General features: G+C 38.3%; 3 protein-coding genes across 3 annotated transcripts; 1 reads left to right on the forward strand and 2 right to left on the reverse strand.

Annotated features, from left to right (window-relative positions):
• Window positions 1-24,620: 24,620 nt before the first annotated feature.
• LOC109243643 lies at window positions 24,621-25,650 on the reverse strand. The gene is made up of 3 exons (XM_019410603.1): window positions 25,511-25,650; window positions 25,328-25,427; window positions 24,621-25,249 (listed from the first exon to the last, which is right to left on the reverse strand). The coding sequence occupies exons 1-3, from the start codon at window positions 25,639-25,641 to the stop codon at window positions 24,992-24,994; spliced, it is 489 nt and encodes a 162-aa protein (XP_019266148.1). The 5' UTR covers window positions 25,642-25,650; the 3' UTR covers window positions 24,621-24,991.
• A 616-nt stretch (window positions 25,651-26,266) lies between these two features.
• Window positions 26,267-28,657, reverse strand: LOC109243644. The gene is made up of 2 exons (XM_019410605.1): window positions 28,523-28,657; window positions 26,267-28,129 (listed from the first exon to the last, which is right to left on the reverse strand). The coding sequence occupies exon 2, from the start codon at window positions 28,083-28,085 to the stop codon at window positions 26,760-26,762; it is 1,326 nt and encodes a 441-aa protein (XP_019266150.1). The 5' UTR covers window positions 28,086-28,129; window positions 28,523-28,657; the 3' UTR covers window positions 26,267-26,759.
• An 8,928-nt stretch (window positions 28,658-37,585) lies between these two features.
• LOC109243645 (peptide methionine sulfoxide reductase-like) lies at window positions 37,586-39,011 on the forward strand. Its single transcript, XM_019410606.1, has 4 exons — window positions 37,586-37,857; window positions 37,965-38,194; window positions 38,275-38,555; window positions 38,768-39,011. The coding sequence occupies exons 1-4, from the start codon at window positions 37,746-37,748 to the stop codon at window positions 38,907-38,909; spliced, it is 765 nt and encodes a 254-aa protein (XP_019266151.1). The 5' UTR covers window positions 37,586-37,745; the 3' UTR covers window positions 38,910-39,011.
• Window positions 39,012-58,870: the final 19,859 nt, after the last annotated feature.

Here is a 58,870-nt window from a genome sequence, read left to right on the forward strand (position 1 = left end):
CTCATTAATTCCTAAAATTGATTAAAGTCCTATTTAAAAGTAAACTCATGATAAATTACAACCTAATTAACAAATAAAAATGCAAAAATGGACTATTTTTGTTATTTTCTTTATTTTGTAATATAAAAATGCATACTATCAAGTATAATGCACACAAAATGCAAACAAGACACACAATCATGCAATTTAATTCCTAAAAATTCAAATAATAAAGAAAAATTCTAATTCTAAAGAATTTTGTAGGAGTAATTTAAGCGTGGTAAAAATCACGTGCTCACACTAAAAATGAACTCAGTTGAGATCTCTTCCATTCAAGTGAAGTCGATATCGAATTTATAATGGTATCATTTTCAAGAAAAGATTGATTTTACTTATTTACATAGTGTAATTTTTTACGAAGTGAATTCATACAAACTTGACAATATTAGGTCGTCCACCCAATTTTTAGCATATAATTGTATTTACGAAGCTAGAATAGTAAAATTATACTACGTATCCACTTTAAGGGTTGCTGTTTAAAATATAACTAGTGTTTGCAAAGTAATTGAAAAATAATTACTGTTTAAAAATGCAGCAAATAGTTGAAAAAAGAGTCACATGAACTTCAATAAATTTACCTAGAGTTTAAACTGTTTGCAAGTGAAACTCTAGGACAATGTCTTAGAGTTCGAAACTTATACAAGTTGAACTACTGCAAGTGAAACTCTAGGACAATGTTACGGGGTTTGAAATTTATACAACTGAAATTTTAGGATAATGAACTGGAGTTCGAAAATACTTCGAGGAAATTTTCCTGAACTTTAATACTAGCATGCCTGTATCAAAAGCTATTGAGACGATGCTTTCTGACACCAAATTCGCCAATTATTTGCGTACGAGGTTGTGCACAGAAGAAGAAGAATAAGTGGCCGGTGTATGGACTTTTTAAAGTTGTGGCTATTTTTAAATTACTCTGCAAATACTGATTAATTTCAAAAGCAGCCTTAGACGTGTATAACTGTGAAAATAATCCTAGAATACTGGTGATACACGTCTTTGAGTATGAATTGCTAAAGTTCATAAATGAAGGATCCTATGGAAGATATCATAATAGAGATTAATGAAGGCTCCGATCTTCATATTTTAATTCATGGTGAGGGTAACAATTGTAGCTTCACTTCACATGGTCTATGTTTTGCGGACACATGATGATGCAAAGTGTTGCCATCATATGTGATATTGAACCGTGAAATGCTAAATGATGCAAGGTGTTGCATGCAGCCATGGCTACTATCCCTGTTGCAGTGTCAATTGAGCCTGAGCTTCAATTCGTGCAGCATTTCAATCAAGAAGTATTGATAGTTTGTTTCTGATAGTGAAAAAATTCAATAGTTCTTCCAAAATAAAGTCCAAGATCAGTTGGTTCAAACGAGAAGTTGCTATGTGGAAGATTACTTATGGTGACGACAAGTTTGTTTGAATGATGCTCCTTAACGCTTGCTTCAGTGAAAGTCAAACTAATGTTGATCTTTTTTAGCGGTAAGTGTTGCTCCCAAATGCACACGTAAATATATGTGGTCGTACAAGTAATAAAATAATAAGTCGAGTATCAAATTCACAGAGACTTGTGTAACTACTCACTAGTTTCACCAAGATCATTATTCGGTCAGTATTTCAGAGTTCAAAAGTGTGATTATACTAAGCACTAATTCCAACAAGTAACTAAATTATCAAGCAGCAAAATAATTTTTGTGTATTCGACAAATATTCCAGGGTTGTGATCGATTCACCAATCCTATTGTACGCTAATTAACTCTCCCTTTCATATCATTCACTCATAGTTGCTAATTAATCGAACAATTGCTCTCGTAGTATTCTCCCGAATTCCTACTCGTCTATTCAAAATAGATTTAACCCCTATATTCCTATGGAATCATTCTATTAAGAACACATTAAGATCATGATATTAATTAAGCATGGTGACTAGGTATATTCCTATCCTAACCACAAATCCGCCCCCACAGAGTTAATATCATGTTCTCTTCAATCCTTCTCTAATCTAAATATAGCTTTCCCAAGCATAGCATAGATAGTAAATAGAACCTAACTGTTGACCACACAATTAAGCAATTAATCACAGAATTGAAGAAACAATCATATATTGGTGAATTGTAATCAAGGTTAAGTCAACTTTAAACAACAATATTTATGGCTAAATCACAACTCCAGAACTATGGGTTTAGCCACTAATGATAATGTCAAAACAAATTACAAGTGTTGAATAATTGAAAATACTAAGAAAAGATGAAGAAAACTAAGATATCCTTGCTCCTAGATGTTCCTCGTATGTATTTTTCCTTCAAAGTGGCGTCTCCCCTCTCAAAATAGGTTTAGACTTGTTTTTATACGCGGTGGGGGGGGGGGGGGGGGTTCTTTGGCCGAAATAACCTTGTCCCGAGCGAACTAGGAGAGATTTCCCGTCACCACCGCCCAGGGTAGCGTAGTGCGCTAGCCCTGGCGCTGGGATTTTTTAGGTTCTAGAAACTGGGCCATGTGTAGTGCCCCACGCTACCGATGGCACTACATTGTTCTAATTTTTGTTTTGTTCCATTTTTGTTTCAACTCGTGCATTTTCGTCTCACATTACCTCCGGATGACTCCTACACATTAAAATACCACGAATTAACACAATTTATAACATTATACATCCGAAAACCCATGAAACATGAGTAAATTTGCGAGGCAATATGCATATAATTATATATACTTTAAGTTAAATATCAATACCCCAAACTTAAACTCTTGTTACCCCTCGAGCAATGGAACTTTAACTACACCCAACAATATACATGTCAACAAGGGGGAGCAATTCAAATTTTTTTTTTCAACACACATTCTACCAATGACTATGATCAATTCCGGCAATCAAGCATGAACATACAACTTTCACATTCTTCCCATTTCAAACATGCCCAAGTATAACCATTTCAATTCAGTCAATTCAAATAACCTATCCGTAACCACCCTACCTCAAGAGACGAATCGTTACCACTAAGCACTCTCAACTCGCGCATTTACGCAATAAGAGAAGTTTACAACATTACCAATCCTTCATGAGATCATGTGACCTCACCAACAAACAAAACAGTGAATATAGAATAGTCAACACATTCAAGTATGCCTTTGAACATAATTTAAGGACATCACACAATTTGAACAAAAAAATGCTCACTCTCACAAAGAATTCATGTGCATCCCCTGGTCGTACCATAAGCTACATCTCTTCTAATATAAGCTAGACAAATTTAGGATCAATTAGGACTTTAAGGTTGTAATGTAGGCTAAGGGACGAGTATGATACACTTAGAAATAGTGACTAACCCTCCTAAGCACTTTAACACACTACACTCACAAATCGAGCATATATTCTTCTCAACCAATTCACTCGTCACAAATCATATACAAAATAGCCTCTCTTTTTTTTTCTTTCAATTAAGCCCTTCTATATTCCCATTAGCACGAATTAGTAAGATTAGGAGGTGTGTGTTTTTCTATATTATTTGAACTATCATTTTTCTTCTTCTTGCAATTTTTTTCTTCTTTTTTCTTTTTTTTTCTACACACCCTCCATACATTAAGGTTCATCGGCTAGTGAAATTTTTCTTACAACTTTAGTGCACCTTAAGGGCCCTTCCATGGTTTCACTCGAAAGCTACTCCCCAATCTCTCACCTTACTTTTTTTAGCGACTAAGTGCCTTAGGAGGTAAAGGTTCAACAATCTCAAATTAAGAACAAAATAGGGGTACAACTTGTAATGTGGGTGCCAAAGAAAAGGTCTGTAGGCTCAAAGGGTCTAGCAACAAATTTTTTTATTTTTAAGTGACAAACACATCTATGATCAAGAAAGAAAGGCCTATGTCATCTCCTAGACTAGCACAACTTAATGATTTTTCTTTGATTAATACACGGGGCAAGTTCTAGACTACACATGATAGCATAGAAGATCACAAATCCCTCACACACACACATTGCACATGCCTTAATCAATATAGTTATTTTCAACTCCCATGTCAAGCAAGCACATATATTTGAGAAATTTTAATCAATATTGCACTATGTGGCATACAAGTCAAACAACTAAAAAAAGGTGTTACAGAGTAGGCTATTTATTTTACTCAAGCATCCCAATTCAAATCAAATGTACGGGAAGATAGAGCGCATGCCAAAGCCTAACGCGCCAGCACCAAACACGTCAATAGGTACCTCATAGGAACTCAGCTTCTTCCTATCCTACTCCTAAAAAAAAGTATTCGGTTCGAACTACACCCTTAGAAAAGAACCGCTGCCCAAAGAAAAATCAAGGGATACTGCCTAACTATCCTAAAAAAAACTAATAAAATCTTTTTGGTGTTTTTAATCAGACTTTCATCCCTCAAGAAAAGTATCCAAGAGATCCATCGTCGGAAAAAGTCCAAGATTTTTCTTATTTTTTTCTCTATTTTTGTTTTTTTTTTGAAAACCTAGACTATGTCTACTACGAATTCTAAAAGAAAAACTAATAATAGTTTTATACAATTACATTTCAGAAAGTAGTTTTCTCACCCCCACACTTATATTATACATAGTCCTCGATGCATGATCATAGAGAAAAATATGAAACAAGGGTGAGAAATACTCCCTGAGACCCTCTCAGGCCTAGCTAGCACATGATCCTCAATATTAAGGGTCGGGACGACCCCCCACTTAATCTCAAACATGCTCCTCAACTTCAAATTCAGGTACTCAGACTTCCCCTACTCTGCAAAACAAAAACAACACAAAACTTGACACTACATAAAATAAATTAGAAAAATAAAATATAGGCTGGGTTGCCTCCCAACAAGCGCCTTATTTATAGCCGTGGCACGACTCTGCTACTCTGCTCAGGCTAGGTACTTTCTCTTCTTCTTTCTCCCATGAAGTCTAGCCTTTTTGCATGCTCTCGGAAGGTCTCTTCTCCTTTAACTTAGTTGTCCCATCTGGATCACTATAATTCACATAAGGATTCTGCTCTATCCCCTTCAATTCTACCAAAGTAATTATGCACAAGTCCTCAAAATGCTTAGGGAGCTTAAGTGCCTTGTACATATTAAAAGTGATTTTCTCATCATCAACTCTCATCTTCAACTTCCCTTCCCTCATATCAATAATCGCTCCACGAGTAGCTAAGAATGGTTGCTCCAAAATAATGGGCACTTCCTCATCTGCCTCGTAATCAAGAACAATAAAATCAATAGGAAAAATGAACTTTCCCACTCAACCACTAACACATCCTCAATAATTCCTTTTGGCATCACTAGTGACCTATCTGCCGACTGTAAAGTGATTGTAGTAAGTCTAAGCACCCTCAATCTGAGTTTCTTGAACAAAGATGATGGCATCAAATTTATACTAGCCCCTAAATCATACAGGGCTCCACCAACTTCTTGTTTTCCAAGAGACAGAGGAATTGTGAAACTCCCAGGATCCTTCAACTTAGGAGGAAGTTTACTCTGAACTCTAGCACTGCACTCTTCAGTAAGTGCAACTATTTCAAACTCTGTATATCTTTGCTTGTTTGCCACAATATCTTTGAGAACCTTGCATACTTCGGTACTTCTTGTGAAATTTCCACCAAAGGTAAATTCATACGCACTTGGTTCAAAATATCTAAGAATTTCTTGTACTTAGAATCATCTTTTTGCTTCTGCACTCTATGTGGAAATGGAGGTGGTGGCATTGTCACAATTACTGGCTCTGATCCTTCGCTCTTTTTCTCATTCTCCTAAACTGGCTTGGGAACTAATTCTCCTTCAGGACTAGCCATATACTTTTTTTTCTTTGAAACTTCTTCTAGTACTCTTCCATTTATGAAGGTAACCACATCGACTTGAGCTCTAGGATTAGGCTCAATATCACTAGGAAGAGCCCCAGCTGGCCAATTATTTTAAGCACTGGCAAGTTGCCCCATTTGTCGCTCCAAATTACGAATAACTGCTGAGTGGGCTGCTGCGTGGGCTTGCTGGTCAGCCATCAATTTCTTTTGCATCTCCTCAATGTGACTCATTGTGTTCGTGGGTTGTTCAGCCTGTGGTGGTCTATATTGCTGTAGAGGAGCTTGCGGCCTGTACTGATTCTGAGCACCTTGATTTCCACCCCAAGAAAAGTTTGGGTGGTTCCTCCAGTTAGGATTGTAAGTGTTCCCATACTTATTTGCTTGGCCTCGATTTGCATTACCCACAAGATATACAGACTCTAGGTTTACTGGGCATAGATTGCTTATGTGACCTTTTATAACATACTTCACAAAATATTTGAACATGTTGCAATGGCTGAGCTTGTTGCTTGTTAATAACCAATGTCATCTTATTGACTTGGTTAGCCAATGTGGCAACCTGCACTGATAATGTAGAGACACCATCTAACTCGAGAACCCCTGCAAATTTTTGCACTGTGTGTCTGCCCATATCTCATTGCCAATCACGATTGCTTTTGGAGAATTTATTCAATAATGGATATATCTCATCGAAACTTTTCTCCAACACTTGACCTCCCACTGCAGCGTCCACCACAATCTTTGTATCTGGATGTAGCCCTTCTATGAAAGTGTGAGTTAACACTTGATTTGTCTGATTGTGATGAGGACAGTTCTGAGCAACCTCTTGACCTTTCTTAAGATGAATATAAAGACTCCCCCGATTTCTGTTTGAAGGCGACTATCTCAATTCTGATCATTGGAATTTTTCCTGAAGGAAAGAACCTTGCCAAAAAATTTCTCGCCAGATCATTCTATAATGTAATAGAATTAGCTGGTACCGCCTTCAACCACCGCTTTGCTTCGCCCAATAGAGAGAACGGGAATTGTGTGAGCCCACATAGTCTGGAGTGACTCTGTTAGTGATATAAGTATCACTAATCTCCAAGAAGTTAAGAATGTGATGTTGTGGATCCTTGTGTGGAAGACCCATAAACTGCCCATTCGCATGTAGTAGCTGGATCATGCTCTATTTCAGCTCAAAGTGCCCAGTGATTCTGAACGTCACAATGCTGGAAGTAACGTTAGCAATGCTGGGCATCGCCACCTCCCGAACAACCATGTGTTGATCCTCTGCCAGGTCCAAAGGAAATTGAACAAGTGTCTGAAGATTATCTGTGTCCCTTGCTTCCCTCAACCTCCTGTGAAATGTTCTCTCAGGTTCGGGGTCAAAGCCTTGAAGTCTATCCTGGCTTCTGACCCTTCGCTTTTAATCAAAGTTACTGAGAGTATAGAAACCAATAAGGAATGTTGGACTTGACGAAATAAACAACTAAAGTAAAAACTAGAAAGTAGTCAATATTCAAGTCCCCGGCAACGACACCAAAAATTTGTTTCTCCCAAACGCACACGCAAGTAGACGTGGTCGTACAAGTAATAAAATGATAAGTCGAGTATCGAACCCACAGAGACTTGTGTAACTACCCACTAGTTTAACCAAGATTATTATTCAGCCAAGTGTTTCGGAGTTTAAAAGTCTGATTATGCTAAGCACTAATTCTAACAAGTAACTAATATATCAAGCAACAAAATTGTTTTTGTATATTCTAAATATTCCAGGGTTATGATAGATTCACCTATCCTATTGTGCTCTAATTAACTCTCCCTTTCATACAATTCACTCATGGTTGCTAATTAGACGAACATTTGCTCTCGTAGTATTCTCTCGAATTCCTACTCGCCTATTCAAAATATATTAATGCCTATATTCCTATGGAATCGATCTATTAAGAATGTATTAAGATTATGATATCTAATTAAGTACGGTGAGTAGGTATATTCTTATCCTAACCACAAATCCGCCCCTCTCAGAGTTAAGATCATGCTATCTTTAATTCTTCTCTAATCTAAACGTAGCGTTGCCAAGCATAGCATATATAGTAAGTAGAACCTAACTGTTGGCCAGAAAATATATATTGGTGAATGTAATCAAGCTTAAGCCAATTTTAAACAATAATATTCATGGCTAAATCACAACCCCATAACTATGGGTTTTAGCCACTCATGATAATATCAAAACAAATACACAAGTGTTGAATAATTGAAAATACTAAGAAAAGATGAAGAAAACTGAGATATCTTCGCTCCCGGATGTTCCTCGTGTGTATTTTCCCTTCAAAGTGGCATCTTCCCTCTCAGAATAGGTGTAGACTTGATTGTATACGGGGGGGTATTGGAAAGAAATAACCATGTCCCGGGCGAACTAGAAGAGATTTTCCGTCACCAGCGCCCAGGGTAGCGTGGGGAGCTAGCCCTGGCGTTGGGATTTTTGAGGTTCTGGAAACTGGGCCACAGGTAGCACCACGCTACCTGTGGCGCTACACTGTCCCAATTTTTCGTTTTGTTCTATTTTTGCTTCAAGTCGTACACTCTCGTCATACATTACCTCTGGATGAGTCCTACACATCAAAATACCACGAATTAGTACAATTTATAACAGTACACAACCCAAAATTCACAAAACATGAGTAAAATGCGAGGCGATATGCATATAATTTTACATACTTTAAGCTAAATATCAGTAAGTCTCAGTTTTGGGGAACGTGCAGAAACACCAAAGTCAAACGTTTAATAAGCAGTAGGTTAAATGTGATTTTATTTAATCTATTCATATATTTTGAATTTGGGAACTTTTTTATTTAAAAAGTTCAAGAAAATGAGTATGAGAAAACTAGCGTTGAAGATGCAAAATATGCAACTCGGAATTAAATGGTTTTTCGTAAACAGGCTTTTAAATAACAAATTAAAGGCTGTGTATTCTTATAAGATACTCTAATAGTTGGGATTCTGTTACCATCACCAAAGGTGAAGCAGTGGCACGTTGACAAAGTCACAAAAAGGCACAAAGACATTGTTTTCCCAAAAAGTATCGTGTCTCTTCTTGCCTTTCCTCAACCTGCCTCTGCTGACCCTTGTTCCTTATTTTCTTTACTTTATCCAATAGCTGATGTCATATTTCATTCACCTATCCGATTTCTTTGGCAATCATGCCTTACTCATCAAGTATAGTAGCTTTATATTTCATAGGAAAAAGAATTACATTTTGAAGCAGAAAACAATCTAGCCTGCTGCAATCACCCTTCCAAATTTCAAATGACCGTCGTTCAAATTCAAGCTAAGTAAATCAAATCAAGTTTTAAGTTGCTAGTTATGTATGAGAAACGAGAGAGTTAATTATTTATTTAATCAAGTTTTAAGCGTAACGATCCGGCCGGTCGTTTTGGGAGTTATAGCTCCGATTCCCTATTTACTGCGTCCCCCGTATTTATTTCTGCAATTGTGACTTGCCAGGAGGTTTCGTTTTGGTTTTTGGAGTGTTTTGGGACACATAGTCCCTAAACGGAGGCTTAAGTCTTAGGATTTGGATCGCAGTCGGAATTGTGTGAAGACGACTCCGGAGTGGAGATCCATCGATTCCGTTAGCTTCGTTGGGTGATTTTGAGCTTAGGGGCGTGTCCAGATTGTGTTTTAGAGCTCTATAGCTGATTTAGGCTTTAAATGGCGAAAGTTGAATTTTTGGAGATTTGGACCGGTAGTGGAATTTTTGATATCGGGGTCGGAATCCGATTCCGGAAGTTGGAGTAGGTCCGTAATATTGAGTATGATTTGTGTCCAAAATTTGAGGTCAATCGGACATAGTTTGATAGGTTTCGGCATCGGTTGTAGAAATTTGAAAGTTTCAAGTTCTTTAAGTTTGTATTGGAGGATGATTCGTGTTTTAGCGTTGTTTAGTGTGATTTGAGAGCTCGACTAAGTTCGTATGGTATTTTAGGACTTGTTGGTATGTTTGGTTGAGGTCCCGAGGGCCTCGGGTGAATTCCAGATGGTTAACGGATCAAGTTGAGTTTTGGGAGAAATGGATGAAGTGTGTTGCATATGGTGTAATCGCACCTGCGCAAGATTGACCACAGGTGCGAGCTCGCAGAAACGGGAGGGCGATCGCAGATGCGAGGATGATGAGGTTGGCCAGTGGTCGCACGGGGCGACATGTAAGCCGCAGAAGTGGAGCCGCATCTGCGGAAGTGCGATCGCAGAAGCGGAATAAGTGAGGAAGCTGAGGTGGCCAAGGTTCCGCAGAAGCGGATGATTGAGCGCAGAAGCGCGTCCGCAGATGCGGATTGTTGTGCGCAGGTGCAGTGCCTGGGAGTTTAAGTGAACTCCGCATGTGCGGAGTCTTCGCCGCAAAAACGGCACCGTAGAAGCGGAATTTGGACCGTAGGTGCGGTTTGACTGGGCAGAAAAGGGCTAAGAGCGAGCGTTTGATTTCATTCTCCAATTTTTGACCTAGAGAGCTCGGATTGAGGTGGAATTTCGAGGGAATTTCAAAGCAATCTTGTGGGTAACAATTCTTAAATCCTTTATAGTTATATCCCGCCAATCCATGGTTAATTTCATCATTTAATTAGGGATTTGAGTTGGAAATTTGGGGGAAAATGGTAGAAACTTCATAGACTAAAATTTTTAGTTTTGGAAGGCGATTTGAGGTCGGATTCGAGTAATTCTTGTATGGTTAGACTTGTGAGTAAATGACTGTTCATATTTTGTAACTTTTACCCGATTCCGAGATGTGGGCCCGGGGAGACTTTTTAGGGCGATTTTCGAATTTCTTGTTTTAGCCTTGATTTCATTAGCTAGATTAGTTCTTGTAGTTATATTTGTGATATGTAATTGATTTTGGCTAGATTTGGGCCACTCTGAGTCGGATATTCGTGGAAAGAGCATTGTTACGGATTGATTTGAGCTTGATTCGAGGTAACTGTCTTGCCTAACCTTGTGTGGGGGAACTTCCCTTAGGATTTGGTACTGTTTTCGATATGTGAGCGCCGTGTAAGTGAAATGACGAGTACGTACACGGGCTATTTGTTGTAAAACTCCGTTTTCATTAAGTAATAACCCGTTTTACTTTAATTGAGCTACAGTAGCATATGCAATTATTCTGTTTAGTTTAGAACAACATGTCTACATATCTTAATTGCTTATCTGAACTCTGTACAGCATGCTTAGTGAACTCACTGCTTTTTCCTTGACTTGTACTTAGTCTAAATTGTAGGATTTCGTGTTGTAACTGTTATTTCTATTGTTTGAGTTGTGTATTTACTTTTGGGACTACGGAATGGTATTCCGGGAGATTCCCCTGCATATTTACTTTGGGACTATGGAACGGTATTCCCGGAGATCCCCTTGTACATTTACGTTTGGGACTACGAGACGGTATCTCGGGAGATCCTCTGTTGTTATCTTTATGTACTGTACCGTTATCTTTCTGTCTTTCTTTTTGGTTAAAATTCAGTCTTTATTTTATTGCGATATTTTGTTCCGCCTTATTACTTATATATATATACCAGTAGTGCCCTGACCTGGCCTCGTCACTACTCGACCGAGGTTAGGCTTGGCACTTACTGGGTACTGTTGTGGTGTAGTCATACCCTTTCCTGCACATGTTTTTGTGTGCAGATTCAGGTACTACTTATCACTCGCATTATCAGTGAGTCGAGACAGCTTTGGAGACTTCAAGGTATATCTGCCGCGTCCGCAGACCTCGGAGTCCCTTTATACTCTTCCCCATGTCAAACACTTCCTGTATCCCCTTTTTGTTAGACTCTGGAGTATAGAGATGCTATTTTCATTCTGTAGTTTGTCACTCATGGTGTTCCGGGTCTTGGGATAGTTGTGTACATTTAGAGAGTGATTATTGTATATGCCGAGCGGCACCATAATCGATTATTTAAATAATTATCTGTTACTGTTATTTGTTAACTTTTAAGTTTTCCATTTCATTTCCGCAAATGTTAGGCTTACCTAGTCGTAGAGACTAGGTGCTGTCACGACGTTACACGGAGGGAAAATTGGGTCGTAACATTAAGTTGCTAATTATTACTAATCACAAAAGCTAGACCTGAGTTATTTCATCATAAAAGGACGCAGGAGCGGAGCTATATGGTTTGACACCCCTAGTCTGAAGGGTTCAATTGAATCCTCTTCGTCAAAAGGTTACTATATAGTTGCCTCAAAGTTCCTCGTAAAGGGTCCATAAGCATGGAGCTAGTTTCGTTATATCAGAAGCTAAAAGTATACGTAGCTGTTATCGCCTTAAAGTTCCTCATTTAACTACTTAAAATCAATGCCCGATAATTATGCCGTGGCCAAAGAGAGAATTAAGTGATTCTAGATATTGAAAGCTCCGATAGATAGATCTACATCATCCCTCTCCATATGCTTGCTGTCTCACGCTTGAAAGACATCCAGAAACCAAAGTGGCATTAACATGTGAGATGATCTGATATTACTGATATTTTTCGTACTAATGGTATAATGAACAGAAAGTAAATTGTCTGTTAAGTGGGAACATTACCCCATCCATGTCGGCTTTTGTCGAGTGAATGGGGCAAAGGAATGAATTTGTGTTAGCTAGCGTTTGGCCATAGATCCCAAATTTATTTTGAAAAATCTGATTTGGGTGAAGTTTGGTTTGAAGATGAAAATGTGTTTGGACATACGATTTCAAAACATATTTTTCAACTTTATTTTGGAAAAACATGTATATAATTCCCAAGTTTTGGAAATTTGGCCCAAATTCAGCTTATTAGCTGAATTTGAGATTTCAAATATGTGATTTGAGTTTTGGCCAAAATGTGGGTCAAATTTATGGCCAAACATGGAATTTGAAAATAAATTTCAAATTAAATTTGGAAAAATGTATGGCCAAACAGGGGCTTATACTGAAAGTGCAATGAACTTGTACTCGGTAAAAATTAAATCTATGCTATCAAATTTATTTTTTCAGGCTACTAATTACACTCCATTTATTTGAGCGCAATTACATATAGTTATATTTGTTAATTTGAGTGACTTTCTTGGTTCTTTACCTTACTCTTTAAATGTAATCGAAATAAACAATACTACAAATACAACAATTCTTACGTGGAAAATTATCCGACTCAAAGGTGCAGAAACAATACTACCACGTAAGATTTTAACTTCAACTTCACTAAAACAAATGTGTCAAATGTATCGATTACAAGACCTGTCAATCAATACCCATCAGTACTCCTACTTCACCTATTTGACTTACAAGCTACTCTAACTTGCAAACTCAAACAATTACTTCAACTCACTGATTATGTATGACACTTTGATCATCAAAACCCCAATACTCAATAAATTCCTCCTTTTTGATGATGACAAACTTTGTGCGCATAAACCATGTAATCATCTCATCACAATAGCAGTAGCACACAAACACACTTTCAGAGCAAGTACATCAGGTATACAACAAGTACATCAAACACCCCCCACTCTATCTTCCCCCTTTTGACAATATCGAAAAAAAATAAAAAGATATTAGATAGTTCAAGCACAATTAATGCAAGATTCATGGCCATCGAGGCTACAACACAAGATCAAGAAATATCAAGACAAGAAAACTATGAGGATGATAAAACTATGTGAGAAGCATAAAAATATCATAATAGAGTTCATTAAATAGTGCCAAATTAAGTCCAGAGCGTTGAACAAAAATATTAGAACAAAATAAACTGAAACATCCTGCAACCTACTGAGAACTAGAATAACAAGAAAACAAATTGCACCACTGGGTTAATAAAACAATTGGAGACAAGGGGCAAATGACCAAGATCAGGGGTGAGAAGAGGAGGGAGTCAAGGCTTGTATAAGGGTGACAATCTGTTGGGTATGAGCCTCTCCGTCTTTCCTGAGCTCCTCCCTAAGTTGTCTGGTTTCTTTTTTCAGCTCATCATTGTCTTCTCTAAGCTTAGCATTCTCCTCAAGAGCCAGCTCCAACTTCTTACAGAGCTTAGTTGGCCTGCTACTACCAGGTAAGATAGCAGAACCTGTTGGCCCTCTAGCCTTGATCTCCTCATAGCCACACTGCTTGAGTGTAACCGCATCCATAACATCATTTTGATTCCCGAACTTCAGCTCATGCAACGCAATGTTGAGCTTTTCAAGCAACTTAGTTAGCATGAAGCCATAAGGCATAACATGCATATGCTCGGAGGTGGCATGCAGATCTGAAAACAAATTCTTCTTCAAATATTGTTTTACCAAATTGTTCTTCCAATTTTTCAAAAACTCAATACAGATTTTTGCTACTGGTACAAGAATTCACAAGAAAAACACAATGGACGCATGCAGTCTGGAATAAAAAATGAAGCCGTACTCGCCATTAAAATGGAACCCAAATAAATCCACACCAAAGAAATGCTTATTTTTGGTATGATGTTATTTTCTAAAAAATTAATATATACAATTCATATATAATTATCATACATTTATAACAAAATTTGAAAATAATTTTCATACAATTATGAAATAAATGTGATATAATTATGAACTTCTTTCTTTTCAAGTTTCAACATGAAATTTCACCTAAAACCAGCAGCAAACTACATAAAAGTCCGCACAAAACCACCAATAACCAAAACTTTTATTTTCAGATTGAAAATCGAGAGGAAGAACACAGCATATACAAAAAACATAGAAACTAATAAAATTCTGATACAATTTTGATAAAAATATTGTATTAAACTTGTATTAATATTCTATCAGGTATTGTTTCATGTATCGATGCATCAGATACAACTATAATACAATTCTGATATAGTCCTCAAAGAATTTTGATACAATTGTAAAATTTCCTAAAATTGTATAATCCTAATACAATTCTTCTTCTTCTTCTTCTTCTTCTTCTTCTTCTTCTTCTTCTTCTTCTTGTCAAATCCTAGGAAAGGAATGTTCAGTAGCACCCCAAGCTCTTCAACATCAAACTCCATATCAAATTCTCCTACAGAACTCTTGACCACGTTGCCATCAAATTAGAAGTTTGCATAAAAGTCAACTACAACATCCACACACACAGGAGGAAATGGCTTAACAAACATATGTCTCCATCCCTGCAGATCAAAATTCTCAACCAACTAGGCCATAACCTTCTCATCTATATTTGCAACTATCTTCTCATTCAATACTTTTCTATTCTTCAATTCAATCAGCCTGTCAATCACATCAGGTATAGCCCTCTTCTTCTTTCCTTTGCTGGCCTTCTTAAAGGTGGAAGTTGACTTGGTGAGTTTCACAACAGTCCTTCTTACTACTGGTTTCTTGGCATGCAGAGAAGGATCAGACTCATCCTCTTCATCCAGCTCAACTACAGGCTCAACAACAAGAGTTTGCTTTCTTGTTTTCTTGGCATCTCTGGATTCCTTGATCATTTGTTCATCAACATCCTATCTTTTGCTCCTAGTGAGAGGAGTCCTAGCAGGAGGAGCCACTTCTTTCATTGCTGGGAGAACTGGTTTTATAGATCTCACAGAGGCCTTTTTGCTCCCTTTCCTACCTTAGACAAGGGCAAATCATCCTCATCACTGCTGACCTCCTCATATCCAACAAAATGAGTTAACTAAGGCTTAGGTTCTTCATTCCTTATCTCTCCACGAACTTCTTCTAAATGGGCCATGACTATGTTCCCAATAGCCATAGAGCCTCCAAATTCCCCGTAGTATTTTCTTCCTCATTCTCAGGTTCAGTCCCCTCACTTTCACTTTATTTTTCATCTTCATCACCCTCACTCTCAAGTCTCCCTCACCCTCAATTTTTTTTCTTCTTCACTAGAGTCTCCCACTTGTTCACCTAATTTTTCATCTCCTTCACTCTCTTTTTCCTCACCTGATTCCCCGTCATTCTCATTCTCTTCTCATCAGTATAATGAGCCATTTCCTTAACCTGACGCTCCTTATTACCGGCTACTTCTCCCCCCCCCCCTCTTTATCAACTTCTTCATCTCTCTCATCCTTAGTCCAGTTGTAAGAAATACCATCAGAAGCCTCTTTATTTACTGGTTCTTTCTCACTTTCCCCCTCAACCACATGTATATTAGTCATGGTGTCCATAATTTTCTCCTGAGTTACAACTTCAGTTTCTACAACAGTATTCTTTACATGTGGTTTGTCACTCATGGGTGCAACAATTTCCAAAGGGACAACCTCAATAGCAGAAACTAGAACATCAAGCTTTTATGGAAGTGATTTTACATGATCAGCCGTGACAACTATAGAATCCTCCTTAGCCACAACTTCTTTGACTATTATTTCCCCCTTAGCATCAGCACGAATTACCACCTTGTCACTCTTAACTAATTTTCTTAAAGTGGCCTTGATCTTAGTAGGTTTGGAGGTAATTTTGGAAACAGATACAAGTGCATGGGAAGTTGATTTTGGAGATGAAGGTCTAGTGGAGGTGAAAATTGTAGGTGCAACAGTAGCATGAGATAATGGTGTAGGTACAATAAAGGGTATGGGTGGAGATGCAAAAGGTGCGGGTGCAGGTTCAATGGTTGATTTTTCACTTTTCTTAGGCTTGGGCTTCATGATTTTCGATTTTGCTTCAGTCTTAGATGAAGATTTTGCCTTAGAGGGAGTTTGGCTTGACTTAGTCATGGTGATGAGAGAACGAGGGGATTTTCTTTGGTTCTTGCTTAGGGTTTGAGAGAAACGCTGAGGTCTGCGAGATGTATCACAAGAGGGCTTTTAAAGAGGGTAGTCCTGATTTTACTAGAAGAAAGAGGGTAACTGAATTTGAGTTCTAACGGGACTCTAATAATGGTTACTTTTGACTACTAGACTTTTAAAAGTAAATAGACATTGATTCCCCCTTGATCCTTGATGTTGATAGCAAATAGGAGTGATGCTAATAGGATTAGAGTGTCTGAGTATAAGTCCCAATGATTTAACAGAAATGGCACATACATGTGTCATAGAACCAACTCCTTAGCAACTCCTTCGTCATTTCTGTAGTAAAGCTTTGACACAATAGGTTAGTATCTTAAGGCATAGTTATCGGCTAGACTTTTCTAGGCGAGTGTGTGTGCTTAATACAAGCACGATAGTGGATCAAGCATATTATACTCGACCGTCTACACCTAATTATTATTTTTTCTAGCCAATTATTGGGGTTCAACCTAGTTGGAAGTATTGATTAATCCCAGCTCCAGTATATTTCTTTCAAAGTGGTCCCCACTCTATGCCTTAGTGAAAATATCAGCAATTTGATCTTCAGTTTTACAGAAATTGATTGAGATATTTCCTTTTTTAATATTGTCTCTGAGAAAGTGATATCTGATATCAATATGTTTGGTTCTCTTATATTTACAAGGATTTTTAGCAATATTTATGGCATTGGTACTATCACAGAAAATAGGACACAATCAACAAAAATACCATAGTCCCTTAGCTGTTGTCTTATCCATATCAATTGAGCAGAACAAGATGCTGCTACCACATGTAGATAAAGCTACTGAGTTTTGCTTCTTTGTTCCCCAAGACACCAGGCAAGAACCAAGAAAGTGTGTTGTTCCTGAAGTGCTTTTCCTGTCAACATGGAACTCTGCATAGTCTACATCAGCATAACCAACTAGATCAAAGTTGTATCCTCTAGGATACCATAGACATAGATCAGGAGTCCTGCTTGTTAGGATTTGCCTGAAATCTTGCACACAGTCCCACACTGATTATAATATCTGGCCTGCTTGTTGTGAGATACAACAGTGATCCAATCATTCCTCTATACAACTTTTGTTCCATACTTTTCCCTTCTTCATCAAGATCCACCTTGGTTGCAGTGTCAATGAAAGTATGAATTGACTTAGAAGAGTCCATGTTGAATTTTTTCAATAGTTCTTTGATTTTTTTTTTGTTGATGGATCATGGTTCTAGTAGGTTTTTGCTTTATTTGCAGCCGTAAAAAGAAGTTCAATACACTCATCATATGCTCATTTCAAACTCATTCTCCATCATTTCAGCAAATTCCTTGCACATTGCTTCATTAGTAGCCCCAAAGATAATATCACCCACATATACTTGCATAATGAGAAGATTTCTTCCTTCGTTCCTCAGAAACAGTATGTTGTCCACCTTTCCTCTTACAAAGTTTATCGGCTAAGAGGAATTTTGAGAGCCTCTCATACCAAGCTCTTGGAGCCTGTTTCAATCCATACGGTGACTTGTCTAGCTTAAACACATAGTCAAGGAACTCTTCACTTTCAAAGACAGGATGTAGTTTAACAAACACTTCCTCCTTTAGGTAACTTTTCAAGAATGCACTCTTCAAACCTATCTGATACAATGTGAACTCCATGTGCGCAGCAAAAGCAATTAGAACTCTTATAGCTTCCATTTTGGTTACAGGAGTAAATATCTCATCATAGTCAATGCTTTCTTCTTGATTGTACTTCTGAACCACCAGTCTGGCCTTGTTCCTTGTGATATTTTCTTGCTCATCCAGGTTGTTTCTGAACACCTATTTGGTACCTATGATAGTTCTATTCTTAGGTCTTTGCACCAGGTGTCATACCTTGCTTTTCTCAAACTAGTTTAGCTCCTCTTGCATGGCTATAATCCAATATGGACCATTTAGGGATTCCTTTATGTTTTTAGGCTCAACCTATGAGATGAATGATGTAAGTGCACCTAGGTTTCTCAAAGATGACCTGGCTTGCACTTCAGCATTAGGATCAGAGATGATGTTCTCAAAGGGGTGTGAGCTTTGATGTTTCCATGGTCTAACTTGCATACCCAGAGATGGTTCAACTAGGGAGTGACCTAAAGAACCAGTGTCAGCAGTTACAGCTTCATATATCTGGCTAGAAATCAGTGTAGTTCTCTCTTCTTGTTGTTATTCCTAATCACTTTCAACTTCCTTAGAATCCCCCGATCCACCTTCAGATTGTTGTTCAGGTTCTTTAGAAGTTCCGTCATCAATAAGACCTATGTTATAGTCTTTATCCTGCAAACCTTTCTCAGCCATGTGGTGAGTAGCCTAAGAAAACTCCCCCATCACTTCTGTCATCAAACTTACCTAGAGCTTTTTTGCCATTGTTGTGCACAAAATATTTGCATCCAAAAGCTCTTAGGTGAGTGATGTTGCGCTTTCTTCCTCGAAGTAACTCATAGGGAGTCTTCTCAAGAATGGGCCTGACCATGCATATGTTTAGCAAGTAACATGCAGTATTGACTACCTCAGCCCAAAATCTCTTAGTCCACTGGCAATTAGCATGGTCCTGCCCATGTCTTCTATAGATCTATTCTTCTTTCCACAACACCATATTGTTGAGGAGTTTTGGGTGCAGAGAAGTCATGATCAATGCCATGAGTGCTGCAGAACTCAAGGAATTTAGAGTTTTCAAAGTCAGTCCTATGGTCTGTTCTTATACTAGAAACAACACAACCTAGTTTCTGTTGAATTATTCTGACAAACACATAGAAAAAATCAAAAGTTTTATACTTAGATCCCAGAAATAAGGTCCATGTGTACCTAGAGAAGTCATCAACAATGACAAATACATACTTCTAGCCTCCCCTGCTCTTCACTCTCATTGGTCCACATAGTTCCATGTGAAGGAGTTCTAGGGGTTTAGAAGTACTATCAACCTTTTTAGATTTAAAATATGACTTTACATGTTTCTCTCTGACACAAGCATCACACACTTTGTTTGATGTGAACTCAATTTTTGGTAATCCAAGGGCTAGGTCCTTTGCTGCGAACTTGCTGAGTTGAGATAGACTGGCATGTCTCAGTCTTTTATGCTATTGGATCATCTTCCACTATACTTAAACATGTATTCTCACTCTAAGAAGAGACATAATAGATATATTGTAGACATTGTTAAGTCTATTACCTTCCAAAATAATTTCATCAATATGTAGCTTAGTGATAGTGCAGATTTTGAAATTAAACTTTGCCTCATTGCCTTTATCACATATTTGAGAAATGTTATGTTTAAGACACACTACATAGTACACAAATCATCTATAGCATGATAGAGTGATTTATCAGCCTTACCAATACTTGTTATTTATCCCTTTTTGCCCATTTTCAAATGACACACTCCCTCCTTGGAAGGTTGTTAGTGAGAGAAAGTTTTGCTTTTCACTAGTCATATGTCTTGACCATCCACTGTCTAGATACCAGTCTTGATCGTTTTCTCTCACTTTAGCCTGCACCATAAATCACAAGTTAGTCTTGAGAACCTGGACAAGCTTGGGTCCCTTTTTATTTGAAAATGGATGAATCAAATCTCTTCTTGTCCGGAAGGGAAGAGTATTGATATTTCTTTTCTTATTAACCTTAATCCACTTTGTTTGGACAAAGGACTTGACTGCGGGTTCTTCTTCCTTCTTCACATTCTTAAAAAGACCAAATGTATTCTTAAATTGAGCATGAACTAAAGCAGAGAAATTATCTCTTAAGTGTCCTGCCTTCCCACAGTGAGTGCACTGTGTTATCAGAAATTCCTACATACTTTGGATCAAACCTAAGTATAGGTTTTCTATAGCCAATTCCTGATGATTTAGTGCTGTAATTTTCATTTAGCGAATTTAGTGCATCTGAGGATCTATGCCACTTGCTTGGCCTAGATAGTTCATACATTGCCTTTTTCATGATTTTCTTGCAATACTTTATTCCTACAGTCAGCATTACAAAGACTATCTTTAAGCTCTTCTAATTCCTTTTCAAACTTCTTGTAGATCACTCATTATTTCCTTACCATGTGCATCAAGTAACTGCTCATTTTTAGAAGCGAGCTCAAGAACCTAGTTCTTAAGATCTATGACATGTCCTTTAAGATTAGCTTTGTCAGATTCAACTTTTTTGAGGTCAAGTTTAACACATAAAAGATTGCTTATTAACTGATCATTTCCAGCACTTAACCTATCTATCTCACTCATTATGGTCACTAATACGGCCATTAGCTATTTTTTTTTACATAGCATGGATATTTTATTTGAAGTTAGAAATACTTACCTAGTTTGTTTCATCTTCAACCTCTGAGTCGCTCATGGCCAACATCCCTATCACTTCTTCTTCTATTTGGCTTTCTTCAATTTGCATTAAAGCAACTTCAATGTTTTCATATTCAAAATCAGCCTCCAATGTCATCCATATATCATAAGCAGAGATGCAAGAGGACACCTTGTAGAGAACACTCTTTGGTAAACTTCTGTAGTGCAGCTCATCTGCCTTAGCATTTTTCTGGATCACTGGATGATCTTTAGCATCATAATACTCCTCTCTCTTATTACATTTGTTTAATTCACTATCCACTTTGGTGGGGATAATTGGTCCATGATTGAAAATAATCCATAAGTCAAAGTCAGTGGCCCGGGGTACGTTTCCGTACACATCTTCCATTCATCATAGTGGTGTCCATCAAATAAAGGAGGTCTTCTAATATGCATTCCTAGCTGTACCGCGGAATCAGTCTCCATTGCCTGTGTGTATCTATCACAGCATAAAGACTTATAGCCTCTTCCTCTTTCTCTTCCTCTTTATCACTTCCACTGTCCTCATATGCTGCTAGAAAAGCTTGTTTCATGGCTTCAGTGAATCCTTTGCCACTACAAGAAAATGGCAAAATTGTGACGGACGGTTCTGTCACAATTCCGTCACAAATTTGTGTTAGTGACGGAATTGTAACAAAAACAGGGACGTCCCAGAACCTTTGGTCGTAAATTTTTTTTGACGGATCAAATTTCGGTCACAAAATTTTTGTGACAGATTTTTATGACAAAAATCGTCCGTCGCAATATAGAGGCCTGCATGTAGCTTGATTCCGTCACAAAATAGAGACGGATTTGTGACAGATATATCCGTGACAATTATTGTGACAGAATAGTTTTCGAGACAAATTTATTTATATATTCACAGCAATTATGACAGAATATTTTGTCACAAATAAATTGTGACAAAATTTTCTGTCACAAATTGACACATTTGGTAGTTATATTAGTGACAGATTTGGGATACATAATATTTGTGACACATAAGTTTCCATCACTATTTAAGAATTTGGTGAATGTTTTTGACCATGTAGATCTGTCACAAATTTAATTTTGGACTTTCAGCTTTAACAAATAATTAATAATACTTATGCAAAAATTAGCTAAAAGCATAAAGACAACTAACAACAACCAACCATAACAAACATAATATGAAATATATAATAAAACATACGAAGTTAAAACATGCCAAAATATAAGTTCTACTAGCAAAAGTCTAAACATATTAAAAATTACAAAGCATCCAACAATCAAAAGCCTGCCAACGTTAAAATAGCACTTAGAGAGTATCCAAGTAGCTAAAGTCTAACAATGTTAAATACTTAAGCATTTGGTTAGTCCCTGTTAAAGGGAGTAGGAACACTAGATGGGTGAGATGATAATGCCATCTCGCTCATCCTGCGCATCCATCGCTCCTCCGTAGACCGAAATCGATCATCATTCTGTTGATTCAAACGCGAGACCTCTTGGTCTACGCGATCATCATCCTGCCAGCTTTCCCATATATGCTCTTTAATAAAAGTAGGTCTGGTTGTAAGTCTCCGCCACTTGTGCAGCTTTTTAGTGTATAAGGTAGATGCCACTTTTTTCCAAGTATGTTTGATTATGGCATCCTCAGCAGAACTCCAGTGATATAATTTCTAACAAAAGATATTTGATCAGTGACATAAATACATATATATACTAAATAATAATTATAATTTTTTTTTTGTAGAAAGCGATATTTACCATAAATTCATGCCAATAGAAGTCGGGTTAATTTCACTTATGGTCATCCAACTTATCATTTATTTCACAAAAATAACTTAACTATTTTTCATCACTTAAAAGTCACTCAACTTTACCTTTGTAACTTAAAAGTCATTTTAGTTCAAAACCTATAAAATATCCTATAAAAATATGACATGGAATTAAATTTAATTAAAAAAATCTAATTATATTGCCAAATAAGCTTAGATGGACCGCACCCAATTTAGACCCATTTCATCCACAATTCGATTTGACCCATAACCCAATGGGTTTTAATATTTTGACATTAGAAGGAAAAGAAGAGAACAATTATTTTGTGCTAAAAATATCTTACTTTATTTGTTACGTAATAACCTTAATATCACCACCTATAATTTCATTAAAAATATGAACAGAACTAGCACAGAACCAGTTTTTGCATCCTTCATAGCATTTTATAATTTTCCATGAAGTTAAAATACTACCAATCAATCTCTAATAACAATTAAATGTATCACTAACAGACAAGAACAACAAGCTAATAAGAACCTATTTTTACAAACTATTATTCCATTAAAGTCAATATATTGCTTATTAAGCAATATTAACAGATAAAAATACTGCTCAGTAAGAAACACCCACAAAAAAATTGCATAGTAGAAATTGACACACCGCAATCGTAGACAACCTATAGCGATAATTTGGACAAAAGAAAGAGACAATGTATTGTGTCATTGACCGTAAATGTACAACCAAAACCTAAAGATAAATTCAAAAGACCTAATTTTTCTTAAATTTATTAGACTTCTTTGTCTACAGATTAACCACAAAATCAAAGTGCTAGTCCAGTTAATTGTTCAAATGTTAATAATCCATTTTGGTTATAGGTCAAATCGTGCTGAGGAAGAAATAGGTCTAACTTAGATATGGTCTATTTAAGCTTATGTAGCATTATTGTTAGATTTTTTAATTAAATGTAATGCCATGTCATATTTTTTATTGGATATTTTGTAGGTTTTAAATCAGAATGATTTTAAAGTTACAAAAATAAAGTTGAGTGACTTTTAAGTGATAAAAATAGTTAAGTGACTTTTGAGAAATAACTGATAAGTTAGATGACTACCAGTGAAATTAACCCATAGAAGTCACGAGTGGATTGGCAGACAACCTTCCATGTGTAACCAGTAGCATCTTGCCGCTCCATAAAGGTATCAGTGATGGTCTTCGAGATAGAATGACCATTAGGAACGAACCTGAACAAAATTAAAAATAAATAACTAATACATTTCACGATATTTATATTTTTAAAAGATAAAACATATATACAAAAATACTATTTCTTACTTTTCTCCCACAGCTGAGATGGCCGACCGACTAGATGGACATGAGCCGGTAGTAGATCCAACAGTGATATCTGGAGTTCCAGGAGTACTAGGAGTACCAGGAACTGATGATGGTGAGTCACTCATATTCTTAAAAGTTTATTAATTAGCAACGGATTACAGCTTTGAATACATACAAAATATCTCATGAAATAACTCTTAACATAATAAATCTTAATAACTGAAGTAACAATGTTCCTTATAAGATAAAGTATTAGCTTTTACATTATATCAGTTCATTTTGTGTATACAAAAGATATAATGTACAGCTTATAACTGAAGCAACAAAGTTCCTTATAAGATTAAGTACTAGCTTTCAGTTACAACAATTCATTTTGTGGACACAAAAGATAAGATGTACAACAAAAATTACAAAATATACGGACATAACCAAATTGAATAAAACAGTACTTTCCTCCTTACTGGTTCTAAGAGATAATTCAAATTAGATCCATTCAAAAACATAAACTTTTACCACTTCAAGTAACATTTAGTTTATTCACTTTCTTCATCATCCCCCTCCTCCTCCTCCTCCTCCTCCTCCTCCTCGTCCTCGTCCTCGTCCTCGTCCTCGTCCTCGTCCTCCCCCTCCTCCCTCCTCCCCCCCCCCCTCCTCCTCATCCTCCTCCTCCTCCATGTCAATGAGCAAACCATCAGGATCATTCAATGCATGGGGAGTTTCATCTACAGAAATATCAATTGCATGCACTTGAATGTCATCCTCTTGAAAAGCTGAATCAATAAGTTGTTCTGCTTTTTTTGAAATCTCCACAACAGATCGTGCCTTTATATTACAAACAGCTAACCATTCATCTGTTGTCCTCTTTAGAGTAGGGTAAGTTTCAAGATACACCTGAGTAGTTTGCACTGCCATAATAAATGGTTCATATTTATTAAAGGTCCTTCTTTTGTTAACATCAACAAGATTATATTGTGCATGTACTCGAGTACCATGTTTTGGTGTTGGATCAAACCAAGAACATTTAAATAACACGGTTCATTTGATTGGTAATGCAGGATACTCTAACTGTAAAATCTTTGTCAACCGACCGTAATAATCAATATCATCTGCACTGTGGCTAGAGCTCTTGATGCATACACCACTGTTCATGGTAGATCTCCTTGAACCATATCTTTCAGTGTGAAACTTATAACCATTTACAACATATCCATTAAAAGACTTAACCTTATATAACGGCCCTTCTGCAAGATCTTTTATGATTTGATTGCTAATGCCCGATGAAGGATCATGTGCCTATTGACATTACAGGTAATTAAACACAATTTAAGATTATATTTTACAAGAAAAAAGGAATAGTTTATTAAGACTTACGTATTTCTCAAACCAAGTTGCAAACTCTGTTTCAAGTTTAGCATCAATCTCGCTATTTTGAATATTTGGTTGAATTTCTCTCAAGGTATCTTCATAAATTCTAATGAAAGAAAGCTAGTTTAATTTAACAATATCAAATGTACGCAACTGATATTGATATTTATATCATGATGATTAACTTACCTTATATATGGTTTCACTTCATCACAATTCAACAAAACATATGTACGAGCCGCATGATATTCTTTATCATCTAACCTCCTTGGTTTCTTCTTTCCAAAAGATCGTCCAGCATGCTTGAAAATAGAAAGCATTTCGGGATATTTGTCACCTCCAACCCTACAATCATCCGAATTTCGTGGCACTTTCCTATGCCTTGTCGACACATGTGACTTAAAGTAGTGCGCACAAAAGGATGATGCTTCTTCAACCAAATATGCATTGCATATAGAACCTTCAACTTTATTCTTATTTTTTACTTTATATGTTCTTCAACTTGCGGAGATACCTTCAACCAATAGAGTAAATCAACATGTAATTAGTTATACATTTATATATTACATTTATGTGTCTTATAACATAATTTAGTTTATTTACCTCTCATATGGATACATCCATCGGCCCTGAACTGGGCCAGCTAAACGTGCTTCGTAAGCTAAATGGATAGAAAGGTGTTCCATAGGATCCCAGAAGCTCGGAGGAAAAATACGCTCAAGCTTACACGAGGTGTGAGGAATATCTTTTTCTAATTGTGCCATGTGTTCCTCTGTTATTGCAGTAGCGGTGAGATCTTTAAAAAAAAGACTCAACTCCGTCAATGGTTGCCATACATTTCGTGGAAGTAGTTCTCGAAATGCAACGGGTATTAGGCGTTGCATAAACACATGGCAATCATGACTCTTCATACCAAAGAGTTTAAGCTTGTTCATGTCTACACATCTACCCATGTTAGACACATAGCCACCGGGAAATATCAACTCTTGCAACCACTTACAAAGCACTTCTTTTGCATTCTTTTCTAACATATAACAAGCTTTAGGATACTTTTTGCTACTTTCATCTTGATGCAACTCTGGGCGATGACAAAATATTTTCAAATCTGCTCTAGATTTGGCATTGTCCTTTGTTTTCCCTTGACATTCATCACCGTGTTAAAAATATTATCAAACACGTTTTTCTCGATGTGCATCACATCAAAGTTATGCCTAATAAGATTTGTTTTCCAGTAAGTCAAGTCCCAAAATATACTTCTTTTCTTCCAACCACATAAACTATTCTTTGCGATTCTTTCATTTATCGCTTCAGAACCAAGTTCTGTGACTTTCTTGAGCCCCAAATCCTCAATCTCCCTAAATATTTGTAAACCCGATTGTTCAGTACATACAATCTTATGTACTGCTTGACCCTTCTTGAACCACCTTTTGTTCCTTCGCTACGGATGACCTGATGGTAAGAATTTTCTGTGATTGTCAAACCACAAGGTCTTTCCACCATTGGATAGTGTAAAAGCATCTGAGTCTGTCATGCAATAAGGACAAGCTAATTTTCCCGCTGTACTCCATCCCGACAACATTGAATACGCTGGAAAATCACTTATTGTCCACATCAATGCAACTTCCATTTTAAAATTATTCTTACTTGAAATATCATATGTTTGTGCCCCCTCCTCCCACAAATTTTTTAACTCTTCAATGAGGGGTTGTAAGAAGACATCAGTTTTCTGTTTTAGATTTTTTGGACCAGGTATAATCACAGATAAAAACATGTATTCATCCTTCATGAACATCCAAGGTGGCAAATTATATGGCGTGACTATGACAGGCCAAGAAGAATATTGTTGGCCTGATTGACCAAATGGATTAAACCCATCAGTGGACAATCCCAATCTGACATTTCTCACTTCAGATGCAAAACTTGGTTGTGTTTGATCAAAATGCTTCCAAGCAGGAGAGTCTGAGGGATCACGCATGACACCATCTGTTTCATGCTCAGAATGCCACCTCATATGCTTTGCAGTAACATTCGATGCATACAATCTTTGTAGACGCGGAGTTAAAGGAAAATAATACATCTTCTTATAAGAAATATTAGTTTTCTCCTTGTATTGTTGATATTTTGATCTCTTGAACCGAGGGTGGGCACAAAACTTGAAATTGACAAGTTCGCTATCTTCACGCCAATAAATCATACAACCATTTTTGCAACAGTCGATCTTCTCTACTGGTAAGCCCAACCCTCGCATTAGCTTTTTGGTACTATAAAAGCTATCTGGCATTATGTTATCATTTGGCATTAGTTCTGATATAAATTGACATGACTCATCGTACAACTTTTCAGAAAAATGATGTTCTGCCTTTAGATTCAAAAGCCAAGCAACGACAGACAACTGCGAATGTCCGTGTGGGTTTCCCGGCCAAATTTCCTGTTCTGATGCTTTGAGCATATTATAAAGATTTTGCATGGTTGGATTTGGTTCCTCTTCTATATTACCATCAAAAGAAGGCCCACCAACATCAAAAACCATAGACTGAAATGCATTATGAGATTGAGAGTTTATAGTTTCACCAAAAGTTTCTTCTTGATGATCACTAAGTACAGTTGGATGTGGCATATAACTTTCTCCATGGTGATACCAACGATAATAATTCGGTTTAAAGCCGTACGTCCCAAGATGTGTCATAATTGTAAACTCATCCAAAATATTTTTATTTCGACACTTGCGATGATTACAAGGACATCTTAGCTTTTCACCATCCATGCATTTTGGATGTCTTTTAGCAAATGCAACAAACTCCTCAACCCCTATAATAAATCTAGGATTTATGAATCCATCTTCCAATACTCTAGCATACATCCACTCATGATCAGAATTATTCATATTGTACACTTTAACACAAAAAATAAACATGTGTTAGAACTTACATGATGACAAACAAGATTATTTGTTGTAATTAAAGTTGTCTATTATGTAGCTATTTTTTAAAAAGTAAAAATTTAATCTATTAGAACATATTTGTACTAAAGCAGACATGTCAAGCTTGCATTCTGCTATAGAATCCAACAGAAAATGGCACTAATTTAACAAGATTCAATGATAACTAGAAAAGTCACAAGTTTCCTACCTAACTGTATCAACATCAATAAAAGTCCCAAGGAAAAAATATATGTAATGCCAAATATTGAAATAGAAATTACCATTCACTAGATAAATCAGAAAAATATCTAGAACTGCGTACTTCTTGGAACTGTTAATTTCTTTTTTAATCTTTCTGCTAGGGAGGTGCTTGACTCCTTGCCTATATGTTGAAGAAACTGATCCAAAAAAGAGAATGAAACAGAAAAATATAAATGACCATAGTTTAATACATTTAGACAAGATAAATAAGATAATTAATATTGTTTAAGAGCACTTAGTTTACTTTATGAGATTCCAGCAATAAAATGATATAAATCAATTTAGAGTCAGGAAGCAACATATATAGCAGATATATAACCAAAAACAACCAAAAAGAAGGTATAATAACACAAGTTATAGCAAATTAAAAATCACCACCACTCCTAAAGAATTTTTGAAACGCTCAAATGCACTCAATATGAGGCTTATCCTACGCACCCGGTCCCTTTCGACAACTAAGAGTAATTTTGAGTTCCTAACCATTGCGACAGTAACTCTACCATGAATATTATATCCTATGAGGAGGTTGATGAATTGTCTATGAACTACAATGATGAATTAGCTCAAATAGGGGTGAGTCTTGTTTTAACAACAAGGACCATATTCATCTTAGTAACTAGAAAACTACTACCTAAAAAATATCAGAAATTTATTAAGCATATAGAAAAACTTTTCAAAAGCTGGAAAACAAAAGCCTGCACATTCTTCATTTTTTTACTTTTTTCCAAGATAACAAAGTTGATATCTACAATAAGCACAATTGTTTCCTTTAGCGAAATTAGAGCCTTTTCCTTTGCTCAAAATTAAGACCAAATCATAAACAAGAAACTAAAATCTCACCTATCTCAGAAGTATTTCAAACCCACTTCAAGTGAATGACCCAATATCAAAGCTTAATAAAGACCCTTTAAAATTGTACCTAAAATAGTTGCATGCAAAAGCTTTTTAGCTAAATTGGAGTTTTCTGAGCTTAGATAGAAGAACACAACAGCAATACCCAAATGTTATTCACTTTGGAAAATAATATTCAAGAAAAACATAGACAAATCTGAACAAAAATTGAAAAATCCAAAAGCTATTGAGTGTGGATGAAGAGGCTGGAGCAAAACCAAACCTACAAGTGTTGCTGTGGCGTTGAGTCTAGAAGGGTACAAGAATCGCCATTTGTGTTTTGTGTTGAAAGAGAGAGACAAGCAGGGAGGAGTGGAATGAGAAAATGGGTCTAAGTCTTAAGAGTTTTGTGGAATGAGAGGTTTGGCGGAGGGAAACTAAAAAGTGGGCCAAATATTTGGCGGGGGAAACTAAAAAGTGGGCCAAATATTTTGGAAAAAATTTGTAAGTTGTCCAAATGTTTCTAAAATTGTGACTGAATGTTCCGTCAAAAATTATTGTCACGGAAAATAAATCTGTCACAAAATTATTTTTGTTAGATAATTGCTCTTTTATAATATTGTGACGGAAAATATAATCTGTCACAAAATTTTTGACGGTTTTTTGACAAAGTATTGCCATTTCTTCTCTTCTGCCATAATTTTGTGACAAAAATATGTTCGTCACAAAGACTAAATTTCATATCTGTCACAAATTTGTCACAAATCCGTTACTCTTAGAATTTTTTAGGAAAAAATAAAATCTTTTGATAATTTTGTCCATGTAAGGTTGATTTGTCATAAATGCGTCACAAATCCGTCACAATTTATGACAGCATGCTTCGTCTCAAATATTCCGTCACAATTTTATAATTTTCTTGTAGTACGTAGGATTTTGCCTTTGTTTAGGCCCTTCTCTTTCATTTTTTTCCTTTTCTCTTTTTCAACTCTTTCTTTATTCTATTAAATTTCTCACATTGGGCAGTCTTTGACCATGTGGTCTAGTTTGTTGCACTTGTAACACTCATCATATGAAGCTTTGTCAATCTGCTTAGGTTTGCCATCGTTTTCTCTCTTAGATGTATTTTTGGAATTCTTTATGAACCTTTTGAACTTAGCAAATATTGCAAGGTCGAGATCATCATTGTCAGACTCATCTTCTTCGGATGCTTTAAGAATCAAGGCCTTATCCCTCCTTGGTTCTTCCTCGTGCAGTTCCAACATTCTCATCTCATGAGTCTTTAAGTTTCCAATAAACTCATACAGTAAAATCTTATCCAACTCCTTTGCTTCCTGGATGGCTGTGACTGTTGATTCCCATGAAGCTGGGAAAATCCTTAGAACCTTGCTAACCAACTTTTTGGAAGTGAATACCTTTTTCAAGTGATTTCAGTTAATTTGTTATTATGGTAAACCTAGTCATCATCTCCTGGATGGGTTCAAACTCTTTCATAGAGAAGAGCTTACAGTTCCCCATAAGCAGTTCAATCATTAATCTCTTCACTTGGTTTGTTCCTTCACGAGCAGTGTGAAGTGCATCCCAGATCTACTTTGCATTAGAGCACGCAAATATCCTATTGTACTTATCAGGACCAAGTCTACATATGTGGATCTTCTTGGCCTTTGCATTCTTTTCCATCACTCTGAAATCTGGTGCCATGAATTTAGAGGGGGTGTTGGGAACAATTTCATTTTGCCCATTTTGTTTAGTGGGAGTTAGTGGACCTGGATTCACTATTGTCCATAGTTCATAGCCTTCAGCCGTCAGAAAATCCTCTATTCTTGCCTCCATCAATTGTAGTATTTTCTGTTGAATAGAGGTGGTCTAGTAGTTGATTGTCTTTCGTTAATCCCAGGTGGGGAACTTACTTTGCTTCTTTCTAAGTGTTATCCACATGTGAGAGAACCCGCTTTGATACCAATTATAAGTTTGAGTGCCTTTCTAAATTACTAAAGAACCTGGTTCATTACCTTACTCCTTAAGCGTAAGCGAAATAAACAGTAAAACAAGCACAATAATTTTTACGTGGAAAATCACCAGGCTCAAAGGTGCAAAGATCACAACCTACCACGTAGGATATTAACTTCAACTTCACTAAAACACATGAGCCAAATGTATCGATTACAAGACATGTCAATCAATACCCACCAGTTCTACTGCTTCAACTATTTGGCTTATAAGTTACTCTTACTTACAAGCTCAAACAATTACTTCAACTCACTAATTATGTTATGACACTTTGATTACAACTCAATTTCCTAAAATACTTTCACTAACTGACTCAAGAAGAACACTAGGACTTGTAATAGACTTGAGTGTTGAAAATGTAGTTCCACGGTTGACCTGCAAAAGGATGGTCTTCTCAGTTCATAGGGAAAGTATTTAACTTCCATGTACTCCGAGATATTTGGGAGTCCTACACTCAATCAACTTCTTGTTTGACAGCAATCCTAAAGTTCCAAGGACTCCACAGATTTTGTGACTCTTTTCTATCACTTATGCAAGCATATCTTCTTGGACAACCACCCTTATCACGTTAGCAGCCTTCTTCCAACAAGCTCAAACTCGAGTAACTTTGTGAAAAAGTTAATGCCTTGTAAGAACCTTCAATGGAGACCTTGAGGACCCGATTCTTAGAGAATTTCATCGGCTACCTTGAGAACCTAGCTTTTAGAGCATTTCCTCTGGACAAACTTTGTTAATCATCAAAACTCCAATACTCAACAATATTTTAGGTGACATGAAAATATAATACTTTTTGCTGTGAGTGTATAGAGGTTAAATTATGAGGATTCATCATAAAATGGTAAATTTTACATTGGTACTATAATCCTCTTCCTTTATCTGGCTTGAGATCGACAATGTAAGCAAGTTCACACTAGCGAAGTTATATGATGATGATATGAGTCATGAGGAATCATATGTATCCCATTCAAATCAGAGTTACTTTTGTATAAAAAGCAAATTCAAAGAGAATTGGGTCCAATACTTGATATAAATCCTTAATTTGGATTTAACAAAGAAAAATCATGTTTGCTGTAACATCGGTGAGATGCAGAATAAAAATGATGAATTAAGTTAAATAATTAAGTGATCAAGAGATTAGTACAATTTATACTAGTGTCTATAAATTTGAAAACCATATATAATTTTATATTACGGTTTGATTTTCCAAGAACGAGACATCATCCGACCAAGGCTGAGAACATCACCGTCCAAACAAAATCCTTCACATTACCTTAGCCTCATCAGATGTATATTCATGTTCCTACGACTATTATTACCATTCAACACGGCCATCAGATTACTTCACCCCATTGCATTTAGTAAGTCGATCGTACCTTTATGCTTCTTTTCTCTCCGCATCGCCACAAGAAGCAGCGAATAAGATTTAATATTTTACTAGCAATTTCGATCTATTATTCTAATTCAACCTGTATAAAGACTTTCAGTTTGAGACTTTAATTATTTTAAGATTTTATATTTTACCTTATATTTATATTTAGTTTTGTATTGTTTTTCTATTTGCCTTTCGTCTATTATAAATACATATATTATCTGTGTGGAAGATTGTGGACTAACTAGTACACAATTACACACAAAGCAAATAAATAAAAAAGATATAACACAAGAATTTAATGAGTTTCATCTACCTAATCCTCGGGGCTCATTATGAATGAGAAGAAAAACACAATACAATAAATCTCCAACTACAAACTCTCTATATAGATCTCAATTATTCAAAAACCTATAAGAGAACGACTTTCTCAATCCCACAAGGACAATAAGTTTTCTTTTCCAAATCTATTAGAACAATGGGGTTTTCCGACCTATAGGGATTATGGTTTTCCTAAAAATATTAGATAATATAATATAATTAGGATTCATAAAATTGAAGATATAATTAACAAATCTTTCACTTGGCTTAAATTCTTTTTTTCAACAGGAACAACATCTCTCTAACTTGCCTTCAATCCTCACACGGGCTATATCCATTACTGCACACATCAACCAAGTCTAAATAATGCTTAACTTGTTAAGAGACTCAATCTCTTTAGCTATAGTGCCATTTGTCTATCTGCGTCTGCACCCGAAATAGCTTTTGGATAGCTATTATACACAATCATATCACTGGTCTCTGCAGCAGATAAAGTAAATTTCACAGGATTTAAATATTCAAGAAGATTACGATCAACTATCTTTACAAACCTTTGTGGTCGGTTGATAACTCTCTTCTCTTTGCCTGTTGCGAAGCTATAGTGGTTGTTGCGCAGTTACATCAACAATATCGCTTTGATCAAGATTTTGCACCTTCTCCACTTCCTCTACTTCTGAACTACTAATTTGAGTTAGTGAAGATTCAATTCCAGCTCTGTGTAGTCTCTGACATCACGATCTATTTCTGCTATTCCATTCACCTTCTCACTTTTCAGTGAGGCAAATTCTTTAAATGTAACATTACTACTAATAATTAATCCTAGAGTCTTTTGATATGTGCACCACAACCTATAACCTTTCACTCCAGTTGCATACCCTAGAAATATATGGTTCTTTGCCCTCAACTCAAGTCTTCCATCTCTCACATGAGCATAAGCAGTAAACCTAAATATCCTCCAGATTTGAATAATCAGCAGACAAACCAGACCATATCTCAAAACGAATTTTAAACTCAATAACTCTGGATGGAAATATGTTGATAAAATAACAAGTTGTATTGATTACTTCACCCTAAAAATCCTTGCTAATACATAAGTGTGAAAGAATATTTCATGCCTATCACAAAGTGCTCTGTTCATATATCTTGTAACACCATTTTGTTGTGGTGTTCCGACACAGAGTGATGTCTCAATATGCTGCCTCTGATGCAGAAATTATTGAGCTCTGAATTGAAAATCTTCAATCCCCTGTTAGTTTGAAGATGCTTAACTTTTCCTTTTGCCTGTTTGATGGTGGGGTAGAAACCCGTGTTTTACTCATAGTTTGCACTCTAATTACTGTATTTTACTTGTGTTTGAGTTTAAATGATAATGAATTGCACTTGTTATGTGTTTTAAGCCTTGTAGGAAGTGATTCTGAGTTAAAAAGATAATCTGGAGCTAAATTGAACAATTTGGAGCTTCGAAGTCTGCGTAAAAGATCGGGATCGCGTTCGGGGGTCGGGAGCCAAGTCTGGATGTCATAAAGTAAAGAAAATGAATTACTCTAGAAAACTAACACCGCCGCGCCGCATTGGGCGGCGCAGCTGTGTAAATTGCTGCTGCCTGTCAGAAACTGCTCTTTGAACTTCCCCACTACCATACCACATGGTGCGGCGCTAGGCGCGGTGCGCTTGTACAAATTTCTCAAAGTATTATTCTGTTTCGGCTCAGAAAAGGTAGTTTCATCTGGCCCATTACTACATGGTATAAATACACCAACAATATGATTTTAGAGGACTTTTGACCTACGGAATATTGGAAGAGCATGGGAGACTCAAAGCACAAGGACTCATCATTCCTTCCTCAACTCAACACCCGAGTTTGGATTGAATTCATATTTTCTTATTATTCAACTTTATTTGTGATGATTTTCTCCATGAATATGGAGCAGTTTCCCTTAGAGTTTGACAGATATTGTGTTTTTATTTTTTAACTCTAGTTTTGTGCTTGAATTCGCTTATGGAGTTTTGAATTGTTTGCAACTTTATTCACCACTTTATTTAATCGAAAGAGGAATGTTGTGGTGGTTATCTTACATTATTTTATTTGGCTTAATTCTATAATTCTCTTAAATAATCGAAAGAGCTTGATTAATTCTTGATTAAATCAAGTTATGAGAATAAATACGTTTTTCTGAAGACCAATCCAGTAGCGCATGCATACATATTTTTGCAGTGCTTATATTAGTTCACCTTGTAGAGTTAAGATTTAATCGAGAGAGGCGTTTTAATTACATGTTTGAATTAATCATCGAGTAAATTCAAGAGAATCATTAGAACATTAGAGTGAACTGAACTAGAGTTGGATCCCAAATAGCTATCTTGCACCTATCCTATCACGGCTTTTATTTCTCCCGTTGATATTTTGGTATTGCTCAATTCTTTTCTTTCAGTGATCAATTTTAATTGTTTTAGTTTTATAGTTAATTTTAATTATTAATCATCCCAACCGGCGTGTTAATCATCTTGAATAGCGTTAAGCTATGAACATTGTTTAAATTCTATCCCTATGGAGACGATAATCATAACTATACTATTTTAGCTAGCGAGCATTAATTTCGTATTGTATTTTGCGCTCGTCAGTGCCGCTCAATCATCATCATCTATTCAAAAAAATACTGAAAATACTGCATGTTTTATTTTCAGAAATAAATCTACACCATTCTTGTGCAATAGTCATCAAAGTCATAAAATATATAGCGCCACTCTTGGAGAGAACTTTGTTTGGACCCTACGCTCATGAAGATCGCACTGAAAGCCCTCTTCTTCAGGTCTGCCTTCTTTTACTCTTTCATCTTCCAGGAAAATCCTCATCAATTGCCTTCTATAACTATTGTAACACCATGGAAGATCTCATCCTAATCTCCCATAGAGTAAAACTAGACCCCAATCGAGTTTTTATGATTCGTACTTTGTTAAAGATGATGAAGACATTTTTAGGATAAGATAAGGAATGAAGTTATTCAGGAGAAGGTGGGCGTGGCTCCTATGGATGACAAGAGGCAGGAAGCGAGGCTCAAGTTGTTCGGGCACGGGCAGAGGAGGAGCCCTGATGCTCCGGTGAGGAGGTGCAAGCGTATGGCCTTGGCGGGTACAAGAATAAGTAGAAGGAGGCCTAAAAAGTATTGGGGAGAGGTGATCAGACAGGACATGGCGTTGCTGCAGATTTCCGAGGACATGACCCTTGATGGGAAGGTGTGGAAGTTGAGCATTAGGGTTGTAGGTTAGGACGTAGTCGAGTCCGGGGGTGAGGCTAGTTTGATAGGTTTGACCTTCGACTGCTAGTGGTTAATGTTGTGTTAACACTATCCTTCCGTTGTTCATAGCATCGAGGCTTATTTTCTGGTTTTGTTATTGCATTTTAACTATTTTCTAGTTTTTATGATGCTGTTATTATTTCTTTTGTTTCTGTTTAATGGTAACTAATATATTGTCCCTTTCCTTCTCTTCTTGTCTTTTCCGTCTTTTTGAGCCGAGGGTCTCTAAAAAACAGTCTCTCTACTCCTTCGGAGAAGGGGTAAGGTCTACGTACACACTATCCTCCTCAAACCCCATTTATGGGAATATACTGTGTTCGTTGTTATTGTTATTTTTTAAAATAAAATACATCATTTACGTTTAAGGAAAAGCTTTGCGAAGCGACATTGGATGATACCTCTTACTAAAAATTTTACGCAACTGGTGTGGGTCTGTAATCGACTCGTAAGTTAATAAAAATATAGCACTATGATTCTTTAAGATTTTACGTGCTATTTCAAATTGATAGTAAATGCATCATTTTCAACAGGGGCGAACCCACCTGAGAGCAAGCGGTTCAACTGAATTCGCTTCATCAAAAAATTATACTATTTGCACGTGTAATTACACTTGATAAATGTACATTTAATATAAATGAACCCACTTTGCGAAGGGTTGCTCAATGGTCAGCGGGATCAGTTTCCCATAGAATGCGTGGGTTGAAACCTGGCATATATATAAGCATATGCCGTATGTTTTCTTTACTTTTTTTAGCTTAAACTAATTCTATTTAAAGTAATATATTAAAATTGTTAGCTCATATTTCCTTTAAAATTTATTATTTGTGTCATATGGAGTTACCATTTATGTTATATTACTTATTATTTGTATAATTTAGAGTTACCTGTATGTCCAAATTGGTGTATTTTTTTTTTATGTCTTTTAATTGTTTTATATGTAATAAACTTGTATTTACCGTTTATTTTATGTATTTAACACCACCTCAAAATGAAAAAAAAATAAAATCATGAGCATTATTGGAAAAAGGAAAAATCAACATACAAATTTCACTTTATTGATCCCGCTCGAATAAAATTTTGGGTCCGACGTTGATTTTCAAGGTGTGTCTAGTCGTTGTACATATATAAGTATTATTATTTTTAAAAATTATATATTATTTACACACAAAGCAAACTTTTGTGAAACATTATTAGATGACACCTAGCGTTCCGGCTCTGACCACAAGCCACACGGTTTTTTAAATTAGGCACTTTTCAAGGTGGCGTTGAATCAGGCTGTATAGTTCATACTAAGCAGCTTTTTGTTTGTATATATGTGTCATCCCTCTTCCCTTAAGACTAAGGTATAATCTCCATAAATTAGAGGCCATTCACTCATCTCCTTCTGTGACTTCTGACTAAGTACAGATTTTTTCAATTATGCGTTACTTCAAGTTACTCGGACAGAGCAAAGCTCAAGATTCAGATAACACACTGTTAACTGCTAACAATATTCCGACAGAATTCCTCTGTCATGCAATATTTGCTGGAGGTACATCTCTCTTTCTCGAGTGACATATTTCTATAACTTTAAAAATTGTACTTTTAACTTTAGTGACAAGACAAGCTCTTATAAGCTTTTATGTGTCAAAATTGCAGATAAATTCCACGATGTAGAAGCTGCATATGGTCGAGTAGAAGGAGTTGTAAAAACGGCAACTGGTTACTGTGGAGGAAATATAAGGAAACCTTCCTATAGAGAGGTGTCTGAAGGAAGAACAGGTCATACTGAAGCAGTGAAGATCACATATGACAAGAGAGTCGTTTCTTACACATCTCTTTGTGATTTTTTCTGGGAAATTCATGATCCAACCAATAAACATTTCCTTGTCAGTATCTAATCTCCTCTTAAATACTCTCTCTGATTCCATTTTACATAAGTTTAAGCTTATATATATATGTTATGCAGAATTTCGGGTTAAGTACGCACCTGAGATCAGCAATATTCTGTTCAACAGAAGAAGAGAGGAAACAAGCACAGGAGTCAAAGATAAGGCGACAAATGAAGCTTAATAGGAGGATTCTTACAAAGATAACTCCATTTTCGAAAGAAATTAATTGCGAATTCTTTCTAGCGGAGAACCAACATCAGAAGTATTATTTGCACAAGTATTACAAGCTTTGTCAGAGTTTGAACCTACGCAGCACTCAACAATTTGTGGACTCCTACATCGCTTGCAAATTCAACGGGTATATATGTTCTTGTCTTTTTCCCTTCTTTGTTTATCAAATTTCCTCCTAATAAATTATGCTTTGCATAAATCTTTGACACAAGATTTGGGATCCATGAATAAGCTCTTCTCATTTGACCAAATTTTGAATTTATGTCGGTTTGTACAATGACAAGTATAAATGCATTGGTTTTTGTCCGCTGGTATGTTTACGATTCAATGAATGTGCAGAGTATTGGCTTTGGATGTGGAACTCATCTTGGACAAGTTACCACAATTATCGACGACTTGTCTGTTACCCAAGCAATGCAGATCAACTTGTGATGAAATTATACAAGATTTAAAGAGAAGTTTAATCAGCCACACTTCTTAAGTAGTGACTTCATTATTTTCTTTTTCACTCTATATATATGTTATACCAGAAACCAATTGAAATTTGATAATGGCATGGTAACGATCCGACTGGTTGTTTTGAGTACTAGCTTTTCTTTTTGTGTTCCGAGACTTTTCATAGCTCTATTTAGTGATTTATGACTTGCGTATGTGGTCCGTGTCGATTTTCGAAAAATGTAAACGTGAATTTTTAAAGAAAATGTGATTTTTGCCTTTAAAAATGACTGGAGTTGACAACGGTCAACATTTTTGGTAAACGACCCCGGATTGGTGTTTTGACGATTACGGTAGGTTCGTATGATGATTTTGGACTCGTGCGTATGTTTGGCTGGGGTCCCTGGTGACCCGAGGCCGTTTCGACGATATGTGAAACATTGCAAAATGTAAGTTTTAAACTTGAAAATCCTTGAGTTTTGATGATCAATTCTTGTTGTTTGATATTATTTTGTTGATTTGAGTGAGCGAATGAGATTTTATGATGTTATTACACTTGTGTGCATGTTCGGATTGGAGCCCGAGGGGCTTGGGTGAGTTTTGAATGTGTTTTGGAGGAAATGAACTACTGAAGCAAAATCTGGTGCAGCTGCGCTGCAGGTCTCGCAAATGCGAAGACTTGCTTGCAAATGCGAGCTTCACTTTTGCGAAGCCAGACTCGCATTTGCGGAGTTAGGCTGGGGGCAGAGGACTTCGCTTTTGCGAAGAAAACATCGCATTTGCGATTGGCGGGCGTATCGCATTTGTGGAAGATGGGTCTCATTTGCGACCCTGGGAAGCTGGGTTCCTTCGCTTTTGCGACTCCTGTATCCGCAATTGCGAACCGGTGGAATTCGCAAATTCGAAGGAAATGTTGCACTTGCGACTACAACACTGTTGGGATACTTATCGCACTTGCGATCAGTGGTTCACTTTTGCGATGGTCGCAATTGCGACATCTGTGGCTGGGTTAAAGAGGGGAATTTTGCGACTTAGTTCATTATACACCATTCAACCCTAAACTCCATAGAGGCAATTTTTGAAGAGGATCTTCTTCCCAAATTCATTGGTAAGTATCTTTAGCTAGTTTTCAATAAATTGCAACTACTTTTTCATGAGTTTTAACATCAAATCTATGAATTTCAAAGTAGAAATTAAGGGTTTTGGGTCAAAGTTAGAAATTTTATAAAATTAAAATTTAGACCTCAATTTGAGGTCGGATTTCGAAGCAAATCTCATATCCGGGCTCGGGGGTGAATGGGTAATCAGAATTTGGTCAGAATCTCGAATTTCGACCACACGGGCCTGTGTTGCCTTTTCAATTTAGTTAAATATTAATTTTTTTCACTTGTGGGTAGTTTCTAAATCTTATTTTGAATTGTTTGAACAATATTAGGCTACATTCAATTGGTTTGAGACTTGTTCTAAAGGAAAAATCATGGTTGATTGTTGATTGTGTTTCGGAATGAGGTAAGTGTCTTGTCTAGCTTTATTGGGGGAATTTTTTCTATTAATTGATATTATTTGCTACATGCGGGGATATGCATATACGAAGTGATCAACGTATATGCATGTACCAGGGTTTCCATGCTCGGAAAGGGGAATTATATGTTTCTTTGTGCCTTTGTTGAACTTGATGATCCTTTAAGCTATGTTTCTTTTAATTCGATGACGAATAAACTCAATTATCTGCGGTAGAGATCATGTTAGAATAAATGACATCTTAAGAAGGATTTAAGGTGCTGTTTTTGAGATTCGTTTGCATACTTAACTTGATCGCAGTAGCAGGAACCTATATCTATATATGTTATTGTCATGTTACTTGAGTTTCTTTATCCGTAAAAAGAGATGATGATTGGAGCCTTAGGGATATGTTTGACACGATGGGTATTTCCGTGCGATTGATATGATGTTGGCACGATGAGTATTTCCATGCGGTTTGAAAAGAGATTTGTTTGTTGGTTATCATAATGCGAAAATAAAGGAAATTGGATTTCTGTAATTATTACTCATTTGTTAAGTACTTACATGCCCTTTACTTTGGTTTCTATTAATGTTTGTTGTTTCGTATGATACCTTCCGTTTGAGTTCCTTATGTACCTTTGTGTTTTCTCTTTGGCATGTTACTATTATAGCTATGTCTTTACCTTGTCTGAACTGTTACACCTACGCTTTTAGTTGATTAACTTATGTTGCATGTCCTCTTCGAATTCATGCATTTAGTTGTTAATAACACATACCTGTTACATGCATTTAATTGTCACATGATTTACTCGTTAGATGTCATAACATGCTACATGTCTTCACTCACTACATGCTTTCACTTACTACATACTTTTACTTACTATATGCCTTCACTTATTAAATGTCTTTACTTACTATATGCTTCTACTTGCTGGATGATTTCATATACATAATGCCTTCATTCGATCATGTTCTAGTTTGACAAACATCTTTACTCGTTTCATGTTCTACTCTCCTTTTCTTATCTGGATTGGGTGAGTTTTAGATTGGTTGTATGTTATGCTTTGTGGAAGCTTTGTCATTATATATGGTAGACTAGCTTTTGATATTGAACTACTCATCATATTCTGTTTGTTTTGTATTAGCTAGTTAAATATCGCGTGTTTATTTTTTTAGTGTTATGTTGTGAACTTTTCCCATGTTTGATTATTTTTGCGGTTTCATATGATATTGCTGCATAATAAAATTGGGTTGTATGGCGCAAACATTATTTATTGATATTGGGATTGGGTTGCACGCCGCAATAGATGTTGGGATTGGGTTGCACGCTGCAACAGTGTTATTGATATTGGGATCGGGTTGTACAGTGCAATAATATTTATTAATATTAGGATCGAATTGCACGCCGTAACAATATTTATTGATCTTGGGATTGGGTTGCACGTTGCAACAATGTTAATTAAGATTGGGATCGGGTTGCATTCCACAACGGTATTTGTTAGTGATGTTTGGTTATGACCTTTGCGCGTACTTTGCAATTATTATTTCCTTTGTAGAAATAGTTATGAGGTTATGTCTTGTTTGCCATGTCCGTTAACTTGCTCCATAGCTCTCCAGTTGATACTCTTACCATTATTCAATATAACTCTTGCCTTGTGTTTCTTGCTTATTATCTGCACTGGTACATATTAAGTGAGTATTTTTAACTTAAAATCTCTACACTACTTCATTGAGGTTAGTCGAGATACTTACTGAGTGCATGTGGTCGGTTGTATACATACTACACTTTTGCACCTTGCGTGCAGATCTTGGAGCTACGTAGCTGAGGAAGACGAACCCTTGTATTAAAAACATACCCGTATTCTAGATTCAAGTTGCCTCTTGTTCATGGTAGCTTAAAACTTATGTTCTGTTGATGTAAACTTCGAACAACTATTGTATATATTCTTCATATCGGTTTTGTAAATCTGAATCATAGTGTCTCGTGACTTGTACTACCAGTCCTTGGGATAATTGTATTGAAATGGGTTATAGTTTCTATTATATACATTGTTGATTTCTCAGTTTAGTTATAATTTATGTTGTTTGGCTTACCTAGCAGGTTTAGTTAGGTTCCATCACGATTAGGTAGAATTTAGGTTGTGACAGACATATATAGCAATGTACAAATTCAAAGCATCTAGCATATTATCTATCAAATGTTCCGACAAATTAATGTTTACATTTTCTTCGTTTGTTTGGTTTTGAGGATAAATTTTACAAATGGTCATTTGTTTATAACTTCTTTTTTATCAAAGTAATATAATTATGTTTCTCACACACAAAATTATAATACTTTCACTAGCTTACATAAAAATCATAGTGACCGAAAATACAACTTTTCATTAGTATATATATATATATATATATATATATATATATATATATATATATATATATATATATATATATATATATATATATATATATATATTATAGCTAGCAAATACAATTGGTTTCAACCGACCGATTAATTATATATATCCTTGCCCCCCAAAAAAACTAAGTTAAAAATGCATGAGATTCTGATATTAAAAAAAAGAAATAAAAGGCATGGATAATTAGAGAGTTGTTGTGTGACGACTCGATAGGTCGTTTTGAGTATTAGCCTTTATTTTCGTGTTACATGACCTCTATTAGCTCCATTCGATATTTTTTTAGCTGCGTGCGTGGTCCATATTGTTTTCAGAAAGTTTTTACGTAAAAATTTGAAGAAAAAGTGATTTTAAGCTCAAATTGAGACTTGAGTTGACCACAGTTAACATTCTTGGTAAACGACCTCAGATCAGTATTTTGACGATTTTGGTAGGTTTGTATGATATTTTAGAACTTGTACGCACTTTTGGTTGAGGTCCGGGGCGACCCGAGCCCATTTCGGCTCGTTATGTGATAATCTATGAAAATGAGTTTTCAAGTTGAAAATCATGAGTTTTGATGATCGATTAATGTAATTTAATGTTATTTTGATGATTTTAGGTAGAGAGTACGTTTGTAGGATGTTATTACACCTGTGTGCATATTTATATTGGAACCTGAGAGGCTCGGGTGAGTTTCGGATGCGTTGCAGAATAATTGAGCAACTGCTGGTGCATTCCAGTTGCCGGTGTCTGTTGCAAATCTCACAATTACGAGGTCGGGCTCGCATTTGCGAGCCTCGCTTTTGCAGTCATACGATCGCATTTGTAAAATGGGGTTGGGGGGCTGGACATCGCTTTTGTGAAGGGAACCTCGCATTTGCGGACTCGGTGTTGTTCGCATTTGCGAACCTTCTTCCGCTTTTGCGAACTCTGGCAGCTATTGACAACTTCGCAAATGCAAAGCTTTTAACGACACTTGCGATGGAGGGCTAATCGCATTTTCAAGATTATTATCGCATTTGCGATATATGTATACATGATGCAGTGTTCGCAATTGTGACCAGTGTTTCACAAATGTGGTCTTCGCAATTGTGCAAAAGAGTTCGCAATTGCGATACCTACATCTGGGTATAAGAGGATAAATCTGGAGTTAGCTCATTTTACACCAATTCTCAATCCCAAACACTCTAGAGGCGATTTTTGAGGAACTTTTTGTTCCCAAATTTATTGGTAAGCAACTCTAATCCACTTTCTATCATATTCCCATTACTTTTCATCAGTTTTTAATATCAAATCTAGGATTTTCATCGTAGAATTTAGGGATTCTGTAAAATATTGATTTAGACCTCAAATTGAGGTCGGATTTTGAAACAAATCACATAACCGAGCTCGAGGGTGAATGGGCAATCGAATTTTGGTCTAGATCTCGAATTTTGATCCAGCGGCCCCGGAGTTGACTTTTGTTGACTCTTTCAATTTCACAAAGATTGAAACTTTTTTATTCGTGGTTAATTAATAAAGCTTATTTTGAATTGTTTGAACGATACTTGGCTAGATTTAGTTGGTTTAGAGGCTTGTTTGAAAGAAAAAGTTATGGTTGATTATTGAGTTAGTTGCGCAAAGAGGTAAGTTTCGTGTCCAACTTTGATTTGAGGAAATTAGGACTTTTTGGTCTATTTGTTACGTGAATTATGTACTGGAACGGCGTATACGTGAGGTGACGAGTGTACATGCGTTGTCATGGGTTAAAGCATGCGGGTTGGGTTATTTACTTTTATGTCTTTATTTATTCAATGTTGTCTCTTGTTACATATTCTTACTTGTTATCCATGCTTTACTTATTATCTGTTATTTAATTTTTCCTTATTTCGATTTCTTCATTTCTCACTCAATATTTACTTACCTGCTACGTTTTCCTACTTGCATCAATTGTACATTTTCATTGTCACGACCCAGATCCACTACGGGTCGTGATGGCGCCGGACATCGTCGTCAGGCAAGCCAACTTAATCACCAATTAAATTCTCTTTTTATAACTTTGAAAACCTAGGAGTTTTACTTCCATTTTTCATATATAAAACAATCTCTGTTTCACTTCAATGAATAAATTAACTATTTATACACATCTTCAAAGAAAACCATCCCAGAACCCGGTGTCACAAGTGCATGAGCAGCTACTGATAAGAAAAATAAAATACAAATGTCTGTCCGAAATACAGTGGACAGAGAATCAATAAATAAAGTACTGGAAGGGGACTACTCTAGCTGCGGGTCGTCTCGAACAATGCGGCTCACCAAGTCCCCAAATCATCCGTGCTGCAATCTAAAGTAACATATACCTGTGCAACACAAATGCACAGAAGTGTAGTATGAGTACGTAATCAACGTGTACTCAGTGAGTATCCCGCCTAACCTCGAAGAGGTAGAGACGAGATGGTCAACCTGGACACTCACTAGCGGTCCAATAATAATATATTAAATGTGTGAGGAAATCATGGATTCATATAACATATTCTAATTCGCAAAGCTGTAAAACAGGTAAACACCTTTTAACAATTAACAAAGGATTTTCAAGATTTTACTTTTCTTCATTTAATCAGTTCATCTCAAGCCATGAAAGGCAATGTCATCATTTAAGATTTCTCATGCATCAATATATAAAAGATATCATGCGCAAATCATACCGAGGCGACGACCCGATCCAACATAAAGTAAATGTGCACTTGCCGAGGGTCGACAGCGCGCCTATAGATGCATCTATTTAATCTGCCGAGGCGTTCGGCCCGTTCCAGAATAAACACACACAGATAGACAGTCAGTCAATAAGTCAACATGGGGCAATTATCCAAGAAAAGCCAACTCTCTTTAGATAATCTGAGGAAGCGAAGCTTAAGTCTTTTTAGAAATCCTTTTATAAATTTAATGTGATTTAAGCAGTTCAAATCCTCAAAGGGGTTCACAATTAATCCAAATATAGCATGCTCAATCAATCAAGTAAGAACTTATCAGGGAGTGTTTATCGATATATATACTAATTCCTCTTTTAACAAAATTTTACAAGTAAGGTTAAATCTCTTTAGAAATTCATTTACAAATTCCATGTGACACAAGCAATTTGAACTATCCAAGAATTTACAATTAATTCAAGTATTCATGCTTTTGGGTCCTAGCTACCCGGACAATAGCAAATAGTAGCTATGCACGGACTCTCGTCATCTCGTGCGTACATAGCCCCCACAAATAGGAGCACATAACCAATTTAACTCACCTATGGGGTAAATTCCCCCTCACAAGATTAGAAAGGAGACTCACCTCGCTCCGAAGACTCACAACCGACATTCTACATTCTTTCGAAGGCTTGAACCAACGCACATTGCTCCAAAACTAGCCAATTAACGACAAACTAATGAGAATACACTTAAGTACTTGTTAACAATGCAAATTATACCAATTCCCAACTCCGCTTAGTGAAATGACCAAAATGCCCTCGGGCCTACATACCCGGAATCCAAAATTTCTCGAAGACAAAGGTTACCCATGACCTTAGAAACTCAAATATATGATTTTCTCTTAATTCCCTACTCAAAATCGTAGCTAAATTCCAAGAATATGATTTTCTAGGTTTTCCACCAAAACCCCACTTTTTATACTAATTTTCACGCCTAAATCCATGTATAATTGATATATTTAACTCAAAAGCTAGTATAGATTACTTACCTCATGACAAGTGACAAAAATGGCGTCTCCAAGCTGCTCCCCATCAACTCCAATGAAAGAAAAATGGGGTTGAAATGAACTCAACCCCGAACTTAAAACATCCTCACTGCCCCAGTCATTTCCGCTTCAGCGGGACCCTGCCCGCTTCCGCGGTTCCTCTTCTGCGGACCGCTTGCCGCTTCTGCGGCTCCCCTCCACACCAGGCCTTCCGCTTCTGCGGTTAGTGATAACTGTGATTTTTACACGTTTTATGCCCATAATTACCTATGCTTTATGTATGAGAAAATAGACCCAGAATGCTTAAAAAGTGCGCTTGATTGCAGGTTTGAGCGACAAGATGACGAAAGTCAAGAATCGGCTCGAAACGGAGTGAAACCTGCTCAAGTGTCAAAAATCATTGAAGGAGGGACAGGAGGACCTAGCGCGGACCTAGATTCAGAGAGCACCCATTTCAGGAGTCTCCACGCGCGGTCAGCGCTCTTTTCTACGCGGTCAGCGCTTGAGTCCGCGCGGTCGCGCCGCATTGTTGTGCGGTCCGCGCTCATTAGCCTGCGCGGCCGCGCTACCTCTTTGTGCGGTCCGCGTCCCCAGCTCCAGAAGTGAATGATCGAAGGCCAAGACCCCTACGCGGCCACGCTGCATTTCTACGCGGTCCGCGCCAGCCCCGTAGGGGTATTTTTGTCCGATTTTTCTGGCATAGTATAAATAGAATATTTTGTTATTTCTAGGTTGAGTTTTAGACATCAGATAGCAGCAGCACTCGTGAGACTCAAGTTTTAGCCTATTTTGGGCATTTTAATCTTGTTTTAACGTGGATTCGTGTAGATTAACTTCCTAGTTAATTATAATGTTGATTTTATCTACTTCTTCTTCAATTTCTGTTGCTATTATGGCTAGCTAAACCCATTAGCTAGGGTTGTGGCTCAACCCTAGTATGGGTAATTAATGGGTGTGATTGTTTAATGCTTGAATGATGTTGGGTGTTTGGTATTTGGGTTAATTTTATGTTTTAACTAGGATTTGGTGGTTGCAAACACTAAGTCTAGCTTAGTGAGTCTTGACTCTTCTTGAGAAAGAGTGTCTATGACTCCAAAGTTAACCCAACAAGGAATTGGGATGGAACCATGAGAATGGTAGTCCCAATTAACGGGTAAAGCCTCGAGAGAGTAATTACCCAACTTGAACCATAAGTTGCTTGGCTTGTTAGCATACCCAATTGGTCTCGAGAGAGCCAATTGGGCAAAATCACTCTTTCTACCGAGAGGTGTGAGAGTGAGAGCAATAGTGCAACGGTTATATCATAAGCCCCATAATTATCATTCTTGTATTAGGAATCTCTACCCGTTAGTTGACCACCTAGGTAAATGCCACGACCCTAGTGCCTTTCTCTATCTTGCATACAACCTAGACTTAAAATCTTAGCATAATTTAGTTATAATTAGTAGTAGATAAATTGTAGTCGATAATCATAAAAACCCAAAAATGATAGAAGATCAATTAGAAGCAAACACGCAATTCTAGGCTAAACAAATATCCAACTCCCTTTCTAGCTCCCTGTGAAAATTGACCCCGATACCACTATTGGGTAAAAGTATTAGCGCCCACTCTTCCTAAGGTCGAGTCCGCTGCGCGATTCACTTTTTGGCGCCGTTTGCCGGGGAGCTTTACGGTGTTTACTATTTTGTAGCTAGTTTTGTGTTTTGCTTCTCTTTCCTTCTTTTTACTAACTTTGTTTGTGTTGATCCATCAGGTACACATGGCTCTAAACGGAAATGACCCTCTTGGCAATGCCTTGGCGGGGGAGGAGGTTGAAGATGTTGAGCAAGATGAGCTTCCGGTACCTCAAGTACCACGGAGAGGTAGAAATGCCAATGCTAATGTACATGACAACAATCCTATTCCAGACCCTCCTCCGCCACCGCCAAGAGCGGTCCCAAGAGTTCTTCCTAATCAAGGGTACGCGAGTGCCATCGTTCCTCCCCGAATCCGGGCGGGGAACTTTCAAATCACAAATGTCATGTTGACCTTGCTCGAGCAAAGGGGATATTTTACGGGCGCCTCCGACCAAAATGCATACAAGCACTTGAAGGGGTTCGTAGATACTTGCTGGGGCAGCAAACAAACAAACGTGTCAGAGGATGCGTTGAGATTGAGGCTTTTCCCGTTTTCTCTTCGGGGCAAAGCGTTGGACTGGTTAGAAAGGTTACCAAATCATTCTATCACCACATGGGATGAATTGGCGGACAAATTTATTGCCAAGTTCTTTTCTCCAAGTCATATGGCGGCTCTTCGGGACGAGATTCTAGCCTTTAAGCAAATGCCAACGGAACCATTGCATGAGATCTGGGAGCGATATAGAACAATGGTGAAGGAATGCCCTAACAACGACATGACTGAGGCGATGATCCAACAGACTTTCTATAGGGGCATCAACACCACAAATCAATGCATTGTGAACCAATTGGCCGGTGGGAACTTTATGAAACTTTCTTACCAAGAGGCATGTGATGTACTTGATGAAATGGCGGACACCTCTTCGGCATGGCAAAGCCGAGCGAATGTACCCCAAGGTGACCCCACGGTCATCCATTTGCATAAGGAGTTGAGTGATCACGGCCAAGCTATTGCCGAACTTACAACAACAATGAATCAGTTGGCGAAGGCGCAATTGCAACAAGTACAAAACCCGCGCCAAGTCAATGCAATGGAGAATGTTTCTATGCTAAAAAGGAGGCAAAGAGGGCAACAACAACCTCAAGGTAACGGTGAGCAGTTTGACAACAACAATGATGGTGGTGGTTATTCGAACGAGTGTTTTGATGATCAAAGTGAGGAATGCCAATATGTCAATAACTACCAAGGAAATAGAGGAAATCAAGGGAATCAACAATGGCGCCCCCAAGGCAATTGGGGCAATCAACAAGGAGGCGGCAATTGGAATAACAATAATCAACAACAAGGTGGTAACAATTGGAACAATAACAATCAGAACAACAATTGGGGTAATCAAGGTAATAACCAAGGCAATTGGAACGGGAACAACAACAATTGGAACAACAACAATAGCAATCAAGGAGGGTGGAATAATGGTGGTAGGGGGCAAGGCTTTCAAAGGCCCCCCATGTTCCAACAACCAAACAATCCACCCCCCTTTCAGTCACAAGGGCCTAGTTCTTCTGGAAGTGATATGGGACGGATAGAAATGATGTTCGAGCAGATGATGAAAAAGAACCAAGATTCTGACGCACAATTGGCTTCGCATAACACATCTATCCGGAACCTAGAGGTGCAAATAGGACAAATCTCTCAAGCTTTAAATACCCGACCAAAAGGTGCGCTACCAAGTGATACGGTAGTGAACCCGAAGGGGGGTAACAATCATGTGATGGCGGTTACAACTAGGAGTGGAAGAGGCGGTGATGTGCATGCCTCGGTTGAGAATCAAGTTGTGAATGATGAAATTGAGTTGCATGATGATGATGCACCTTTGAATGTTGACAATGTGGTTGAACCAATAGTGACAAATGATGTGCGGATTGATATTGATGATGAGGCCGGGGTAGAGACTCAAGATACCGTGAACCCGTCTAGGGAACACATTATTGATATACCCGAGCCGGCGGTGCCCAAGGCCAAGGCACCCTTGCCTAGACCACCTCCACCATATCCTCAGCGGTTAGCAAAGCAAAAGAACGACAATCAGTTCAAGAAATTCATAGACATGATGAAGAGCCTCACAATCAATGTTCCTTTAGTGGAGGCACTTGAACAAATGCCTGGGTACGCAAAATTTATGAAGGATTTAGTCACCAAGAAGCGTTCTATGGAGTGTGAAACAATAAAGATGACGCACCAAGTTAGTGCGATTGTGCATTCTATGGCCCCGAAACTAGAAGACCCTGGAGCTTTCACTATTCCTTGCACTATCGGAAGTGCGGACTTTGCTAAGGCCCTATGTGACTTGGGGGCTAGCATTAATCTGATGCCGTACTCAGTCTTCAAGACTTTGGGAATTGGGCAACCTAGGCCAACCTCAATGAGACTTCAAATGGCGGACCGGTCGATGAAGAGGCCTTTAGGTATAATCGACGATGTGCTTGTCCGGGTGGACAAATTTATATTGCCGGCCGACTTTGTCATATTGGATTGCGAAGTGGATTTCGAAGTGCCTATTATTCTTGGAAGACCTTTCCTAGCTACGGGGAAGGCATTGGTTGATGTGGAAGCAGGGGAGTTAACATTCCGTGTGGGTGATGAGAAGGTGGTATTTCATGTGTGCAAGTCAATGAGGCAACCCAATAGTACGGAGGTGTGTTCATTTGTGGACATTGTCACGGCGGTGATAGTGGATGACACAAGTGCTTTGATTAATGTTGAAGATCCTCTTGAAGCCGTGCTTCTTAACATGGATGCCAATGATGATGCCGGTAGAGTGGAGTGCGTGAATGCATTGCATGGAATGGGTTCATATTCATATGAGCCTAGGAAACTATCTTTGGATCTTGAAAATCGCAAAACTCCGCCAACCAAGCCATCAATTGAGGAGCCACCGGTGTTGGAGTTGAAACCACTTCCTCCACACCTCAGGTATGAATTCTTGGGCTCTAATTCTACTCTTCTAGTTATTCTTTCTTCTTGCCTTACTAACCTACAGGTTGAGGCCACTGTGGAGGTGCTCCAAAAGCGAAAAAGGGCAATAGGATGGACTTTGGCGGACATCAGGGGAATAAGCCCCGCATTTTGCATGCATAAGATCATTTTGGAAGAGGATGCACGGCCATCTCTTGAACATCAAAGGAGACTCAATGAGGTGATGCAAGAAGTGGTAAAGAAGGAGGTTATCAAGTGGCTTGACGCCGGTGTGGTTTACCCGATCTCGGACAGTTCATGGACCTCTCCGGTCCAATGTGTGCCAAAGAAGGGTGGAATGACGGTAGTGACCAATGCCAACAATGAGTTGATTCCTACTCGGACAGTTACGGGTTGGAGAGTGTGTATGGACTATAGAAAGCTGAACAAGGTGACAAGAAAAGATCATTTCCCGCTACCATTCTTGGACCAAATGCTTGATCGTCTTGCGGGCCGGGCCTTATATTGTTTTCTAGATGGCTACTCGGGGTATAATCAAATTCTCATTGCCCTAGAGGATCAGGAGAAGACAACCTTTACATGTCCTTATGGCACGTTCGCGTTCTCAAGAATGCCATTCGGATTATGTAATGCCCCAGCGACCTTTCAAAGATACATGATGGCAATCTTCACCGACACGGTGGAGGATATCTTGGAAGTATTCATGGACGACTTCAGTGTGGTGGGAGATTCATTTGAAGAATGTTTGGTGAACTTGGATAGGGTTTTAGCAAGATGTGAAGAAACCAACCTTGTGCTCAATTGGGAGAAATGCCACTTTATGGTGCAAGAGGGAATTGTATTGGGTCACAAAATCTCAAGGCAAGGAATTGAAGCTATTGTGTTCGCAATGGAGAAATTTAGACCTTACCTTATGGGGGCAAAGGTGATCATACACACGGACCATGCAGCCCTTCGATATTTGATGACTAAGAAGGATTCAAAAGCAAGATTGATGAGATGGGTGCTACTCCTTCAGGAATTTGATTTAGAGATTGTGGATAGAAAGGGAAGCGAGAATCAAGTTGCCGACCACTTGTCCCGATTAGAGGAAGATGGGAGACCAAGTGATGGTATTGACATTAATGATAGGTTCCCTGACGAGCAGCTTCTTTCCGTTTCTATGTGTGAGATGCCATGGTTCGCGGACATCGCCAACTTCATTGTGACTGGTAACATCCCGTGCGAGCTCTCTTCCAACCAAAAGAAGAAACTCAAGCGGGATAGTTTGGATTTTTATTTGGATGATCCGTATTTGTTTAGAATTTGCACGGATGGATTGATAAGGAGATGTGTGCCGGAAAGTGAACAAATAAGCATATTGGAGGCTTGTCACTCCTCTCCCGTATGGGGGGGGGGGGGGGGTAGGGGGCAGCTTCAAAAGTTTTGAGTTGTGGCTTCTATTGGCCCACGTTGTTCAAGGATGCTAGTGAATTGGTGAAGAGTTGTGATGCATGTCAAAGAGCCGGCGGTATTTCCAAGAAGGATGAGATTCCCCTCAATACAATTCTTGAGGTGGATATTTTTGATGTTTGGGGCATCGATTTCATGGGTCCGTTCGTGAGCTCCTGTGGTAATACTTACATTCTCGTGGCGGTGGACTATGTTTCAAAATGGGTGGAAGCCATGGCTCTTCCCAACAATGAAGCCCGAAGTGTTGTAGCATTTTTGAAGAAGAGTATCTTTACGAGATTTGGTACTCCCCGGGCCATATTAGTGATGGGGGGTCCCATTTTTGCAACAAGGCTTTTGATTCATTGCTTGCTAAGTATGGAATTAATCACAAAGTGACCACCCCCTATCATCCACAAGCTAGTGGACAAGTGGAAGTCTCAAATCGGGAGATAAAGAGTATTCTGTCCAAAACGGTGAATGCTAATAGGACCGATTGGTCGAAGAAATTGGATGATGCTCTTTGGGCTTATCGGACGACTTACAAGACTCCAATTGGTATGTCTCCGTATCGGTTGGTGTTTGGTAAAGCTTGCCATCTTCCAGTGGAACTTGAACACAAGGCTATGTGGGCATTGAGGAAGTTGAACTTGGAATGGGATGTTGCAGCAAATCTCCGAGTGGAGCAATTGAATGAGCTAGATGAGTTTAGATTTCATGCTTACTCCAGCTCGTCTTTGTACAAGGACAAGATGAAGTACCTCCATGACAAGTATGCTCGAGGTAAAGAGTTCAAGGTGGGTGACATGGTTCTTCTCTTCAACTCCCGGTTGAGGTTATTCCCGGGAAAGCTCAAGTCTAGGTGGAGTGGTCCATTTGAAGTTGTTGGGGTGACCCCATTTGGTGCTATTGATCTAAAGAACAAAAATGGTGAAGTTTTCCGAGTCAATGGGCATCGTGTGAAGCATTACTTGGGGAAGATTGATGACAGCCACGTGGTGGCGCTCCTTCATTTGAAGTGATATTGTGGTAAAATGCGTCGTGCCGCGACGTTAAATCAGGCGCTTCTTGGGAGGCAACCCATGTCTTTTTCTTTCTTTTTACTTTTCCGTTGTAGATTAGGATTTTTCAACTCATGGTTTGTGAGATGTTGCAGGGTTGAGGTTGGACCAGTGCAGGGCAAAAGTAGCAAAAATCATAAGGTCTCTGAAGTTTGCCTACGCGGCCGCGCACCAAAACAGTGCGGTCCGCGCAGGCTGGTGCAATGGAAGTTGAGTCTCTGAAGTTCTCTGCGCGGTCCGCGTGACATTTTTGTGCGGTCCGCGCGCGAGAAGGCCAAAATGCATACTCTCTGAAGTTTCCCACGCGACCGCGCATCAAAACAGTGCGGTCCGCGTGGGTTGTTCAGGCAACTAAGAGTGCTGGAAATCCAGCGCGGTCCGCGGCCATTTCTGCGCGGCCGCGCTGGTGGGTAAGTAGTGGGGCCCAGATTGTTTTCTATAAATAGAGACCCTAGGCTTCATTTTAACCTTTTCGCCAATTTTCTACCTGAGCTCTCAATTTTTCACTGTGCACCAAAACAACAAAGTGCTTCAAGTAGTTAAAATTCTCACAACCCCTGGTAACATTCCTCACTAATCTCATTCATAGTTTAGTTTAGTTTATTTTATTTTGCTTCTTGTTAGTATAACTTCTTATTTTCTTCTTTCTCTCTTAGTTTTACCTGTTAGGGTAGATTTAGTGTGTTTTTGTGAAACAACGGGTATGATTTCTTGATTAGTAACTGAGTAGGGACAACTAGGACCCATAATCTGAGCAAATAAATTGGACTTACATGAAAATCCCTATCCTCAGTTCAGTTTTTGCCCTACGCGGCCGCGCATCATTTCTACGCGGTCCGCGCCAGTCTAGCGCGGCCGCGCACCAAAACAGTGCGGACCGCGTCAGTGAGATTCAGAGAGTGGTGTCTCTGGAGCATCTTGACCGCGGTCCGCGCTCCAGTTTTACGCGGTCCGCGCCAGTCCAGCGCGTCCGCATGACTCTTTTGCGCGGTCCGCGCCTCTGCTATTCTGCATTCCTGTTGTTCACCCATGCTTTCAAATGTACCATACAATTCACTGCATATGCCTCAACTAACAATGTTAGACTTTCCTTTGCAGATCATGGTAAAGCAGCGAGGGGGAAAAGAACAACAACCTGGGAGGGGTGGCTCCTCCCGAGGGGGAAAAGGGAAGCGGGTTGTTAAACTCACTCCCCAGACTCGGGAGAATATCAAAAAGACCCGCAAGATAATACGGGAAGCTGATAGAGCTGCCTCCCATTCTTCAGGGAGTGAGTACGCCCCATCCCGGAGTATTACTTCTGAATCTGCTCCAACTCACATGTCTCTTTCGCTTCAATTGCATGACTCTCCCTCAGCTTCACCTACCTCCAAGGGACCAACTGATAAAAGCCTCAAGAAGCCGGTGAATGTAGTTTTGGACTCGTCTGATGAGTCCGAGGATAGAAGTGAGGCACAATACTCCACCTCCCCCACAACTTCATTGTCTGGGGAGAGTGCAGGATACAGCAATGGGTGAACCCCAAGTTGGTGGTATTGAGAGAACAAGAAAACCGGAAGCATGGGCTGATAGATTTGTCAGTGAAATAGCCTTCCACAGATTTCGAGAGTGGTGGCCCAAAAGAAAGTTGATTCCGGAGAGGCAATTTATTGATTCTGATCTTCTTCCTCTAAACCCACATGTGCAAGCACAATTCCGAACTAGAGAGGGTTGGGGGTTCTTCAAGGAACGTTGCATAGTTGCAAATGAACATATGGTGAAAGAATTTTACTGTAATGTCTATCATGTGGTGAAAGATTCAAAGGTGACAAAAGTGAGGGACAAGGTGGTGATGTTTGATGGGAAGTCTCTGAACGAATTTTTGGGGTTCAATGAAGAAGACGAAACCCTATACTTAGAAAAGCTGGCAATGAAAGAAGAGGTTCGCCCGTGGTTGGCCCAGCACTTGGCAGCTCCGGGCACTGTCCCAGTTTGGTTGAAAGCAGGAGAGAAAATTCTGAGAAACACGTTCAGTTTTGAAGCAAAGGGGTGGTTGACCTTCGTGTGTAGTAGGCTTGACCCTTCAACTCATGATCACACAGTTCCTATTCCTCGTGCAGTGTTAGTAGCTTCCATTATGGCTGGTTTTCCTCTGAATGTGGGCAACATCATGTCAAGAGTGATTTCTACGGTAGGGCAGGAGACAAACACAAACTACCCCTTCCCAAACACTCTTTCCCTGTACTTCAGAGAGTTGAAGGTAAAGAAGAAGAAATTTGATGTTCAGGTAGATCCAGTGGCCCCCTACTCATGGTACAGTCAGTTGGGTCCCGACAACCCAAAGAGGTCCAAAAAGCCTCAGGCATCCACTTCCACCGCACCTGGCCAGTCTGAGGAGCCAGCGGTTATTGAGCAGTCCACTGAGCCTTCCACTATCCAAGCTACCAGTGAGACATTGCTTCAGGGTCTTTCTTTCCATCTACTGCAGTAGACCCGGATGTCCCTTCCTCGAAGACCCACAGGTTCACTGCCCACCAGCTTGCTCAGTCTCTAGCCAATTTGAACAACTGGATGTCAGCTGCGACATCCAAGTTGTCAAACTTGGCCACTGTAGTTCAGGCACAGTCAGCCCCTTCCACAGTTGAGATTCCTCTTTCTATTGAGGAGACACTGAAGAAGATCCTGGCCAACCAGGAAAAGATGATGGAGACACAGAATGCCTTGGCTAAGGCAGTTGGAGCACACAACACAGCACTGGGTAAACTTGCTAGGGAGCACAGGAAATTGAGGAAGCAGAAGGCCTCCAAGGAGTCAGTGATGAAGTTGAGGGAGGATGTGGATAAGCTTCTGGCGGATCAGATGCCACTTGACTTACTTTTTGGGGAGCCAACTGTAGAGCCAGCAGCCGTTCAGCCACAGCAGGAGGAGACTCCCAGGCCGAGGAAGAAGAGGAAACTCCCTAGCACTGAGGGAGTTGTGATAGAGGTGGCCTAGGTTCATGAGGGTACATCCAGTGTCCCACCGGTGGTTCAGCCTGTCCTTGATCCAGCTCATGTCCCAGCAGCACAGCAACAGCAGGTTGGCGACCAGTCTGAGGTCCCAGCTACTACAGAGGATCCAGGGACGACAGGAGACCCCACACATGTGGACTAGGCTTGAGAGGCCTCTCTATATCCTTTTACTATGTTTTTGAGCTATCTTGGTAGTTGGCATTTGGGACAATGCCAGCTTTTATTCGTGGGGGTGCGCCCTACCATTTTGATTCTGATACATTGGATGACTGTATATATTTATTTCATTTCTAGTCTATGTTTTGGATTTTGTTGGCCTGTATATAACTTTTAACTTTGGCTACTTTTAGACTCCTATGTATATATTCATCCCGTTGTATATTCTACTCCCCATTGTACATATTCATTCGGTTTTTCTAATTTTCGTTCAAATTTTTCATTTTTTTAGCCTAGTAGTGAGGCTCGTAGCTTTTTATTTCGGTTTTAGTATTTTCAATAAGCCCTTGGTTTTCTTAATGCCACGGTTCTTTCCAAGGGTAGTGTGTTGTGCGAACCGGGTGGCTCTTCCCAATGATAGATGGCGTGACAACCTTCTTAAGGGTTTGAGTCCGTTTTTTCTTCTTTTGATTTTCAAAATTTTGTAGTTAAGAGGACCTCAGGCAAGCTTCACTTGGGCCTAACACATTTGCCTTTGATCCCATGGTCAAAGACATAATGTTGTGTTTAGGATGGTGAAAATTGTGGCCTTGAGACTCTTGTGTTGACCAAACAATCATCATATGGTCGTGTGGGGCCATTGTGCGCTTGAATTGGAACTAAGGTCGTTGTGGGCTCTCAATTCGATATCTTTAGCAAACCTTGAGTGTGTGTGTGGTGAGAAGTTGAAGTATGAGTCTAAGCTCCAAGCCAACATTCTAGAACTTGCCCTGAATGTTTGTTGAGGCGAAATCATAGGCGAAATGACTTGAGAAGTGAATATAGGCCCTCCTTGATCCGAACTTCCAAATTTGAACAATTTCCATAACCTACCAATGAAATGATCCCTAGTTCAACCTTTTTGAGCCTTAACCTTCTTCTTTCACGAACCAAAGCTACAAGCCTATACCCGTTCTCAATGAGACCCTCTCTTGGCACCCAAATCTTCCCTTGAGCGATGGCGAATCCCTAAGTTTGGGGGGGGGGGGGGGGTTGAGACAAGAAAGGAGTCAATGCGGTAAAGAGGCACAAAAGCAAAAGAAAAGGAAGGCAATGAAAAAGAGAAAAAGACAAAAAGAAATGCAAAAGTGAATAAGAACCGGAAAAGGGGAATTCAAAGAAAACAAAGTGAAAAAGGCTGTGTAAAAGTAGAGAAAGGAGAAAGGTTTAAAGTGCAAAAGAAAGAGTGACAATGTGTCTCTCTACCCCCTTGAAAGAAATGAAAGAAGTGAAATACTCAAATGAGTCAAAAAGTATGCCATAATGAACCAAAAGAAGTGCTAAAGGGAAGATTGAACCTAAATGAACAAAAACATATCCTACCTTCACCCAAAAGCCTTCACAAAGACTCCTCAAAAGCCCTATATGATCTTGAGTTGAGGGAAGCCTACATTAGTGGATACTTACATAAGGGGCAAGCATATGGTACCTAAGGCTGGACTTATGACCTTCTTTGTGAGAGAAATGAGTGAAAACAAAAATCCATCAACCTCAGGTTGTGTGTCATTACTCTAAAAAGTGAGGTTCGCTTAGGGAGGGTTGAGGATGTGTGAGTTTGGATTCCACAAAGACCAAGGTATTTGAGAAAAGCGCCTTGATGAAATGAGTCAACCCTTGATGCTCTCGTGTCAAATTCGATCCATAGTTCTTAAAAGACTAAAAATGTGTTAATGATGCATTCGTATTGAGGGCAATTGTTAGTCCCAATTGATGCGTGATGAGGCTTCCTTAGGATAAGCTGGAATTACTTGGATGTTTCCTTTTTAGGGATGGGTCTTCTTCTATTTGCTTGAGGACAAGCAAAGGTCTAAGTTTGGGGGAGTTGATAACTGTGATTTTAACACGGTTTATGCCCATACTTGCCTATGCCTTATGTATGAATTGTCATGAAATAGACTCAGAATGCTTATAAAGTGCGCTTTATTGCAGGTTTGAGCGACAAGATGACGAAAGTCAAAAACCAGCTCGAAACGGAGTGAAACCTGCTCAAGTATCAAAAATCATTAAAGTAGGGACAGGAGGACCTAGCGCAGACTGCACTGATTTGTTGCGCGGCCGCGCTAGGAGATTCAGAGAGCACCCATTTCAGGAGTCTCCAAGCGCGGTCAGCGCTCATTTCTACGC

Source organism: Nicotiana attenuata, unplaced genomic scaffold, assembly GCF_001879085.1.
Source record: "Nicotiana attenuata strain UT unplaced genomic scaffold, NIATTr2, whole genome shotgun sequence".
Taxonomy (NCBI): Eukaryota; Viridiplantae; Streptophyta; class Magnoliopsida; order Solanales; family Solanaceae; genus Nicotiana; species Nicotiana attenuata.

Coding starts and splice junctions, on each gene's coding strand:
- LOC109243645 (XM_019410606.1), top strand. CDS start 37,746: ATGCGTTACTTCAAGTTACTCGGACAGAGCAAAGCTCAAGATTCAGAT. Junction 37,858..37,964: donor TCATGCAATATTTGCTGGAG/GTACATCTCTCT, acceptor TCAAAATTGCAG/ATAAATTCCACGATGTAGAA. Junction 38,556..38,767: donor ATCGCTTGCAAATTCAACGG/GTATATATGTTC, acceptor ATGAATGTGCAG/AGTATTGGCTTTGGATGTGG.
- LOC109243644 (XM_019410605.1), bottom strand. CDS start 28,085: ATGGATGGTGAAAAGCTAAGATGTCCTTGTAATCATCGCAAGTGTCGA.
- LOC109243643 (XM_019410603.1), bottom strand. CDS start 25,641: ATGCTTTCTATTTTCAAGCATGCTGGACGATCTTTTGGAAAGAAGAAA. Junction 25,428..25,510: donor GAAGTGAAACCATATATAAG/GTAAGTTAATCA, acceptor TTCTTTCATTAG/AATTTATGAAGATACCTTGA. Junction 25,250..25,327: donor CAACTTGGTTTGAGAAATAC/GTAAGTCTTAAT, acceptor TAATGTCAATAG/GCACATGATCCTTCATCGGG.